The 72,089-nt window shown below is 32.3% G+C and overlaps 1 non-coding gene across 1 annotated transcript; it reads right to left on the bottom strand.

Moving 5' to 3' along the window:
- Positions 1–47,737: 47,737 nt before the first annotated feature.
- On the bottom strand, positions 47,738–47,844 carry LOC139851099 (small nucleolar RNA R71). The gene has a single exon (XR_011760460.1). It is a non-coding gene; the product is annotated as a small nucleolar RNA R71 (small nucleolar RNA).
- Positions 47,845–72,089: the final 24,245 nt, after the last annotated feature.

Here is a 72,089-nt window from a genome sequence, read left to right as displayed (position 1 = left end):
GGTTGAAGAGAGTGGCGAGTTGAAATGGATAGATTGGTTTTAAACTTGGTAACATGGTCTTGTATCTTCAAACACAAAAAAAATAAAATAAAAGTTGATGGTTTGGTTAAAGTCGAAGTTTGCAGAGAAAAGAAAATAGATCAAATGTGGTTTGGGTATTGAACAAAAAAAGAAGTAGAAACTCGATAGTAGAAATAGGTGATTCAGAGAGTAATTTGGTTTGGGTCATGTTTGATTTTTAAACATAAAAGTAATATCACAAGTGGTTGTTAGATGGGTGAATGGTTTAAAGGTTGATGGGTGAAGAAATTTTGCAATGATCGAGTATATGTAAAAGTTTATATATCAGTACCTTATATGCATATGAATATGTATAAAGGTGATGACCAACACAATAATCATATAATTGAGTTAGTACAAATGGTTCGATCAATTTTTGTTTGTAATACGAGTTGATAACGACTGATAACAAAATTTAGAAAGATGGCAAATTAACTAAAGTTGAGGTTGATTTTGTACAGAAGTTGATTGGTACTATCAAAGGAATCATTGGAGTAATTTAACAGATAATTTAAAAAAGATAGTGATGTCAAACTGATTTTTAGATTCCATAAACAATGATAGGTATTAATCTAAAAATATATGTGTATAGCAATATAAGCATATTTCGTATATTATTTATTTATCTAATTGTATATATGTATTTATTTATATATAAATATGTTTTAAATAATAATTATTATAATATCCTATTTTTATTTTATTAATTCTAATAACAATAACATATGATACTTCAATTTATATTTCAAATTATTATTTACATATACACATATCTATTTACAAATAGTTGTTCGTGAATCGTCGGGCACAGTCAAAGGGTAATTGATTACATGATTATAGATTTCAACACTTTCGAGACTCAACATTACATATTTTGCTTATCGTGTCAGAAGCATATAAAGATTAAAGTTTAAATTTGGTCGGAAATTTCCGGGTCACTACAGTACCTACCCGTTAAAGAAATTTCGTCCCGAAATTTGAGTGTGGTCGTCATGGCTAACAATAAATATGTTTTCTTGACGAATATGCGCTGATAAATAGAGTTTTCATCATTACCGAATAATACAGATAAAATAATTCGAATTATTCGAAGAGCACGAATGATACTATCATGAGAGAGGTCCCAACGGGCATCGTCCACTTTCGCCCAAAAACTTGCCCAAATTTTTAGCCGTTAGCAAAATAAAAAAAATTTCCAACGGCTATCCCAACGGTCACCTTTACACTATATAAACACCAACCGTATACTTCATTTTATACACTCAAACATATATTTCTTTTATATTTCCACTTTTCTCAAATTTAAAAATCAAACACTCCCAAACTGCAAAATGTTAACACTTCCCCCAATGATTGTTTCGTTCCATGTTCATTACGGAGGTGATTTCCGTAATCAAATGAAGGAATATAAGTGGGGCGGCAGTATTTCGTTTGAAGATATCGACATTCGTGATATTGGTTTACAAGACTTGCTATCCTTTCTGAAGGAAAAAGTTCCGTGTGAATTCACGTCTGTGTTCTTTTATAAAGACGATTATGATGCGGATTGTAGGGAAAGTTTTCTGTGTACCGATGATCAATGGTACTTTATAAAAGATACCATTGAAGATCGTGGTAAACGCATTTCTTTGTATGCGGTTCTTGAAGATAAAGGGACGTTGGGCTATCGTTACCTTGATGAATCAGCTGAAGCAGCAGTTGAGGCATCAAGAGAAATACCGATGTCTCCAGAGTACCTCACGGATGGTGAAATGACTGGTGAACGCTACCTCGCAGATGACAATTGACAACGACGAGTAGTTTGATTTTAATCTTTAAATTTTTAATTGTCGTGAAGTTTTAATTTTTAATTATTGTAATTTCAGTGTTGTTGTCGAGTTTTATATCTTCCTTTATGTTTCGGAGCTCTTCGTCTTTTTAATCTCCTCTCGATCTCGAGTAATGGTCTAGAATTTGTAAGTATGGAGTTTCGAATGAATTTAATGTTATAATCAAGAAAGAACGTAATAGCACGATTTGATTCGTCAAATTACCAGAATCATTGAGAATAGAGCTATCAAGAATATACTTTCTTGATATGTTCAGAAGTTATTTAGAATGAAAGAGTTATGTAACATGACACATGATGGTGGTATGATCTACTGTGAACCATCATGTCCCATTAGAACTCAGCATAACTTACTGTAATATAATCACGTTGATCAAGTGTCATTATATTATACTAACTCATGCATCAGTTCCCAACATTACTTCAATAGCATTCATATTTTAAGCTCGAAAGTTTACAGAATATAGAAACTAATAGTTTCTATATGAGGTAACACTGATAGCATGAAGAGATAAATGATTTCAGATAGTATTAGTTATAAAAATATATTCAGAAATATCGAGGATATTTATAATGAAAGACACGATAATATCTCAGAATATCTAAGATCAGAGGATGATAGTAACTTTTAGCTGCAAGGATTTAGAATAAGGAGCAAGATATTCACTAAAGACTTTAGCAGACATTGAATCATTTGGATTCTTTGAAGTCAAACTTATTCTTTGTGATTTGTCCACGGTTTTCTTCTTAGTTTCGCATAATCTGTTTTTCGGTACTAAATTTTCTATTGAATGTTTCCAATATAATGATACACAGGAAGCATAAGGAGGTATATAATTTCGGACGAGAATATTTATGAAAATATCCTCAGAAATATCGAAGATATTGATGATGATATTTTGGAATTTCTAAGTTCGATGGTTGATGGAGAAAGATTTTCCGCAAGATTTTAACATGACTTCGGAGCAAGATATTTTCTAAAGATTTCAACGAATCCAGAATTACCTGAATTCTTTGAATATAGGGTTTAGTCCTTGTATTTGTCCTTGGTCTCCTTTATGGGTAGCTCAATCTGTTTTTCAATACCCAATTTTCTATCGAGCGTTCCTAACACACCTTTCTTTATCATCAAACTTTTGTCCGTTTAGACCATCTACCATTTTTCTGTTTCTTCTGCATTTAATGCTATGATATCTGAATCATCGGTTATTAATCCGAGGTAGTTCCAGGAGAATTGTGTTTTTAGATGATTAAACGCTGATGGTAATATGGTGGAATATAAAAGGTTCCCCGGTAATAATAAAAGAGCATACATATAAATCAAGGTGATAATAAGGTTGTTTCGAACGAAAAGTCGAAGTTGATTTGCTGGAGCTGTGACGAAATTTGCTACTTTGAAAGGAATTACCAAGTTATTTTGGGTAATAATAACGCTAAAGGAATTAGCACAACTATGTGTTAAACGTTTACTCAGTTTCCGAGAGTTTTTCAGATGCATAACTAAATGCATCAATCTTTTCTCCTGTAGGTGAAGTGCGGTTGATTCATCCTATCAATTGAGGTGTTTTCAAGAATCATGAAAGGTTTGAACGCAGAATGTAATCGTGAAGATATAAATGATGTTTAAGATGAAATCAAGTGGCAAACTTGAAGAATTATTTAGTTTCATATGTTAAAATCAGTATTTTAATTCATTTTAATTTTCCAATTTTATTCGTCCACAGTCGATAGTCCACAGTTAACAGTCCAATAATTCATATATAATTTTATATATAATATTCAAATTAATACGTATCATGACCCGTATACGTCTCAGACTCGATCACAACTCAAAGTATATATATTATTATAGAATCAACCTCAACCCTGTATAGAGAACTCGATCATTACTGCATATAGAGTGTCTATGGTGATTCCAAATAATATATATAGGTGCGTCGATATGATATGTCAAAACCTTGTATACGTGTCCCGATATTTAAAGTGCGTAAAATAAATAACAGAAATTAAATAATGATAAATAAAGTGCGTAAAGTAAATAACATAAATTAAATGACAATAAATAAAATTACGAGAATATAAATTACGATAAAATAAATTGCGATAATTAAATTGCGATAAATTAAATGTAATACGGAATTAACAGTTAGCTAGGAACAGTTAGCTAGAATTTTGTTAGCGTGGATTCTTAAATAGAATTTCATATTGTTAATTAATCTGTTTCTAATCATTTTTTTTTATTGTGTCCATTATTTCTTCATTATTCCACTTGTTGGATTCTGATAGGTCAAAGTCCAAATAGGTAATTGGATGAATATGGTTATTCTGTGGTGAACGGATTTGTATATCGGTGGATGTAAGTAGGATAGTATATGACTGTTGAAACAGATTTGAAGAACGTACAATGTAACTTATTAATGTGAAATTTAAATAGTCCTCGGGTATTACCTACCCGTTAAAATATTTTCATCATTAATAGTTTGTACAAGAGAATTTTTAATCACAATCTTTATGAAAATATACTTACATATATATTTTCTTCAGATGTAACCATGGATTTAATGAGTCAATATGATATTAAACTCTTTTGATTTACCGTTTGAACAAGTAGATATAATCTCTAAAACATTAGAGTTTACATAATCATCATGTCGAACGAAGATAAATGATGTAGAACGTCATGTGGAACGATGATTATACTCGAGGTACAGAATGAGATGTCGAAGCTGGTGATGCGGATGTTGTTGTTGGTGGTACTAATGCTGTTGGTGCTAAGGTTGGTGATGTTACTGGTGTTGGTGATACGGCTGGTGCTTGCAAATTGTGTACCGTGCTCTCTAAAGTTAGCACTCGAGCTCGGAGTTCTTTAACTTCTTCTACTAACCCTGGTTGGTTATCAGTGTGAGGAAGAGATCAGATATCTTCTCTAGTTCCGTTAATGGTAGTCTCAAGATGAAAAATTCTGGCAAAAAGGGTATAAACGGTGTTGCGAACGGGTTCACCGGTGAGCGGGTCAAGTACTCCGAGGTTAGGTGGTAGATTCGGTTCATGATATGGAGTACCTTCTTCCCTTCTCCATAGGGTGAGTATGTCGCGATCCCACCCCCATTTTCTCCAGTAATCACGGTAGTTGATTGGTTGGTGTGCTCCTGTCACACTATCTTCGGAGTCAGATGAACTTGGTTGATTCGTAGAGGCCATTTTACGCGATCTCAGAAAAGATTTTTGGTATGAAGAGTTTAGTGACAGAAATTGATAGTTGGATGGCATTCTCAATGTATAATATGCGTAGATATATAGTACCAGGTTCCCTTAAATTACGGAGAAATTTACGGAAGATATCAGGCAAGATCTACAGTAACAGATACGCTAAGATATGAATTGTCAGATACGCTAAGATATGAATTTTGTCTATACACTATTTATGCAGTCAATGCAGTAAAACGTGTCTAGACTAAGAATAATGAGCATGTAATTTCTTAAGGATGATAAGCAGATGATTTTCGACAAAAATGATAAGCAAAACTTTTGACATGCAGACACGGTCGAAGTCCAGACTCATTAATGCATCCTAACGACTTATCAGTTATGCATACTAATGTAGACCTGGTTCACTAAGACCACCGCTCTGATACCAACTGAAAGGACCCGTCCTAATCCATCTGGACAAAGTCACCAACATCTGGTTCCATTGCGATGGTCGACTCCAATTAATGTCTTTAAAATGAGCAAATGCACAGCGGAATGTTTCTTTCATACCTGAGAAATAAACATGCTTTCAAGTGTCAACCAAAAGGTTGGTGAGTTCATTAGTTTAACATAATTAATCATTTCATAATTTTAATAGACCACAAGATTTCATATTTCCAATTCTCATAAATAAACGTCTCATGCATAGAGACAAAAATATCATTCATATGGATTGAACACCTTGTAACCAACATTCACAATATAAATATAAGAATATCCCCATCATTCCGGGATCCTCCTTCAGACATGATATAAATTTCGAAGTACTAAAGCATCCGGTACTTTGGATGGGGCTTGTTGGGCCCGATAGATCTATCTTTAGAGTTCGCGTCAATTAGGGTGTCTGTTCCCAAATTCTTAGATTACCAGACTTAATAAAAAGGGGCATATTCGATTTTGACAATTCAACCATAGAATGTAGTTTCGATCACTTGTGTCTATTCCGTAAAGCATTTATAAAAACAGCGCATGTATTCTCAGTCCCAAAAATATATATAAAAAGAGAGTAATGAAAACTCACCTAATGTATTTTGTAGTAAAAATACATATGACGACACTGAATAACTGAACAATGCAGGGTTGGCCTCGGATTCACGAACCTATATTATTATATATATATATATATTAAAACGCATAATTGTAATCGAATAAGTTTATATATAAAATTTATTAATGATGTTATTTTCATATTGATAATATATTTATATTTCATATATTCCTTTTATATAATAAAAATATTTGGTTATGTTATATGTGTTAAATATATATATTTATGTATGTAATTAGTTTGTTTATCAAAATAGTAGTCTTATTATTCTAAGTTAATATTAGTAAAAATAAAATAAAATAATGATACTAACATTAATATTATACATATGTTAATAATAACCCTATTAGTGATAGTAACAATGATATTAATAATAGTACTTGTAAGAATATTAATTTTACTGTTTAAGATAGTTATGATACTAATGATTTACTAATAACAACAATAATAACTCTAAACATAATAATGATAATAACGCACTATTAGTGATAATAATAATAATAATAATATACATGCTTGTATTTGTAATCATAATAAAATTGATAATACCTATACTAGTGGTAAAATGATAAAATTATATTTTAAATGATGATAATAATATTAGTAGCAACATTAATAATGATAAAAATCATATTTGTAATTATAGTTATAATGAAGTTTTCTATCATAATATTTATATTAAATATAATAATAATACACTTAATAATTATATTATAATATTAATTATAATAACAACAATAATAATAATAATGATATCTATAATACTTAACAATTATAATTATAATACATATAATAATGACATTAATTATTAACAATAATAATAATAATAATAATAGCAATAATAATAATAATAATAATAATAATAATAATAATAATAATAATAATAATAATAATAATAATAAAATCAAAATATCAATGTATACCCTTTTAAATCTTTGAGTAAAAAGAATTGCCCACGACGAGGCTCAAACCCGCGACCTCCCGAATACCCACTAACACTCAAGACCGTTGGGCTGCTGCCCATTTTCTGAATATATTTGCAACCCAGATTTATTTATACCCACTATGTTTCTGATTACTCTTCATCTCCTTCTTCTAACCTCAAACGGCCAAATTGGTAATCAATAATAACCACGAATAGCAATAGAAGTCGACAGAGAAAAATAACGCAGTAGGAGTAGCAATCAAATTACAACAATTAGTTTAGCCGTTGCATCATCAACGAAATCATCATAATCATCATCGTTACCCATAAAATCACGATCATAATCATAATATAACTCGTCCATCATCATCGTTATTATTATCAAGTCCTCATCATCATACTCGGTTAATAACATGCCATAATACTCGCACCATAACATGTTGTGGCCATCGTCTAATGAGTAAAAGCAATCGAAAACAGAAACAGTATATAACAAGATCTGCATAACTCGTTTGCAGACAGGATGTTTGGGCTCGTTCAAAACAGAAAAACAACATAAGCTGCTAAGGCCCGATGGTAGTTGAATCAAACCCGTTACCAAAATTTATTAATAAGGTTTAAGAGACTGTAGCAACATTAATAATCTACTCGGCCCAATATCAAGATTCATAAGCCCGACATATTGTTGGGTTTTGGTCGCCAGTTTCAAAGAAAAGATATACAGAAAACATAAGCGATTACTTTTCATATTATGGAATGATGGAATGATACAAGTGGACATATTATCATATAATATGTGGGATCCTCCTTCCATTTAAGAACTCCATCGAATGAGCTGTAATTCAACCATTGAAAATCAAATTTTTTTTTATTATTATCTTAATTCTATCGGTGGATTCCACCTCACCTTGTCCCTCTTTGGTTCTTTTTATAACCATACATAGCTCTAAAAGTTTCAATTGAATCTTCAACCATTTAGTGATCAAGGATGAGAGGAAACAAAATATATAGGCAAGAAAGACACGCAGCTATAGCTGTCACGAAACAGAAACAGAAAAGAATGGCGGTTGCAGCTGCAGTTCATCAGAGATGGTGGCAGTTTGGTGTTGGTTCTAACCAAAACAGAAAAAAAATAGAAGGAAGGTATATGTAGCAGCAGGGTTTCAGTGGTGGGGGTTATTTAAATGGGTTTGTGGTGAGGTTTTAAGGTGGTGCCGGTGGAAACTCATGGTGGTGATGATCAAAGGTGGTGGTGATAATTAAGTTTTACGATGTAGGACAAGGGTTGAAGAGAGTGGCGAGTTGAAATGGATAGATTGGTTTTAAAGTTGGTAACATGGTCTTGTATCTTCAAACACAAAAAAAATAAAATAAAAGTTGATGGTTTGGTTAAAGTCGAAGTTTGCAGAGAAAAGAAAATAGATCAAATGTGGTTTGGGTATTGAACAAAAAAAGAAGTAGAAACTCGATAGTAGAAATAGGTGATTCAGAGAGTAATTTGGTTTGGGTCATGTTTGATTTTTAAACATAAAAGTAATATCACAAGTGGTTGTTAGATGGGTGAATGGTTTAAAGGTTGATGGGTGAAGAAATTTTGCAATGATCGAGTATATGTAAAAGTTTATATATCAGTACCTTATATGCATATGAATATCTATAAAGGTGATGACCAACACAATAATCATATAATTGAGTTAGTACAAATGGTTCGATCAATTTTTGTTTGTAATACGAGTTGATAACGACTGATAACAAAATTTAGAAAGATGGCAAATTAACTAAAGTTGAGGTTGATTTTATACAGAAGTTGATTGGTACTATCAAAGGAATCATTGGAGTAATTTAACAGATAATTTAAAAAAGATAGTGATGTCAAACTGATTTTTAGATTCCATAAACAATGATAGGTATTAATCTAAAAATATATGTGTATAGCAATATAAGCATATTTCGTATATTATTTATTTATCTAATTGTATATATGTATTTATTTATATATAAATATGTTTTAAATAATAATTATTATAATATCCTATTTTTTATTTTATTAATTCTAATAACAATAACATATGATACTTCAATTTATATTTCAAATTATTATTTACATATACACATATCTATTTACAAATAGTTGTTCGTGAATCGTCGGGCACAGTCAAAGGGTAATTGATTACATGATTATAGATTTCAACACTTTCGAGACTCAACGTTACATATTTTGCTTATCGTGTCAGAAGCATATAAAGATTAAAGTTTAAATTTGGTCGGAAATTTCCGGGTCACTACATAAGTGAAGCTACACAAAAGAGTGAAATGAGAAAATAATTATTCGTCTTAACTTTTGACGTAGTCACGTTTAAATTTCCAGAATTCAAGGACTTTAAAGATAATCTTCGAAATCTATATAAGATTTGATTCTTCGGTAATTAAGAAAATTATGATTTCTTTGATTGAATGCGTTGATCTATCTCGATTTCTCTGTCTGGTATTTTTCTATAAATCCACTCTCTTCATTTTCTTTATATTTTGGAGTTCCATCATTTTGTTTTCTTTTCCCGACTTTAAGTCAAGCGAATAATGGTCCAGAATTTCGTATGTATGAAGTTTCGAATGGACATTACTAATGTTCTAAGAGAGATATTATAATAGCACAATCTTGATTGGTTAAATTACCAGAGTTCAAGAGAAAAGATAGAACTATCAAGAAGATATGTTCTCGATATGTTTGTAGATTAGGTAGAATGTAAGAGTCGTGTAACATGTCACATGCTGACGTTAGGGTCTGTGAATCATCACGTTCCATTTAGAAACTCAGCATGACTTACTGTAATATAATCACGTTGATCAAGTGTCATTATATTATACTAACTCATGCTTCTGTTCCCAACACTACCTTAAAAACATTCATAATTTAAACTCTAAGTTTTTAGATATTTAGAACTAAAATAACTTTCTTTTATGATATAACACAGATAGCGCGGAGAGATAATTAATATCAGACAAGAATATTTATGAAGATATCTTCAGAAATATTGGGGATATTTATAATGAAAGATACGAGGATATCTTAGAGTTTCTAATATCGATGGATGATGAAGAAGATTTGTCCGTAAAGATTTAGAGTCATAAACAAGGTATTTGTTAATGACTTCAGCAGATACTGAATCATTTGGATTCTTTGAAGGCAGGTTTATTCTTTGTGATTTATCCACAGCCATCTCATGATTTGCTCAATTCGTTTTCCAGTTCCAACTTTTCTGAGCTTTTGCCAACATACTATTCTTTATCATCAAACTTTTGACAATTACAGCTGTGTATTGTTTCTACTGCTTCATTCAACTTTTTCAGAATTTGGTGTATTGATTCGTAGACTGGGTGCTTTTTAGAATTTCAGAATAGAAGATCATAATTCTAAGAGATAAATATTATATGTATACATATAACTATTGATGTAGAAACGCGGCGAGATTTAAAATATTGATTGCTGATTACCAGAAATTGATATGGCAATTCTCGTTACAAGATGTGGATGAGTATATGACAGGGTTTCGATGAATGTAATGATTTTAGAAAGGTCAATGATCAATGAAGTTGCTGGTAAGTTTACTGCTAATGTGGTGGAATATAAATGGTTCCCCGGTAACAATGAAAGAGCACGCATATATATCAAGATTATAATAAGGTTGTTTCGAACGAAAAGTCAAAGTTGACTAGCTGGAGCTGTGACAAAATTTGCTATTTTGAAAAGGAATTGCAATGTTATTTTTGGTAATAACAATGCCAAAGGAGCTAGCACAGATACGTGTTAAACGTTTACTCAGGTTTCGAGTGTTTTTAGGTGCATAATTATATGCATAAATCTTTCCTTCCGTAGATGAAGTGCGGTTGGTTTATCCTCTCGATTGAGATGTTTTCAAGGATCATGAAAAGTTTGAACGCAGATTGTAATTGTCAAGATACAAATGAGGTTTGAGATGAAATCAAGTGGCAAACTTGAAGAATTATTTAGTTTCATATGTTATAATCAATATTTTAGTTCATTTTAATTGTTAAATGTTGATAGTCCACAGTTAATTGTCCACAGTTTGTAGTTCAATAAATCACATATAGTATAATATATAATATTCGAATTAATTAATACGTATCGTGACCATTGTATACATGTCTTAGACTCGATCACAACTCAAAGTATATATTATTGTAGAATCAACCTCAACCATGTATAGCTAACTCCAGCATTACCGCATACGTGTCCCGATATTTAAAGTGCGTAAAATAAATAACAGAAATTAAATGACGATAAATAAAATTGCGAGAATTAAAATTGCGATAATTAAATTGCTATAAATAAATGTAATAAGAAATTAACAATTAGCTAGGAAGAGTTAGCTAGGATTTTGTTAGCGTGGATTCCTAACAGAATTTCTCATAGTTAATTTGTTTGTTTCTAACAAATTTTATTATGTCAAATGTTTTCTTCATTATGCTACTTGTTGGATTCTGATAGGTCAAAATCCAAATATGAAATTGAATGAAAATGGTTATTCGGTGGTGAACGGATTTGTATATCTGTGGATGTAAGTAGGATAGTAAATGATTATTGAATCAGATTCGAAGAATGTACAGTGTAACTTATTAATGTGAAATCTAAATGTTTCTGTGGTATTACCTACACGTTAAAATGTTTTCACCATTAACAGTTTGTACAAAAGAATTTTTTTAATTACAATCTTTACGAAAACATATATACATATATATTTTCTTCAGTTGTAACTATGGATTTAATGAGTCAATATGATATTAAACTCATTTGATTTACCGTTAGAACAAGAATATATAATCTCTAAAACATTAGAGATTACATAATCGCCATGTCGAATGAAGATAAATAATGTAGAACGATACGTAGAACGATGATCATACTCGAGTTATAGAATGAGACGTTGGGGCATGGATTGTTGATGGTACTGGTGCTGTTATTGATGGTACTATTGATGCCGGTGATGTTGCTGAAGCTGGTAAATTTTGCACCATATTCTCCAAATTGATTACTCAAGCGCGAAGTTCGTTGACTTCTTCTATTATTCCGGGATGATTGTCGGTTTGGATGAGTGGATGAATAAGATCTAGAATCTGAGATAGTATATAATCGTGACGGGATACTCTGGAAATGAGAGAGAAAATGGTATTATGAACAGGTTCGCCGGTAAATGCTTCAGGTTCTTCGCCAAGAGGGAAATGTGCGGGATGGAAGGGATCACCTTCTTCTTGTCTCCAGTGATTTAATAGACTACGAACCAATCAAATGAATTGAGGATGACTGGTTGGTTGATTCATTCTGGTGACACTGCTTTCGGACTTTGAGTGAAACTCCATATCGGAATAGCTGTCGAAATTCGAGGAATTTGAACTGGTTGAGGGATTTATCTTGTACGATCAGATGAAGGATTTTCGATAAGAAATAGATTATAGGATGTAGATTAGTACCATGCGATACATAATTTACATATGCATATATAATACTAAAATCGCATAAGTTACGGACGAATCTACGGAAGCTGTCAAGCAAAGGTAACAATAACAGATACGCTAAGATATGAATTTATCTATACACTATCTATGCAATAGAGGCAGTAAGACGTGTCTTAGACTTTAAGGATGATAAGCAAATAATTTTCGACACTAAATGATAAGCAAAACTTTTGACATGCAGACACGGTCGAAGTCCAGACCCACTAATGCATCTAAACAACTATCAGTTAGACACACTAATGCAAGACCTGGTTCACTAAGACCACCGCTCTGATACCACATGTAAAGACCCGTCCTAATCTATAAGAACGAATACAATAACATATGATTATATCGCGAGGTACTTGACCTGTATATGATACATTTTACAAACATTGCATTCGTTTTTAAAAGACGAACTTTCTTTACATCGAAAGTTGACGGCATGCATACCATTTCATAATACATCCAACTATAATTGACTTAATGATAATTTTGATGAACTCAACGACTCGAATGCAACGTCTTTTGAAATATGTCATGAATGACTCCAAGTAATATCCCTAAAATGAGAAAATGCACAGCGGAAGATTTCTTTCATACCTAAGAATAAACATGCTTTAAAGTGTCAACCAAAAGGTTGGTGAGTTCATTAGTTTAACATAAATAATCATTTCCATCATTTTAATAGACCACAAGATTTTCATTTTCATTTCTCATAAATATACGTCCCATGCATAGAGACAAAATTCATTCATATGGATTGAACACCTGATAATCGATATTAATAAGATGCATATAGAATATCCCCATCATTCCAGGACACCAATCGGACATGATAAATTTCGAAGTACTAAAGCATTCCAAATTCCAGAATGGGGGTTGTTAGTTCCCGTAGATCTACCGTTAGGATTCGCGTCAATTAGGGGTGCACTAATTCTCAAAATTAGTGATGTTCCCTAATTCTTAGATTACCAGGCTAAAAGGGACATATTCGGCTTCGATCCATTCAATCATATAATGCAGTTTCAATTACTTGTGTCTATTTCGTAAAACAGTTCTAAAAGTAGCGCATGTATTCTCAGTCCCAAAAATATATATTGCAAAAGTATTTAAAAAGGGAGCAAATGAAACTCACTCTACAATATTTTGTAGTAAAAATATTCATACGACGGAAACTGAACAATGCAGGGTTGGCCTCGGATTCAAGAACCTATATCAATACTATATATATTAACACATATAATTGAAATCGAACAGCTATATATATTATTAGTGATATGAATGTTAATTATGTGTTTCATTAATAACTTAATTAAATATATTTATTTTATATACTTTAAGTAAATAACTAATATTTATTATAAATTTTTTAAATATAATTAGGTTATATGTATTAAGTATATTTTTATATAAGTAATATTTCTTGGTAAAATAATCTTAACAATAATAATTAGAAAGTTGTATCTTTTTATAATAATAATAATAATAATAATAATAATAATAATAATAATAATAATAATAATAATAATAATAATAATAATAATAATAATAATAATAATAATAATAATGATGATGATAATAATAATAAAATAAAAAGTTTCTTGTTTTTACAATGCAAATAATAATTTTGTTAATAATTCTTAATACTAATATTACTTATTAAAATAATAATTTTTTTTTCAATAACTAATGTTAATATTTTTTGAATATTTATAATTATTAATATATTAATATTTTAAATAGATTCGAAAAAAATAAAATGTATCATATAAAGTTATTAATAAATGTATTTATATATATCAAATATATATTTAATATTATTATGGTCATAATCATAAACTTTATAGTTTTTACATCATAATCGAATTCATTTTAATACTTATAATCATATCTATAATTTTAGTCATAATATATTTATAATGATCATCTTATTATATCTATAATATACTTCTAATATCTATCTTAATGAATTCATATTCATAATACAACATATTTATATTCATAAGCATATTCATATACATATATATTTGTTCATTAACTATAATCTTATTAATATCATAGTATATATTAATTCATAATCATATGTAATTAAAATCATAACAAATTTATATCATAATTAGATCAAGTTTACATATTGAATAATCATACATAAATCATAAATATATTCGTATTTATATTATAGTAGTAATAACAATATAGCGGTTTTAAACTTAAGAAGTTTAAGTTGTATTCTTTTTATACCTTCGGGTCAAACGGAAGAGACGATCGAGTGGTTTTTGTGCTAGAGAAATATTGGTAGTCCAATTAGATATTAAAACAGCCCATAGTCCAACATGTTTATGAGTCCAACAAGAAGAGCTTAAAAGGATTTAAATTGCAGTCCATAGAGTATAAGTCCAATAGCATCAAGTGATCCATTAAGGTTAAAGGAGCCCAAGTTGATATTTAATTTTAACTGGCCCATTTCATTGACATTAAAATCTGAAATATTGTTCGAGGGTTTCCTGGGTTTATGAAGAAAAAGGAACAGTATCAATCGATCATCATCTCAATCATCATTAATATAGCCATACATGTACGTTATCTTTATGATCATTATCATTATTAATCCATTAACATTTTTAATCCATTATCATCGTATTAGTCACAGTGTAGTGACTATTCATCATCATGTTTGTCAATACAACAGCATCAAAAGAGTAGTAGAGACAGGAAAGACCAGACGGCAAAAGGTGGGGGATTGGTGGTGTTCTCAGTTCATCATCTCCCATGGTAAAACAGGAACAGTAATAGTAGTCCCGAAAAATAAACAAATGGGTTCGATTAGCAGCTAGTTGTGATGGCTTTCACTGTTTTCTATTGGTATGTCTTCAAACAGAAACGAACAAAAAAAATAATAATAATCCAGCTGCAGTATCGACAACTAAGGTTATGAAAATGGTTTGAGTGATTCTTGTTAATCGAATAATAGTAGCTCAACAACAGCTGATAACTTACTGGTGATCTCATGTGCAGCAGGAAACAATTTAAAATAATTGGTGGTGTTTAGTTTCGTCAATAAAAAAAAACTAATATACCATTGATGATTGGTGGAGGTTGGTTAGTGGTGGTTTTCGATCATCAATTGTAGAAATCACCATTTGTAGTGCAGCAGTAGTTTAGACCGAAGACATTAGTATTATTTGATGGTGTGTGGTTAAGTGGTTGTAAGGTTGTATTTGATGGGTGTCGATGGGTCTGGGTGAGGGACCAAATAGAAAACACAGAACAACTTGCGGTAGTCGTGGTGGTTTGATGGAGGACGAAGGTGGCCAGAGTTGGTGATGGTGGTGGCTCATGGTGCTGGCCGAAGCAAATGACGTGAAGGGTGGTGTTCGGTGTTCCTATAGATGGAATGTTGTTTTTGCTGTAGGGTGGTGGTTGTAGGTGTTTGAAGGTGATGATGGGGTTTGTCAAGAGTGGTTTTGAGATGAATGATTCCTAAAACATGGGGCAGCAGTTAGCACAAAAATGGTTTGACCAAGTTATAAGAATTTGGTGCATGTATATATATAATTATAATACTAAGTAATAATCATAATCAATAATAATAATAATAATTGCAACCTTAGTTAAAAAGTAAAAGAATAAGAAAACAAAGGAAATAATTAAACGTGTAAAAATCAAAAAGCAAATCTGCCGACACTATTTACCTATAATTCACGGACAGGAATATCGTACTCAGTTGTTAAATAGTGACGGATAAAAATGTTCAAAAAAGTCTCAATTTTTTATATTAACTATATTTATTTATTTTGGTCATTATGGTATAAAATTCGATCCTTAATTTGTTAAATAAAAATTACATCAATTGTCCCTCTCAAATTCTGGATAAAATATAAAAATTGTTAAAACTTAACAAATACTTCCTAAATACATTTTTAATAAGCCTAAATCTTATAGAACTCATTTTCGAACCACCGTTTATTTTAAAATCACATAAGTTCCTTTTTAACTCATTTACAATTCATTTAATAACAATTGAGCGTTATCATCGTTTACGAAATAAATTCGAAATCACAAAATATATATTTAATATACTTTATTTATGTACATAGATATGTTTTAAATATTAATTATCATAATATCATATTTTTATTTTATTTTATATACTTAGCTTTAATAACAACAACATATAATACTTCAAATATTATTTTGAATTATTATTTATAAATACGTACACACACATCTATTTACAATTAATTGTTCGTGAATCGTCGAGAGCAGTCGAAGGTCAATTGACTACATGAAAAAAAATTCCAAAATTTTTGAGACTCAACATTACAGACTTTGCTTATCGTATCGAATTCATATTAAGATTAAGTTTAAATTTGGTCAGAAATTTCCGGGTCGTCACAGTACCTACCCGTTAAAGAAATTTTGTCCCGAAATTTGAGTGAGGTCATCATAGCTAACAATTAAAATGTTTTCATGACGAATATGAGCTGATAAATAGAGTTTTATCACCATTGCGTAATAAGGATAAAACAATTTGATTACTTGGAGTGTATAAATGAAACTACACAAAAGAGTGAAATGAGAAAATAATTATTCGTCTTAACTTTTGACGTAGTCACGTTTAAATTTCCGGAATTCAAGGACTTTAAAGATAATCTTAGAAATCTATATAAGATTTGATTCTTCGGTAATTAAGAAAATTATGATTTCTTTGATTGAATGCGTTGATCCGTCGCGATTTCTCTATCTAATATTTTTCTATAAATCCACTCTCTTCATTTTCTTTATATTTTAGAGTTCCATCCTTTTCTTTTCTTTTCCCGACTTTAAGTCAAGCGAATAATGGTCTAGAATTTCGTAGGTATGAAGTTTCGAATGGACATGACTAATGTTCTAAGAGAGATATTGTAATAGCACGATCTTGATTGGTTAAATTACCAGAGTTCAAGAGAAAAGATAGAACTATCAAGAAGATATGTTCTCGATATGTTTGTAGACTAGGTAGAATGTAAGAGTCGTGTAACATGGCACATGATGACCTTAGGGTCTGTGAATCATCACGTTTCATTTAGAAACTCAGCATGAATTACTGTAATATAATCACGTTGATCAAGTGTCATTATATTATACTAACTCATGCTTCAGTTCCCAACACTACTTCAAAAACATTCATAATTTAAACTCTAAGTTTTTAGATATTTAGAACTAAAACAGTTTTTAGATAAGAATATTTATGAAGATATCTTCATAAATATTGAGGATATTTATAATGAAAGATACGAGGATATCTTAGAGTTTCTAATATCGATGGATGATGAAGAAGATTTGTCCGTAAAGATTTAGAGTCATAAACAAGGTATTTGTTAATGACTTCAGCAGATACTGAATCATTTGGATTCTTTGAAGGCAGGTTTATTCTTTGTGATTTATCCACAACCTCCTTCATGATTTGCTCAATTCATTTTCCAGTTCCAACTTTTCTGAGCTTTTGCCAACATACTATTCTTTATCATCAAACTTTTGACAATTATAGTTGTCTATAGTTTCTACTGCTTCATTCAACTTTTTCAGAATTCGGTGTATTGATTCGTAGACTGGGTGCTTTTCAGAATTTCAGAATGGAAGATTATAATTCTAAGAGATAAATGTTATATGTATAATATAACTATTGATGTAGAAACGCGGCGAGATTTAAAATATTGATTGCTGATTACCAGAAATTGTTATGGCAATTCTCGTTACAAGATGTGGATGAGTATATGACAGGGTTTCGATGAATGTAATGATTTTAGAAAGGTCAAAGATCAATGAAGTTGCTGATAAGTTTACTGCTAATGTGGTGGAATATAAACGGTTCCCCAGTAACAATGAAAGAGCATGTATATATATCAAGATTATAATAAGGTTGTTTCAAACGAAAAGTCAAAGTTGACTTGCTGGAGCTGTGACAAAATTTGCTATTTTGAAAAGGAATTGCAATGTTATTTTTGGTAATAACAATGCCAAAGGAGCTAGCACAGATATGTGTTAAACGGTTACTCAGGTTCCGAGTGTTTTCAGGTGCATAATTATATGCATAAATCTTTCCTTCCGTAGATTTGTTACAAAATTTTCGTAGCTAAAACTAGCAAATTTTTCCAATCTTGTTTTACCCGTCATTTCTTCGTTTAAAATGCGTTTTGAGTGATTCAAGTTGCTATGGTTTCATAATGAATTGAAATTTATGAAACTAAACAGAAAAAATATAAGTTTATAGTCGGAAATATAGGTTACAAGTCATTTTTTAAAGAGGTAGTCATTTTAGTCGAAAGAACGACATCTTGATGACCATTTTGAAAAACATACTTCCACTTTGAGTTTAACCATGATTTTTCGATATAGTTTCATGTTCATAAGAAAAATCATTTTCCCAGAAGAACAACGTTTAAATCAAAGTTTATCATAGTTATTAATTATCAAACCCAAAAACAGCCCGCGGTGTTACTACAACGGTGTAAGTCCGGTTTTACGGTGTTTTTCGTTTTCCAGGTTTTAAATCATTAAGTTAGCATATCATATAGATATAGAACATGTGTTTAGTTGATTTTAAAAGTCAAGTTAGAAGGATTAACTTTATTTGCGAACAAGTTTAGAATTAACTAAACTATGTTCTAGTGATTACAAGTTTAAATCTTCGAATAAGATAGTTATATATATATGAATCGAATGATGTTATGAACATCATTACTACCTAAAGTTTAGTAGATAAACCTACTGGAAGTAACAAAAATTGATCTAGCTTCAAAGGATTCTTGGATGGCTTGAAAGTTCTTGAAGTAGAATCATGACACGAAAACAAGTTCAAGTAAGATTTCCACTCGAAATAAGATAGTTATAGTTATAGAAATTGAATCAAAGTTTGAATACGAGTATTACCTTGTATTAGAAAGATATATTACTGTAAATAAGAAAGATTACTTGATCTTAGATGATTACTTAGAATGGATTAGAAAGCTTGGAAGTAGATTTGCAAACATGAAAGTGTTCTTGAAGTTTTCTTGAGTTGTTGTTTTATAAGTTGATATAGGTTAGGATTTATGAGCTAGATTGATGTAGATTATGAAGGAAATGATGAAGAACACTTAGAACAATATGAAAGACTAAGAGAGAGATCAATTTGATGCATGAAAGTTGAAAAAGGAGAGTGATAATGGTGATGTTGAAAAACGTGATCATGCATGTCCATTTAAGGTCACATTAGTTTGTATTTTTGTGAGATATTTCATGCTAGTTGCCAAATAATGGTTCCCACATGGTTAGGTGACTCACAAGGGCTGCTAAGAGCTGAATTATTAGATGTATATACTAATAGTGTATACGTCTAGGAGCTGGGTATTGTACGAGTACGAATACGGGTGCATACGAGTAGAATTGTTGATGAAAATGAATGAGAATGCAATTGTAGGTATTTTTGTTAAGTAGAAGTACTTTGATATGTGTCATTAAATCTTTCAAAAGTGTACTAATACATCTTAATATACTATATGTATATACATTTTAACTGAGTTGTTAAGTCATCGTTAGTCATTACATGTAAGTGTTGTTTCGGAACCTTTAAGTTAACGATCTTGTTAAATGTAATTGATCCATTGTTATTACACTTGAATGATATGTTAAATTGTTATGTTAACATGGTATATTAATATATCTTAGTATCATATATATATATATATATATATATATATATATATATATATATATATATATATATATATATATATATATATATATATATATATATATATATATATATATATATATATATATATATATATATATATATATATATATATATATATATATATATATATATATATATATATATATATATATATGTGTGTGTGTGTGTGTGTGTGTGTGTGTGTAAAATAGTATTACAACGATAATCGTTACATATATGTATTGTTTCGAAATCCTAAAGTTAGTAGTCTCATCTTACTCATGTAGTTCATTGATAATACGCTTAATGATATACGTAATTATCATTTCATGATGTTAAACATAGTGTATTTATATCTTAATATGATACATATGTATTTAGTAAGACGTTGTTATAACGATAATCGTTATATATATCGTTTCGAGTTTTCTTAATTCAATAGTCTCATTTTATGTATATAACTCATTGTTAATATACCTAGTAAGATACTTTCTTATGATAATATCATGTTAACTATATATATATATATATATATATATATATATATATATATATATATATATATATATATATATATATATATATATATATATCATATAATTTTTACAAGTTTTAACGTTTGTGAATCGCCGGTCAACTTGGGTGGTCAATTGTCTACATGAAACTCATTTCAAATAATCAAGTCTTAAAAAGTTTGATTGCTTAACATGTTGGAAACATTTAATCATGCAAATATAGTTTTCATTTAATATATAATCATGGAAAAGTTCGGGTCACTACAGTACCTACCCGTTAAATAAATTTCATCCCGAAATTTTAAGCGATTGAAGGTGTTGACGCATCTTCTGGAAATAAGTGTGAGTATTCCTTCTTTATCTGGTCTTCATGTTCCCAGGTGAACTCGGGTCCTCTATGAGCATTCCATTTAACCGTAACAATTAGTATCTTGTTTTGCTTAAGCCTTTTAACCTCACGATCCATTATTTCAACGGGTTCTTCGATGAATTGAAGTTTTTCATTGATTTGGATTTCGTCTAGCGAAATAGTGAGATCTTCTTTAGCAAAACATTTCTTTAAATTCCAGACGTGGAAAGTGTTATGTACAGCTACTGGTAACTCAAGTAACTCAAGTCGGTAAGCTACTGGTCCGACACGATCTATAATCTTGAATGGCCCGATGTATCTTGGATTTAGTTTCCCCCGTTTACGAAATCGAACAACACCTTTCCAAGGTGAAACCTTAAGCATGACCATCTCTCCAATTTCAAATTCTATATCTTTTCTTTTAATGTCCGCGTAGCTCTTTTGTCGACTTTGGGCGGTTTTTAACCGTTGTTAAATTTGAATAATCTTCTCTGTGGTTTGTTGAATAATTTATGGACTCGTAATTTGTCTATCCCCAACTTCACTCCAATAAATCGGAGACCTGCACTTTCTACCATAAAGTGCCTCGAATGGAGCCATCTCAATACTCGAATGATAACTGTTGTTGTAGGAAAATTATACTAACGGTAGATGTCGATCCCAACTGTTTATGAGATCGATAACACATGCTCGTAGCATGTCTTCAAGGGTCTGTATCATCCTTTCACTTTGCCCATCAGTTTGTGGGTGATAAGCAGTACTCATGTCTAAACGAGTTCCTAATGCTTGCTGTAATGTCTGCCAAAACCTTGAAACAAATCTGCCATCCCTATCAGAGATAATAGAGATTGGTTTTCCATGTCTGGAGAAAACTTCTTTCAAGTATAATAGCACCAACTTCTCCATTTTGTCATCTTCTCTCATTGGCAGAAAATGTGCTGATTTGGTGAGACGATCGACTATTACCCAAATAGTATCATAACCACTTGTAGTGCTTGGAAATTTAGTAATGAAATCTATGGTAATGTTTTCCCATTTCCATTCCGGGATTTCAGGTTGTTGATGTAGACCTGATGGTTTCTATTGTTCAGCTTTGACCTTAGAACACGTCAAATATTCTTCTACATATCTCGCAATATCGATTTTCATACCCGGCAACCAAAAATGTTTCTTGAGGTCCTTGTACATCTTTCCCGCTCCGGGATGTATTGAGTATCTAGCTTTATGTGCTTCCCCAAGTACCATTTCTCTCACATCTCCAAACTTTGGTACCCAAATTCTTTCGGCTCTATACCGGGTTCCGTCTTCTCGAATATTAAGGTGTTTCTCCAATCCTTTGGGTATTTCATTCTTCAAATTCCCTTCCTTTACAATACCCTGTTGCGCCTCCTTTATTTGAGTAGTAAGGTTAATGCGAATAATTATATTCATAGCTTTTACCCGTATAGGTTCTCTGTCCTTTCTACTCAAAGCGTTGGCTACCACATTCACCTTCCCCGGATGGTAACGAATCTTGAAATTGTAATCATTCAATAACTCAATCCACCTACACTGCCTCATGTTCAGTTGTTTCTGATTAAATATGTGTTGGAGACTTTTGTGATCGGTATATATAATACTTTTGACCCCATATAAGTAGTGCCTCCAAGTCTTTAATGCAAAAACAACCGCGCCTAATTTCAAATCATGCGTCATATAATTTTGCTCGTGAATCTTCAATTGTCTAGACGCATAAGCAATTACCTTCGTTCGTTGCATTAATACACAACCGAGACCCTGCTTTGAGGAGTCACAATATATCACAAAATCATCATTCCCTTCAGACAATGACAATATAGGTGCCGTAGTTAACTTTTTCTTCAACAATTGAAACGCTTTTTCTTGTTCATCCTTCCATTCAAATTTCTTCCCTTTATGCGTTAATGCAGTCAAGGGTTTTGCTATTTTGGAAAAATCTTGGATGAATCTTCTGTAGTAACCAGCTAATCCTAAAAATTGGCCTAAGTTTTCGGGGTTTCCCATTTTTCAATGGTTTCAATCTTTGCCGGATCCACCTGAATACCTTCTTTGTTCACTATGTGACCGAGGAATTGAACTTCTTCCAACCAAAATGCACACTTTAAAAACTTAGCGTACAGTTTTTCTTTCCTCAACAACTCTAGCACTTTTCTCAAATGTTCTTCGTGCTCTTGATCATTCTTTGAGTAGATAAGTATGTCATCGATGAAAACAATGAAAAACTTATCAAGATATGGTCCACACACTTGGTTCATAAGGTCCATGAACACAGCTGGTGCGTCAGTTAAACCAAATGGCATAACCATAAACTCGTAATGACCGTAGCGCGTCCTAAAAGCTGTTTTTGGAATATCATCCTCCTTCACCCACATTTGATGATATCCAGAACATAAATCTATCTTCGAATAAATCGACGAGCCTTGTAGTTGATCAAATAAGTAGTCGATTCTCGGTAGTGGATAACGGTTCTTGATGGTAAGTTTGTTCAACTCTCAGTAGTCGATAAACAACCTGAATGTACCGTCCTTCTTTTTGACAAACAAAACAGGAGCTCCCCATGGTGATGTGCTTGGTCGAATGAAACCACGCTCTAAAAGTTCTTGTAATTGGATTTGGAGTTCCTTCATTTCGCTGGGTGCGAGTCTGTATAGAGCACAAGCTATTGGTGCAGCTCCTGGTACAAGATCTATTTGAAATTCAATGGATCGGTGTGGAGGTAGTCGCGGTAATTCTTTCGGAAATACATCGGGAAATTCTTTTCCGACGGAAACATCATTGATGTTCTTTTCTTCGGTTTGTACTTTCTCGACATGTGCTAAAACAGCATAGCAACCTTTTCTTATTAGCTTTTGTACCTTCAAATTACTAATAAGATTTAGCTTTGCGTTGCTCTTTTCTCCCTACACCATTAAGGGTTTTCCTTTTTTCTCGTACAATGCGAATTGCATTTTTGTAACATACGATCTCTGCTCTCTCCTTTTTCAACCAGTCCATGCCAATTATCACATAAAAACTTCCTAACTTAAATGTTTCACTAACCAGCTTAATTTCTCGATTCCGACATATATTATCTGCTGTAATTAATTTACCGTTTGCTAATTCGAGTAAAAATTTATTATCCAAAGGCGTCAGTGGACAACTTAATTTAGCACAAAAATCTCTACTCATATAGCTTCTATCCGCACCCGAATCAAATAAAACATAAGCAGATATATTGTCATTTTGTCAATAAGAAACGTACCCGTAACAAGCTCCGGGTCCTCCTGCGCTTCTGCCGCATTAATATTGAAAACTCTTCCGCGGCCTTGCCCATTAGTATTCCCTTGGTTTGGGAAATTTCTAAAAATGTGGCCCGGTTTTCCACATTTATAACAAACTACGTCGGCATTATTTGTTCCAACATTATTTGTTTCTTTATTTTTGTTGTTCTTTGGTCCGTAAACCTCACATTTTGCCGCGCCATGACCACTTCTCTTACACTTGGTGCAAAATATTGTGCAGAACACATTCGGATGGTAATCTACACATCTGAAGCATGGTTTTTTCTGTTGTTAGTTGTTATTGAAATGGTTGTTGTTGAGATTGTTATTATTGTTAGGACGGTGGTTGTAATGGTTATTGTTGTTGGGTTGGTTGTTGTTGCGAAATTTGGTGCGATTGAAGTTGTAATTGCTGTGTTGATTGTTAAAATTGTGACCCTTGTCACTGGTTTCTTCCCACTTTTTCTTGATTTGTTTCGTGTTGGCTTCTTCGGCCGCCTGCTCTTTAATTCTTTCCTCAATCTAATTTATGAGTTTATAAGCCATTCGACTCGCCTTTTGTATGGAGGCGGGCTTGTGTGAACTTATATCTTCTTGGATCCATTCTGGTAACCCTTTTACAAATGCGTCGATTTTTTCCTCTTCATCTTCGAACACTCTTGGGCACAATAAACACAACTCCGTGAATCATCGTTCGTATGTGGTAATATCGAATCCTTGTGTTCGTACTCCCTTAAGCTCTACTTTGAGCTTATTGACCTCGTTTCTGGGACGATACTGCTCAGTCATCAGATGTTTGAATGCTGACCACGGTAGTGCGTACACAGCATCTTGTCCCACTTGCTCAAGATAGGTATTTCACCATGTTAACGCAGTACCTATGAAGGTATGCGTAGCATGCTTTACTTTATCTTCTTTAGTACACTTACTAATGGAAAACACCGATTCAACCTTTTCAGTCCACCATTTAAATCCGATTGGACCCTCGGTTCCATCGAATTCCAGAGGTTTACAGGCAATGAATTCTTTGTAGGAACATCCTGCACGATTTCTTGTGGCGTTATTTGCATTGCTAGATTCAGAGTTATTGTTGTTGTTTTGCATTGCAGCCTGTACTGCCGCTATGTTTGCTGCAAGGAAAACACGGAAGTCTTCCTCGCTCATGTTCAAATTTTGACGAATCGTCGGTGCCATTTATTTCAAAAATAGCCCAAAAGAATTAAGTTAATCATATAGAATATTATGAGTAGTCAATAGTATTTCGTAGCATAATATGAACTCATTTATAAAAGCTTTTTCTTCATATTAGCTTTTTATAGTTTTAATTCGGGTAGTACCTACCCGTTAAGTTCATACTTTGTACCTAATATACAATTTAACTACTACAATTCTATATGAAAAGCTGATTATAATAATATTTCGCGTTCAAACTTTTATACAATATTTTACAAACTTACAATACCGCTATTATAGCACATAATAACTTTGATACAAAACAGTTGTGACAACAATCCTAGTTAATACGCAAGTCGTTCAGCAAAGGCAATAAAAATACGTAATTCATAAGTCCAGAAACAAGTCATGCATTCTGGTTTTACTAAGACTACTTCACATCCTTGGTCTTGTGGAACATAACCGTTGTGGCCGTTGACAAGACAACATGTTGTAACATCGTCAAAGGGATGAGGGTTTCATAATGCCCAACAGCCCCGTAATAATATAAAAACGTTGTTTCTTACCCCAACTTCTAAATCCGTCACTTGTGGGAAGGTTTTATTTAAAAGTTGTAATCCGATGTTCTTTTTCTCACTTTGATGAGAAGCGAACATCACTAACTCGTAAGCATAACATGTTTCTTTATGTTACATGTTAGAAGCTCTTTCTAACTCACGAAGTCCTACGTTGGGATATGTTGAGTCAAAATAGGTTCTTAACCCGTAGCGTAAAATTGAATTTGGGTTCCCCGCATTTAACGCTTTAAAGAAAACACGGCGTAACTTACGGTGTCCCCAATGTGATATACCCCATCTTTCAAATGAAAGCCTTTTATAAACTAAGGCATGCCTGGAACGTTCTTCAAATGTTCTACAAACTAATTTTGCCGTAAATAATTGTGCCGATGAATTCTGACCGACTTTAGACAAGATTTCATCAATCATGTCCCCGGGTAGGTCTTCTAAATTTTTTGGTTTTTATACTGTAAAACAGACGAGAATTAGATTCGTAAAAGATAATTATCAATTAATACAAGCAATTTTTACATACCACAAGAAAGTACAAGCACACTTATTTTACATATATTACACCGCATGATTACAACTCTTTATTCCGACTCACTTGTTTCTTCTTCTTCGGACTTGGTTTGTTTCGCTAATTTCCTAGGTATATATGGTACTCCCCTAATACGAGCCGTTCTTTTCTCAAATGGTCTAGAAGGACCCGGTGGCTTAGATGTTCCCAGGTTATAGCTAAAACTTAAGAAATACGGGTGTTGACGGTATTTTCCATCGGGACATTTCATGTTAACATAGAGGTCATCGGGGTTGGACTCGGGTTTTTCTATTTTTATGCCTTTTCCCTTATTATTTTCTTTTGCCTTTTTAATTTGGGTCGGGGTAATTTCTATAACATCATCGGAATCCTCATCGGGATCCGATTCATCGGAAAATTGATAATCTTCCCAATATTTTGCTTCCTCGGTGGAAACACCATTGACCATTATTAATTTTGGTCCATTGGTTGAGGATTTTCTTTTATTTATCTGTTTTTCAATGGTTTCTAATATTTCCTCCCCCGGAAACTCTTCTTCTTCGGGTTCCTCTTCTTCCGGTTCCTCTTCTTCCGGTTCTTCTTCGGGAATTTGTGAATCTTCTCAATATATATTCGACTCTTCATTATTATTAGGTGAGTCGATGGAATTTGTATTAGAGGTAGACATCTATTACACAATATCAAACACGTTAAGAGATTAATATATCACATAATATTTACATGTTAATAATATAGAGTTTCCAACAAAAAAAATGTTAAGCAATCATTTTTTTTAAGAAAACACGATCGAAGTCTAGACTCGCTAATGCATCCTAAAAAATTCGGTTAGACACACTAATGCAAATTTCTGGTTCTCTAAGACCAACACTCGGATACCAAATGAAATGTTCCGTTCATATTGATTATAAACGTTCCATATTAATTGATTTCGTTGCGAGGTTTTGACCTCTATATGAGACGTTTTTCAAAGGCTGCATTTGATCTTAAAACAAACCATAACTTTTAAAATACTACGACGATTATCAAATAATGATAATATAAAATATAGCGTTATCACACGACCATTACATAATGGTTTACAATAATATTACACATCAATAAATGCCTTCGAATGCAGTTTTTAAACAATATTATACAAGCATGGACTCCAAAATCTTGTCCTTAATTTAGTATGCAACAGCGGAAACTCTTAACAATCACCTGAGAATAAACATGCTTAAAACGTCAACAAAAAATTTTGGTGAGTTATAGGTTTAACCTATATATTTATCAAATTGTAATAATAGACCACAAGATTTCATTTCTCATAACTACACATCTCGTATCAGGCATTTCGCAAACTGCATAGAGATAAAAATCATTCATATGGTGAACACCTGGTAACCGACCTTAACAAGATGCATATAGAATATCCCCATCATTCCGGGACTCCCTTCGGACATGATAATTTCGAAGTACTAAAGCATCCGGTACTTTGGATGAGGCTTGTTGGGCCCATTAGATCTATCTTTAGGATTCGCGTCAATTAGGGTATCTGTTCCCTAATTCTTAGATTACCAGACTAAAAAGGGGCATATTCGGTTTAATAATTCAACCATAGAATGTAGTTTCACGTACTTGTGTCTATTTAACATTTATAAAACTGCATGTATTCTCATCCCAAAAATATTAGATTTAAAAAGTGGGACTATAACTCACTTTCACAGATTTTTCCTTCGTTGGAAATAAGACTTGGCCACTGGTTGATTCACGAACCTATAACAAATATGTACATATATGAAATGTCCCGTTCTTATTGATTAAAAACGTTCCATATTAATTGATTTCGTTGCGAGGTTTTGACCTCTATATGAGACGTTTTTCAAAGACTGCATTCATTTTAAAACAAACCATAACCTTTATTTCATCAATAAAGGTTTAAAAAGCTTTACGTAGATTATCAAATAATGATAATCTAAAATATCCTATTTACACACGACCATTACATAATGGTTTACAATACAAATATGTTACAACAAAATAAGTTTCTTGAATGTAGTTTTTACACAATATCATACAAGCATGGACTCCAAATCTCGTCCTTATTTAAGTATGCGACAGTGGAAGCCCTTAATAATCACCTGAGAATAAACATGCTTAAAACGTCAACAAAAATGTTGGTGAGTTATAGGTTTAACCTATATATATCAAATCATAATAATAGACCACAAGATTTCATATTTCAATACACATCCCATACATAGAGATAAAAATCATTCATATGGTGAACACCTGGTAACCGACATTAACAAGATGCATATATAAGAATATCCCCATCATTCCGGGACACCCTTCGGATATGATATAAATTTCGAAGTACTAAAGCATCCGGTACTTTGGATGGGGTTTGTTAGGCCCAATAGATCTATCTTTAGGATTCGCGTCAATTAGGGTGTCTGTTCCCTAATTCTTAGATTACCAGACTTAATAAAAAGCGACATATTCGATTTCGATAATTCAACCATAGAATGTAGTTTCACGTACTTGTGTCTATTTTGTAAATCATTTATAAAACCTGCATGTATTCTCATCCCAAAAATATTAGATTTTAAAAGTGGGACTATAACTCACTTTCACAGATTTTTACTTCGTCGGGAAGTAAGACTTGGCCACTGGTTGATTCACGAACCTATAACAATATATACATATATATCAAAGTATGTTCAAAGTATATTTACAACACTTTTAATATATTTTGATGTTTTAAGTTTATTAAGTCAGCTGTCCTCGTTAGTAACCTACAACTAGTTGTCCACAGTTATATGTACAGAAATAAATCGATAAATATTATCTTGAATCAATCCACAACCCAGTGTATACGTATCTCAGTATTGATCACAACTCAAACTATATATATTTTGGAATCAACCTCAACCCTGTATAGCTAACTCCAACATTCACATATAGAGTGTCTATGGTTGTTCCGAAATATATATAGATGTGTCGACATGATAGGTCGAAACATTGTATACGTGTCTATGGTATCTCAAGATTACATAATATACAATACAAGTTGATTAAGTTATGGTTGGAATAGATTCGTTACCAATTTTCACGTAGCTAAAATGAGAAAAAATTATCCAATCTTGTTTTACCCATAACTTCTTCATTTTAAATCCGTTTTGAGTGAATCAAATTGCTATGGTTTCATATTGAACTCTATTTTATGAATATAAATAGAAAAAGTATAGGTTTATTGTCGGAAAAATAAGTTACAAGTCGTTTTTGTAAAGGTAGTCATTTCAGTCGAAAGAACGACGTCTAGATGACCATTTTAGAAAACATACTTCCACTTTGAGTTTAACCATAATTTTTGGATATAGTTTCATGTTCATAATAAAAATCATTTTCTCAGAATAATAACTTTTAGATCAAAGTTTATCATAGTTTTTAATTAACTAACCCAAAATAGCCCACGGTGTTACTACGACGGCGTAAATCCAGTTTTACGGTGTTTTTCATGTTTCCAGGTTTTAAATTATTAAGTTAGAATATCATATAGATATAGAACATGTGTTTAGTTGATTTTAAAAGTCAAGTTAGAAGGATTAACTTTTGTTTGCGAACAAGTTTAGAATTAACTATACTATGTTCTAGTGATTACAAGTTTAAACCTTCGAATAAGATAGCTTTATATGTATGAATCGAATGATGTTATGAACATCATTACTACCTTAAGTTCCTTGGATAAACCTACTGGAAAAGAGAAAAATGGATCTAGCTTCAACGGATCCTTGGATGGCTCGAAGTTCTTGAAGCAGAATCATGACACGAAAACAAGTTCAAGTAAGATCATCACTTGAAATAAGATTGTTATAGTTATAGAAATTGAACCAAAGTTTGAATATGATTATTACCTTGTATTAGAATAATAAGCTACTGTAAGAAACAAAAATTTCTTGAGGTTGGATGATCACCTTACAAGATTGGAAGTGAGCTAGCAAACTTGAAAGTATTCTTGATTTTATGTAACTAGAACTTGTAGAATATATGAAGAACACTTAGAACTTGAAGATAGAACTTGAGAGAGATCAATTAGATGAATAAAATTGAAGAATAAAAGTGTTTGTAGGTGTTTTTGGTCGTTGGTGTATGGATTAGATATAAAGGATATGTAATTTTGTTTTCATGTAAATAAGTCATGAATGATTACTCATATTTTTGTAATTTTATGAGATATTTCATGCTAGTTGCCAAATTATGGTTCCCACATGTGTTAGATGACTCACATGGGCTGCTAAGAGCTGATCATTGGAGTGTATATACCAATAGTACATACATCTAAAAGCTGTGTATTGTACGAGTACGAATACGGGTGCATACGAGTAGAATTGTTGATGAAACTGAACGAGGATGTAATTGTAAGCATTTTTGTTAAGTAGAAGTATTTTGATAAGTGTATTGAAGTCTTTCAAAAGTGTATAAATACATATTAAAACACTACATGTATATACATTTTAACTGAGTCGTTAAGTCATCGTTAGTCGTTACATGTAAGTGTTGTTTTGAAACCTTTAGGTTAACGATCTTGTTAAATGTTGTTAACCCAATGTTTATAATATCAAATGAGATTTCAAATTATTATATTATCATGATATTATCATGTATGAATATCTCTTAATATGATATATATACATTAAATGTCTTTACAACGATAATCGTTACATATATGTCTCGTTTAAAAATCATTAAGTTAGTAGTCTTGTTTTTACATATGTAGTTCATTGTTAATATACTTAATGATATGTTTACTTATCATAGTATCATGTTAATTATATATATATATCCATATATATGTCATCATATAGTTTTTACAAGTTTTAACGTTCATGAATCACCGGTCAACTTAGGTGGTCAATTGTCTACATGAAACATATTTCAATTAATCAAGTCTTAACAAGTTTGATTGCTTAACATGTTGGAAACATTTAATCATGTAAATATCAATCTTAATTAATATATATAAACATGGAAAAGTTCGGGTCACTACAGTACCTACCCGTTAAATAAATTTCGTCCCGAAATTTTAAGCTGTTGAAGGTGTTGACGAATCTTCTGGAAATAGATGCGGGTATTTCTTCTTCATCTGATCTTCATGCTCCCAGGTGAACTCGGGTCCTCTACAAACCTTAACAATTGTTATCTTGTTTTGCTTAAGTCTTTTAACCTCACGATCCATTATTTCGACGGGTTCTTCGATGAATTGAAGTTTTTCGTTGATTTGGATTTCATCTAACGGAATAGTGAGATCTTCTTTAGCAAAAAATTTCTTCAAATTCGAGACGTGGAAAGTGTTATGTACAGCCGCGAGTTGTTGAGGTAACTCAAGTCGGTAAGCTACTGGTCCGACACGATCAATAATCTTGAATGGTCCAATATACCTTGGATTTAATTTCCCTCGTTTACCAAATCGAACAACGCCTTTCCAAGGTGCAACTTTAAGCATGACCATCTCTCCAATTTCAAATTCTATATCTTTTCTTTTAATGTCAGCGTAGCTCTTTTGTCGACTTTGGGCGGTTTTCAACCGTTGTTGAATTTGGATGATCTTCTCGGTAGTTTCTTGTAAAATCTCCGGACCCGTAATCTGTCTATCCCCCACTTCACTCCAACAAATCGGAGACCTGCACTTTCTACCATAAAGTGCTTCAAACGGCACCATCTCAATGCTTGAAAGGTAGCTGTTGTTGTAGGAAAATTCTGCTAACAGTAGATGTCGATCCCAACTGTTTCCAAAATCAATAACACATGCTCGTAGCATGTCTTCAAGCATTTGTATCGTCCTTTCGCTCTGCCCATCAGTTTGTGGATGATAGGCAGTACTCATGTCTAGACGAGTTCCTAATGCTTGCTGTAATGTCTGCCAGAATCTTGAAATAAATCTGCCATCCCTATCAGAGATAATAGAGATTGGTATTCCATGTCTGGAGACGACTTCCTTCAAATACAGTCGTGCTAACTTCTCCATCTTGTCATCTTCTCTTATTGGCAGGAAGTGTGCTGATTTGGTGAGACGATCAACTATTACCCAAATAGTATCAAAACCACTTGCAGTCCTTGGCAATTTAGTGATGAAATCCATGGTAATGTTTTCCCATTTCCATTCCGGGATTTCGGGTTGTTGAAGTAGACCTGATGGTTTCTGATGCTCAGCTTTGACCTTAGAACACGTCAAACATTCTCCTACATATTTAGCAACATCGGCTTTCATACCCGGCCACCAAAAATGTTTCTTGAGATCCTTGTACATCTTCCCTGTTCCGTCTTCCCGAATATTAAGATGCTTCTCCGATCCTTTGGGTATTTCATCCTTTAAATTTCCCTCTTTTAAAACTCCTTGTTGCGCCTCCTTTATTTGAGTAGTAAGGTTATTATGAATCATTATATTCATAGATTTTACTCGAATGGGTTCTCTGTCCTTCCTGCTCAAGGCATCGGCTACCAAATTTGCCTTCTCCGGGTGGTAACGAATCTCAAAGTCGTAATCATTCAATAATTCAATCCACCTACGCTGCCTCATATTCAGTTGTTTCTGATTAAATATGTGTTGAAGACTTTTGTGGTCGGTATATATAATACTTTTGACCCCATATAAGTAGTGCCTCCAAGTCTTTAATGCAAAAATAACCGCGCCTAATTTCAAATCATGCGTCGTATAATTTTGTTCGTGAATCTTCAATTGTCTAGACGCATAAGCAATCACCTTCGTTCGTTGCATTAATATACAACCGAGACCTTGCTTTGATGCGTCACAATAAATCACAAAATCATCATTCCCTTCAGGCAATGACAATATAGGTGCCGTAGTTAGCTTTTTCTTCAATAACTGAAACGCTTTCTCTTGTTCATCATTCCATTCAAATTTCTTCCCTTTATGCGTTAATGTAGTCAAGGGTTTTGCTATTCTGGAAAAGTCTTGGATGAACCTTCTGTAGTAACCAGCTAGTCCTAAAAACTGGCGTATGTGTTTCGGAGTTTTCGGGGTTTCCCACTTTTCAACAGTTTCTATCTTTGCCGGATCCACCTTAATACCTTCTTTGTTCACTATGTGACCGAGGAATTGAACTTCTTCCGACCAAAATGCACACTTTGAAAACTTAGCGTACAATTCTTCCTTCCTCAATACTTCTAACACCTTTCTCAAATGTTCACCGTGTTCTTGGTCGTTCTTTGAGTAAATAAGTATGTCATTAATGAAAACAATGACAAACTTGTCAAGGTATGGTCCACACACTCGGTTCATAAGGTCCATGAACACAGCTGGTGCATTAGTTAAACCAAACGGCATGACCATAAACTCGTAATGACCGTAACGTGTTCTGAAAGCAGTCTTTGGAATATCATCTTCTTTCACCCGCATTTGATGATACCCAGAACGTAAGTCAATCTTTGAATAAACAGACGAGCCTTGTAGTTGATCAAATAAGTCGTCGATTCTCGGTAGTGGGTAGCGGTTCTTGATGGTAAGTTTGTTCAACTCTCGGTAGTCGATACACAACCTGAATGTACCATCTTTCTTCTTGACAAACAAAATAGGAGCTCCCCACGGTGATGTGCTTGGTCGAATGAAACCACGCTCTAAAAGTTCTTGTAATTGGCTTTGCAGTTCTTACATCTCACTGGGTGCGAGTCTGTAAGGAGCACGAGCTATTGGTGCAGCTCCTGGTACAAGATCTATTTGAAATTCAACGGATCGATGTGGGGGTAATCCCGGTAATTCTTTCGGAAATACATCGGGAAATTCTTTTGCAATGGGAACATCATTGATGCTCTTTTCTTCAGTTTGTACTTTCTTGACGTGTGCTAGAACAGCATAGCAACCTTTTCTTATTAGTTTTTGTGCCTTCAAATTACTAATAAGATGTAGCTTCATGTTGCCCTTTTCTCCGTACACCATTAAGGGTTTTCCTTTTTCTCGTATAATGCGAATTGCATTTTTGTAACAAACGATCTCTGCTTTCACTTCTTTCAACCAGTCCATACCGATTATCACATCAAAACTCCCTAACTCTACTGGTATCAAATCAATCTTAAATGTTTCGCTAACCAGTTTAATTTCTCGATTTCGACATATATTATCTGCTGAAATTAATTTACCATTTGCTAATTCGAGTAAAAATTTACTATCCAAAGGCGTCAATGGAAAACTTAATTTAGCACAAAAATCTCTACTCATATAGCTTCTATCTGCACCCGAATCAAATAAAACATAAGCAGATTTATTGTCAATAAGAAACGTACCCGTAACAAGCTCCGGGTCTTCCTATGCCTCTACCGCATTAATATTGAAAACTCTTCCGCGGCCTTGTCCATTCGTGTTCTCCTGGTTCGGGCAATTTCTAATAATGTGGCCCGGTTTTCCACATTTATAACAAACTACATTGGCATAACTTACTCCGACACTACTTGCTCCGCCATTACTCGTTTCGAAACCATTTGTTACTTTCGTTCTATTAACCCCTAGTCCGTAGACCTCATACTTCACCGCGCTATGACCATTTCTTTTACACTTGTTGCAAAATTTGGTGAAGAACCCCGAGTGATACTTTTCACACCTTTGGCATAGCTGCTTCTGATTGTTGTTGTTGTTGCGGTTATTATTATTGTTGGGATGATTGTTGTAGTTGCTGTTGTTGTTGTTGTTGGGCCGTTTGTTGTAGTTGCGATTGATGTTGGGATTGTTGGGATAATTGTTGCGATTATTGTTGTAATTGCTGTTGTTGTTGTATTGGTGATTCTTATCACCGTTTTCCTCCCACTTTCTTTTGACTTGCTTCACATTGGCCTCTTCAGTAGTCTGTTCTTTAATTCTTTCTTCAATCTGGTTCACTAGTTTGTGAGCCATTCTACATGCCTGTTGTATGGAGGTGGGCTCGTGTGAACTTATATCTTCTTGGATTCTTTCTGGTAATCCTTTCACAAACGCGTCGATCTTCTCTTCCTCATCTTCGAATGCTCCCGGACACAATAGGCACAATTCTGTGAATCATCTTTCGTACGTGGTAATATCAAATCCTTGGGTTTGTAACCCTCTAAGTTCTGTCTTGAGCTTATTGACCTCGGTTCTGGGACGGTACTTCTCGTTCATCAAGTGCTTAAATGCTGACCACGGTAGTGCGTACGCATCGTCTTGTCCCACTTGCTCTAGATAGGTATTCCACCATGTTAACGCAGAACCTGTGAAGGTATGCGTAGCGTACTTCACTTTGTCCTCTTCAGTACACTTACTTATGGCAAACACCGATTCGACCTTCTCGGTCCACCGTTTCAATCCGATCGGTCCTTCGGTTCCATCAAATTCCAAAGGTTTGCAGGCAGTGAATTCTTTGTAGGTGCATCGTACACAATTTCCTGTACTGCTAGATCCAAGGTTATTGTTGGTATGTAGTGCAGCCTGTACTGCGGCTATGTTTGAAGCAAGAAAAGTACGGAATTCCTCTTCATTCATATTCACGGTGTGTCGAGTAGTCGGTGCCATTTCCTTCAAAATAGTCAAATGGAACAAGTTAATCATACAGAATATTAAGAGTAGTTAATAGTATTTCGTAGCATAATATGATCTCATTTATAAAAGCTTTTTCTTCATATTAGCGTTTTATAAGTTTAAATTCGGGTAGTACCTACCCATTAAGTTCATACTTAGTAGCTAATATACAATTCAACTACTACAATTCTATATGAAAAACTGATTATAATAATATTTCGCGTTCAAACTTTTACACAATATTTTACAAACTTACAATACCGCTTATTTTACATATAGCATGAAATATAGCACACAATAAATTTGATACAAGATGGTTGTGAAGATAATTCTAGCTAGTACATAAGTCGTTCAGCAAAGGCAATAAAGACACGTAATTCATACGTCCAGAAACAAGTCATGCATTATGGTTTTACTAGGATTACCTCCCATCCTTGGTCTTTTGGAACATAACCGTTATGGCCGTTGATAAGACAGCGTGTTGTAATGTCGTCAAAGGGACGAGGGTTACGTAATGTCCAACAGTCCCGTAACAATCTAAAAACCTCATTTCTTACCCCAATTACCGACTCTGTCACTTGTGGGAACGTTTTGTTTAATAGTTGTAGCCCGATGTTCTTGTTCTCACTTTGGTGAGAAGCGAACATTACTAATCCGTAAGCATAACATGCTTCTTTATGTTGCATGTTAGCCGCTTTTTCTAAATCACGAAGTCCAATATTCGGATATATTGAGTCAAAATAATTTCTTAACCCATTGCGTAAAATAGCATTTGGGTTCCCCGCAATATATGCGTCAAAGTAAACACATCGTAACTTATGGATTTCCCAATGTGATATCCCCCATCTTTCGAACGAAAGCCTTTTATAAACCAAGGCATTCTTGGAACGTTCTTCGAATGTCTTACAAACTGATCTCGCCTTAAATAGTTGTGCCGAAGAATTCTGACCGACTCTAGACAAGATTTCATCAATCATGTCTCCGGGTAGGTCTCTTAAAATATTGGGTTGTCTATCCATTTTGTGTTTTTATACTGTAAAATAGACAAGAGTTAGATTCATAAAAAAAAATACTTATTAATACAAGCAATTTTTACATATATCATAAAGCATAAGCACACTATATTACATATATTACACCACACGAATACAACTATGATGTTCCCAATGTGATATCCCCCATCGTTTTCCACATTGGTTTTGAAAAACCTGGTGGTTTAGAGGTTCCCGGGTCATTGTTACAACTTAAGGACTTCGGGGGTTGACGATACATATAAAGTTCATCGGGGTTGGAATTAGATTTCTCTATTTTTATGCCCTTTCCCTTATTATTTTCTTTTGCCTTTTTAAATTCAGTTGGGGTAATTTCTATAACATCATCGGAATTCTCGTCGGAATCTGATTCATCGGAGAATTGGTAATCCTCCCAATATTTTGCTTCCTTGGCGGAAACACCATTGACCATAATTAACCTTGGTCGGTTGGTTGAGGATTTTCTTTTACTTAACTATTTTATTATTTCCCCCACCGGTTCTATTTCTTCATCCGGTTCCGATTCTTCTTCCGGTTCCGATTCTTCTTCCGGTTCCGACTCTTCTTCCGGTTCCTCTTCGGGAACATGTGAATCAGTCCACGAATCATTCCAATTTACATTTGACTCTTCATTATTATTAGATGAGTCAATGGGACTTTTTCTAGAGGTAGACATCTATCACATAATATCAAACGCGTTAAGAGATTAATATATCACATAATATTCACAGATTAAAAATATATAGTTTCCAACAAAATTTGTTAAGCAATCATTTTTCAAGTAAACACGGTCGAAGTCCAGACTCACTAATGCATCCTAACAAACTCGATAAGACACACTAATGCAAAATTCTGGTTCTCTAAGACCAACGCTCGGATACCAACTGAAATGTCCCGTTCTTATTGATTAAAAATGTTCCATATTAATTGATTTCGTTGCGAGGTTTTGACCTCTATATGAGACGTTTTTCAAAGACTGCATTCATTTTAAAACAAACCATAACCTTTATTTCATCAATAAAGGTTTAAAAAGCTTTATGTAGATTATCAAATAATGATAATCTAAAATATCCTATTTACACACGACCATTACATAATGGTTTACAATACAAATATGTTACAACAAAATAAGTTTCTTGAATGAAGTTTTTACACAATATGATACAAGCATGGACTCCAAATCTCGTCCTTATTTAAGTATGCGACAGCGGAAGCTCTTAATAATCACCTGAGAATAAACATGCTTAAAACGTCAACAAAAATGTTGGTGAGTTATAGGTTTAACCTATATATATCAAATCATAATAATAGACCACAAGATTTCATATTTCAATACACATCCCATACATAGAGATAAAAATCATTCATATGGTGAACACCTGGTAACCGACATTAACAAGATGCATATATAAGAATATCCCTATCATTCCGGGATACCCTTCGGATATGATATAAATTTCGAAGTACTAAAGCATCCGGTACTTTGGATGGGGTTTGTTAGGCCCAATAGATCTATCTTTAGGATTCGCGTCAATTAGGGTGTCTGTTCCCTAATTCTTAGATTACCAGACTTAATAAAAAGGGGCATATTCGATTTTGATAATTCAACCATAGAATGTAGTTTCACGTACTTGTGTCTATTTTGTAAATCATTTATAAAACCTGCATGTATTCTCATCCCAAAAATATTAGATTTTAAAAGTGGGACTATAACTCACTTTCACAGATTTTTACTTCGTCGGGAAGTAAGACTTGGCCACTGGTTCATTCACGAATCTATAACAATATATACATATATATCAAAGTATGTTCAAAATATATTTACAACACTTTTAATATATTTTGATGTTTTAAGTTTATTAAGTCAGCTGTCCTCGTTAGTAACCTACAACTAGTTGTCTACAGTTAGATGTACATAAATAAATCGATAAATATTATCTTGAATGAATCCACGACCCAGTATATACGTATCTCAGTATTGATCACAACTCAAACTATATATATTTTGAAATCAACCTCAACCCTGTATAGCTAACTCCAACATTCACATATAGAGTGTCTATGGTTGTTCTGAAATATATATAGATGTGTCGACATGATAGGTCGAAACATTGTATACGTGTCTATGGTATCTCAAGATTACATAATATACAATACAAGTTGATTAAGTTATGGTTGGAATAGATTCGTTACCAATTTTCACGTAGCTAAAATGAGAAAAATTATCCAATCTTGTTTTACCCATAACTTCTTCATTTTAAATCCGTTTTGAGTGAATCAAATTGCTATGGTTTCATATTGAACTCTATTTTATGAATCTAAACAGAAAAATTATAGGTTTATAGTCATAAAAATAAGTTACAAGTCGTTTTTGTAAAGGTATTCATTTCAGTCGAAAGAACGACGTCTAGATGACCATTTTAGAAAACATACTTCCACTTTGAGTTTAACCATAATTTTTGGATATAGTTTCATGTTCATAATAAAAATCATTTTCTCATAATAACAACTTTTAAATCAAAGTTTATCATAGTTTTTAATTAACTAACCCAAAACAGCCCGCGGTGTTAATACGACGGCGTAAATCCGGTTTTACGGTGTTTTTCGTGTTTCCAGGTTTTAAATCATTAAGTTAGCATATCATATAGATATAGAACATGTGTTTAGTTGATTTTAAAAGTCAAGTTAGAAGGATTAACTTTTGTTTGCGAACAAGTTTAGAATTAACTATACTATGTTCTAGTGATTACAAGTTTAAACCTTCGAATAAGATAGATTTATATGTATGAATCGAATGATGTTATGAACATAATTACTACCTTAAGTTCCTTGGATAAACCTACTAGAAAAGAGAAAAATGGATCTAGCTTCAACGGATCCTTGGATGGCTCGAAGTTCTTGAAGCAGAATCATGACACGAAAACAAGTTCAAGTAAGATCATCACTTGAAATAAGATTGTTATAGTTATAGAAATTGAACCAAAGTTTGAATATGATTATTACCTTGTATTAGAATAATAACCTACTATAAGAAAAAAAGATTTCTTGAGGTTGGATGATCACCTTACAAGATTGGAAGTGAGCTAGCAAACTTGAAAGTATTCTTGATTTTATGTAACTAGAACTTGTAGAATATATGAAGAACACTTAGAACTTGAAGATAGAACTTGAGAGAGATCAATTAGATGAAGAAAATTGAAAAATGAAAGTGTTTGTAGGTGTTTTTGGTCGTTGGTGTATGGATTAGATATAAAGGATATGTAATTTTGTTTTCATGTAAATAAGTCATGAATGATTACTCATATTTTTGTAATTTTATGAGATATTTCATGCTAGTTGCCAAATTATGGTTCTCACATGTGTTAGGTGACTCACATGGGCTGCTAAGAGCTGATCATTGGAGTGTATATACCAATAGTACATACATCTAAAAGCAGTGTATTGTACGAGTACGAATACGGGTGCATACGAGTAGAATTGTTGATGAAATTGAACGAGGATGTAATTGTAAGCATTTTTATTAAGTAGAAGTATTTTGATAAGTGTATTGAAGTCTTTCAAAAGTGTATAAATACATATTAAAACACTACATGTATATACATTTTAACTGAGTCGTTAAGTCATCGTTAGTCGTTACATGTAAGTGTTGTTTTGAAACCTTTAGGTTAACGATCTTGTTAAATGTTGTTAACCCAATGTTTATAATATCAAATGAGATTTTAAATTATTATATTATCATGATATTATCATATATGAATATCTCTTAATATGATATATATACATTAAATGTCTTTACAACGATAATCGTTACATATATGTCTCGTTTAAAAATCATTAAGTTAGTAGTCTTGTTTTTACATATGTAGTTCATTGTTAATATACTTAATGATATGTTTACTTATCATAGTATCATGTTAACTATATATATATATCCATATATATGTCATCATATAGTTTTTACAAGTTTTAACGTTCATGAATCACCGGTCAACTTAGGTGGTCAATTGTCTATATGAAACATATTTCAATTAATCAAGTCTTAACAAGTTTGATTACTTAACATGTTGGAAACATTTAATCATGTAAATATCAATCTCAATTAATATATATAAACATGGAAAAGTTCGGGTCACTACAATATATATCAAAGTATGATTGAAATATATTCACAACATTTTTTTTATTATGTTTTTATGATTTAAGTTTGTTAAGTTAGCAGTCCTCGTTAGTAACCTACCACTAGTTGTCTACAGTTAGATGTACAAAAATAAATCAATATATATTATCTCTAATCAATCCACGACCCAGTGTATACAAGTCTCAGGCTAGATCACAACTCAGAGTATATATATTATTTTGGAATCAACCTCAACCCTGTATAGCTAACTCAAGCATTATTGCATATAGAGTGTCTATGGTTGTTCCGAAATATATATATAGATGGGTGGATATGATATGTCAAAATATTGTATACGTGTCTATGGTATCCCAAGATTACATAATATGTATAATACAATATAAATTAGTTAGGATATATTTAGTCTAGATTTATTACAAAATTTTCGTAGCTAAAACTAGCAAATTTTTCCAATTTTGTTTTACCCGTCATTTATTCGTTTCAAATCCGTTTTGAGTGATTCAAGTTGCTATGGTTTCATAATGAAATGAAATTTATGAAACTAAACAGAAAAAGTATAAGTTTATAGTCAAAAATACAGGTTACAAGTAATTTTTTAAAGAGGTAGTCATTTCCGTCGAAAGAACGACATCTTGATGACCATTTTGAAAAACATACTTCCATTTTGAGTTTAACCATGATTTTTGGATATAGTTTTATGTTCATAAGAAAAATCATTTTCCCAGAAGAACAACTTTTAAATCAAAGTTTATCATAGTTTTTAATTATCAAACCCAAAACAGCCCGCGGTGTTACTACAACGGCGTATGTCCGGTTTTACGGTGTTTTTCGTGTTTCCAGGTTTTAAATCATTAAGTTAGCATATCATATAGATATAGAACATGTGTTTAGTTGATTTTAAAAGTCAAGTTAGAAGGATTAACTTTATTTGCGAACAAATTTAGAATTAACTAAACTATGTTCTAGTGATTACAAGTTCAAATCTTCGAATAAGATAGATATATATATATATATATATATATATATATATATATATATATATATATATATATATATATATATATATATATATATATATATGAACCGAATGATGTTATGAACATATTTACTACCTCAAGTTTAGTAGGTAAACCTACTGGAAGTAACAAAAATTGACCTTGCTTCAAAGGATTCTTGGATGGCTTGAAAGTTCTTGAAGTAGAATAATGACACGAAAACAAGTTCAAGTAAGATTTCCACTCGAAATAAGATAGTTATAGTTATAGAAATTGAATCAAAGTTTGAATATGAGTATTACCTTGTATTAGAAAGATATATTACTGTAAATAAGAAAGATTTCTTGAGCTTAGATGATTACTTGGAATGTATTAGAAAACTTGGAAGTAGACTTGCAAACATGAAAGTGTTCTTGAAGTTTTCTTGAGTAGTTGTTTTATAAGTTGATATAGGTTAGGATTTATGAGCTACATTGATGTAGATTATGAAGGAAATGATGAAGAACACTTAGAACAATATGAGGGAACAAGAGAGAGATCAATTTGATCCATGAAAGTTGAAAAATGAGAGTGATAATTGTGATGTTGAAAAACGTGATTATGCATGTCCATTTAAGGTCACATTAGTTTGTAATTTTGTGAGATATTTCATGCTATTTGCCAAATGATGGTTCCCGCATGATTAGGTGACTCACAAGGGCTGCTAAGAGCTGAATTATTATATGTATATACCAATAGTATATACGTCTAGGAGCTGGGTATTGTACGAGTACGAATACTGGTGCATACGAGTAGAATTGTTGATGAAAATGAATGAGAATGCAATTGTAGGTATTTTTGTTAAGTAGAAGTACTTTGATATGTGTCATGAAATCTTTCAAAAGTGTACTAATACATCTTAATATACTATATGTTTATACATTTTAACTGAGTCGTTAAGTCATCGTTAGTCGTTACATGTAAGTGTTGTTTCGGAACCTTTAAGTTAACGATCTTATTAAATGTAATTGATCCATTGTTATTACACTTAAATGAGATGCTAAATTGTTATGTTAACATGTTAACATGGGTGGTCTCATCTTGTTAAATGTATTATTTCGAAATCCTTAAGTTAGTAGTCTCATCTTACTCGTGTAGTTAATTGTTAATACGCTTAATGATATATGTAATTATCATTTCATGATGTTAAACATAGTGTATTAATATCTTAATATGATACATATGTATTTAGTAAGACGTTGTTATAACGATAATCGTTATATATATATATTTCGTTTCGAGTTTTCTTAATTCAATAGTCTCATTTTATGTATATAACTCATTGTTAATATACCTAGTGAAATACTTTCTTATCATAATATCATGTTAAATATATATATATATATATATATATATATATATATATATATATATATATATATATATATATATATCCATATATATACATATACACACACACACACACACACACACACACATATATATATATATATATATATATATATATATATATATATATATATATATATATATATATATATATATATATATATATATATATATATAATTTTTACAAATTTTAACGTTCGTGAATCGCCGGTCAACTTGGGTGGTCAATTGTCTACATGAAACTCATTTCAAATAATCAAGTCTTAACAGATTGCTTAACATGTTGGAAACATTTAATCATGCAAATATAATTTTCATTTAATATATAATCATGGAAAAGTTCGGGTCACTACACCATAAAACCTCAATCAAATGAAAGTCCTTAACTCACGTAGAATCATTTCAAAGATCAAACTATGTTTTGAGTGAGATCATTGAGACTCGATTTTGGATTAAAATCACTTAAAATCCTTTAATTATCAAAATCACTTAAGATAATCAAACACCACTATGTTGACTAAAAACCAATTGAAAACCAACCTAAACCAAGAACACAATTACTTGAAATTCCCAATTTGATTGTCTAGATCACACAAGGTGTTGAAGCACAAATTGTTTCACTAATCAAATCACTTATAAAAGCTACACAATCTATATAATCAAAGTAAAGTCTAAAACAAATGCATAAAAATGGATCATCAATTAAGCACAATAATCATCAACTCATTCAAACACCTAATTCACAGATTAGGGTAAAATCCAAGCATCAAGTTTACAAATTAAGTGAACACAAGCAATCTAAGCTATAATCATTGCATAAATAAGAAATTAATCAAAGAAATAACAATCATTCATCATTACAACTAAAATGGAGAAAAGCAAGTACCAAATGGAGAAAAAACACTAAAATGAAGAATGGATGATAGAAATGGAGCTTCAATCTTCATAGAATTGGAGTTGGGAGCTTGAAATTAGCCTTCATCTTGATGGAATCATGACTGAAACCCATTTAGGGTTCCAAAAAGGCCCTAAGTTGCAGCTCTCTTCAACAAAAACCCCTAAATTGGTATTTATAGTTGGCTGAAATTTTTGGATTGAATTAGCGTAGGTGCGTCGCACCTACGTAATGGTGCGCTGCACCATTGTACATGGGAAGAAGGTGCGCTGCACCTTTAAGGTGGTGCTCCATACCTTAACACGTGGAAATTGGGATTTGCCTTCTAAGCCATAGTTTATACTTTTTAGCTTTAAGGTGCGCCGCACCTGGTATTTGGTGCGCCGCACCATTTGCCTTTCCTGCACTTCCTTAACTTGCAAAATCCGTGCAAGTCTTAGACTCACTTTTACCGACGGCATTGAGTGCATTTCAACTTTGCTCATTCTAAGGTTCAAGACTAGGTCAATTTTGCACCACATTGGACTTTCAGCCTCATTTTTCCTTGAACCATCTTTTAAGCATCAAACCAACAATCCTTAATCACTAAACTCTTCAAAACACAACGAATTAAGGATGATATAGTGAGGATAAATATGTGTAATTCGAGCAACATCAAATCCCCCACACTGAACCTTGCTTGTCCTCAAGCAAGCTTAAACTTAACCAATATACACAAATGTTGACTGATATAGCTCCAACTATACACGTTTTATCTCGCAGTATCTCCCTCATTTCATTCATTTTAGAGGATCATTAGGCCCAAAAGTTGTTTTTTTGCTCTAAAGTGTCGGTTCAAGGCTAAAAGCCTGATTTGGTGTAAAATTTACCAAATTCTTATAAAAAATTGCAAAGAAAATGACAAGTGTAGGAAACAGCTCCAAAAGCGCCGCTCCTAGTCCAAAATCGCCGCTCCTCAGAGAAAAGCGGCGCTCTTATGCAAGTTTTGGCTCCAATTTCCACCAGTGGCCAGAAGTGCCGTTCCTTATTGTCAAAAGCACCGCTCTTACTAAGAAAAGCGCCGCACCTGAATACAAAAGAGCCGCTCCTGATTTTTAGCAAAAGCTCCGCTCCTGAGACAAAAGCGGCGCACCTGACGCTGATTCAGCCCAGAATTTTCAGCACTATAAAAGGAAAGAGAAGAGGTCATTATGGGAGAGCTGCAGTTTTTAGTCCGAATTTCACACACAAAACCCTAATTTCATCATCCATTAGAGTTTGAAGGTGAATTGATGGAAGCAAGCTCAAGTTTCATCATTATTAGCTCTAGATCTTCTTCTCTTTATCATTTTAGGTTGTAATCTCCAATTTTCTTTATCTAGTTTTGAACTAATTACTTGTAATCACTCAAGATGATGTTTATTTATGTTTCTATGCTTATTGTTACTGTAATTTTAGCCATGATTGGCTAAATCTATTGTGTTTGCTTATCTATGAATCTCTAATGCAATGATTTGCCCCTAAATCAATTGAATGATGTTGTTTGAATGAATTACATGATCAAGTGTTATTGTGTTAGCTATAGAACCATTGATATGCATTTGTTTTAGGCTTTACTTTGATTACATAGGTTGAGTAGCTCTCTTAGTGATTTGAGAAGTGAATCAATTTGTGCTTCAACACCTTGAGTGATTTAGACAACTAGATTAGGGATTTCAAGTGATTGTGTTCTTGATCTAAGTTGGTTTTCAATTGGCCTTTAGTCAACATAGTGTTGTTCGATTATCTTAAGTGATTTCGATAGTTGAAGGGTTTTAAGTGATTTCAACCCATGCATAATCTTAATAACCATTCATGCTTAACTTAATCTTAGAATGCAATGCTTATGTGAATTCGCAAAGTGTTATTTGATTAAGCTTTGGTAGTAATGCTAAACATTTTATAGCTCAACAACTAGTGCGATAGCAATTTGGGTAAAACGGGGCTATCTAAGCATAGAGAGGATTAGGTAAGTGAACACTACTTAATTAATTGACTTAAGTTCTCAATATTTAGTTACTTGCTACTTGCAACTAGTTTTAATTGTTTAGTTTAAGTTTATTTACTTGTGCACGTTTTAGTTGGTAATTAAAATTAATCAAAACCCCCCAATCAAACAAATCCTAGGACAATGAATAGTTTCAATTACTCTACTTACACCGCTCTCTTGGGACGAACTTAAAAAGAATACTTACATTAAAGCACTATAATAACCGGGTTCTAATTGCTCGTTAGTTGTGTGTGCTTGTTTGTAGTGTTTAATTCTTGTATAAATTTAGAGGGTAATGATGTATTGTTATGCACGTATCATCAATTTCTTAGTGCCGCTGCCGGGTAGCGGTTAGCTAGTGGGATATTTGGTTTAAACTTTTAATCGTCCTATCCTTTTGTAAGGGTTCGCCCTTACAAAGGTACTTTTCTTGCTTTTATATTTTTATTTTGTATTTGGAAAACCGCTTGTGTTTGTGTTGTGATTGAAGGATAGGTATTTTGGTGCATGAAATCAAGGTCCCACAAGGATCAAGAGTTTACAAATCCTTTGTCCGATCCGGAGAAATACGTGCACGGGGTTTATAAGCGTAGAGAAGAACGAGTATTAAGGAAAAATTCTAAGGTTTTGCCATTTTATTTAGAAGATATGGATCCGAACGGCCAACCAATTCACAATGAAGAAGGTGATCCAATCATCCAAGGTGCACCGGTTGATCAAGAGCAACTAAATGATCCGAATGATACACCGATGTGGAATACTAGATTGGTGGCACCAACGGTGATAGCTCCGGCTATTACAAAACCTCCAATTGGAGCTGATAATTGGAAGATTGAGGGTAACTTTTTCACGATGATCAAAGATCTGTTTTGCCAAGGGTTAATAGAAGAAAATCCGCTTTACACTTCAAGGAGATGCAAAACATTGGATACGAAATTAATTATTTGCCACCCGATTCTATTAGGACTTTTCAAAATTTAACCAATGAGTTCATCAATCACTTTTTCCCACCATCAAAGGTAGAACGTCTTTGAATGGAAATCAATGGATTCACACAACGGGGTGATGAAACTTTGTATGATGCGTGGGTACGATTCAAGAAGATGCTAAGAGCTTGCCCACCACACGGTTTGACTAAGAAGGAGTACATCAACATGTTCTACTGAGGTACCAATGCTTTGACTAAGGAATATCTTGATTCATCTTCGGGGGGGGGGGGGGAGTATTTATGTATATATCGCCAAATGTGGCCGAAACTTTGCTAGAGGACATCTCGGTTAACATATACGAATGGCCACCTTCACCGCGAGATTTGACAAGGAAAAGTGTAGCATAAGTAGAGAGCGATAATGGGCAAGTCACGCTTGCAAGCTTAAATAATCAATTTCAAATGTATGGGAATGAGTTGAAAAAGCTACAACAATCGATCGTCACGATGAAAATAGGTTGTCAAAGATGCGAAGGGCCACATCTCACCAAGAATTGTCCCCAAACTAGTCAATACAACCATATTGATCTAGATGACATTCCTATGAATTCGGATGCTCATGTTAACTACGTGAGTAATTAAAACTATCAACGGGGTGGAACATCAAACCAAGGCTACTACAATCCTAACCAAAAGCAAGTCTCATTCAACAATCAAACAAATACACTGCCCGGATTTACAACCCAAAACCCAAGCCGAAACTAAAATTAAAACCACAAGTATAACCAAAACCAGAACACCAACTTCCAATACCAAAACCAACAACCTTACAACAACCAACCATATAACAACCAATCCAATTCAAATTATCAAAACAACCAAGGTTATAGTCAACCACAAAATAACCAAGGTTACAATCAACAACCTCAACAAAATACTCTACAATCCCAACCTTAAAAGAGTTTAGAGGAATTGATGCAAAGTTATATGAAGAAGGTAGAATCGATCGAAGCACTCTTATTGAAAGAGAATGATTTATTGTAACAGAAAATATGAAACCAACAAGCTTCATTTCAAAGCCTTGAAAGTACCATTGGAAGACTTTCAAACCAAGTTGCTGAAAGACCGCAAGGAACTTTACTTTCAAACACTCAAGTTAACCCTAACAAAAACTACAATAATAACTGACACAACCAACAACATCAACAACACCAACAAAACCAAAATCACAATAACAAGAGAGTTATTCCAATAGCGAGAAACACTACCAATCCAAACAACAACCAAGCGAGTTCATCAAATCCCAACAATACTTATGCTCAAGTGAACTCAATAGCTTCAACCAAGGTGGATCAACTCGAATATCATCATGCTTTCACATTTGACGTTAAAGATAACTAGTTTGATTTGGATGAAGCGTTAGAAAGTGATACAATGGATCTAGGGGTATTCAAAATTTTGGATGATTCGGAATATGCAAAGTTCATTCCCTATCAAGTTAAAAGTGTAATGTCCATGGAGGCTACAAAGTCAACATACAAGGAATTAGAGGGTGATTTTGAGCGAATCAAGTTGGGAAAGGTTGAGAAAGAGCTTTACTTCGAAAATGTTTTAAATGCTAAGGAGCAAAAGAACGAGGTCGAAGTTCTTGCTACAACAACCAAGGAGAAATATGAGACACATATCTCACATCCACATCCATTACTTCCTCCACATCCAAAGGATGTGGATTGTAAGTCAACTCTACCCGATAACGAAAACATTTATGTCAGACTCCCCTTTTCAGAAGTACTTGAGAATATACCCAATTATGGGAAATTTTTGAAGACACTTATGGCCAAAAGGGAGATGTTGAGCAAGCATCCACCGCTTTCTTGAAAAAGGAGTGTGATGGGATTTTAAAGAAGTGTAACCTACCACAAAAAATGGGTGATCCTGGACCTTTCCTTATCCCTTGTAATGTAAATGGGTCAGAGATGTTGACATCCTTAGCCGACTCGGGAGCAAGTATCAACTTCATGCCCTATTCCATTTATAAAAGGTTAGGCTTAGGTGACCTTTCACCCACTACAATGGGAGTAAAGTTAATTGACAAATCCGTTAGCTCTAGTGTAGGGATTGCCGATGACCAAATTGTTAAGGTAGGGAACATGGAATTTCAAAGTGATTTTGTCTTAGTCGATATTAAGGAAGACCCGGTTTTACCCCTTATTATAGGAAGACCATTCTTAGCAACCGCGGGTTCTTTCTTTGACTTTAGAACCGGGAAACTGACGCTTAGAGATAATGGTAAATGCATGAGTATACGAACCAAGTGTATTAAATCGTCATCCACACCGTTGACCACACCACAAATTGTTGCTAGTATGCAATGCATTACAAGCACAACACAAGTTGACTCATCAACTAAATTTAGGGGGGATTAACCAAAGGAAACTCAAGTAAACCTAAAGATCGAAATGATGTCATTGAAAAGTCCATGAGAAAATTGTATGGGCGGGTGCATCGGGCTTCATCCAAGAAGGATGAACATTTGAGAAAATGCCTAATTTCGAGCTTGTCAAAACATGAAAAAGTCAAACTTAAGGAGTTAATTAATGTAGTTAAAGTAACAAACAATTTATTGATGTTAATGCTAGATGATGGTGGTCATGAAAATGTTTCCCTTAGTTCAAAGGGAGGGGAGGTTTACCAGCCCGGTATTAGTTGAAATTTCAAGGGGATGGGAGTCGGGTGATAGACTCGTTAAAAACTTTCCGCAATTGTGTACATAACCTCTTTTAATTGCATTTCATTCAGGTTTGTATGATATTCCTTTTGTTAAGTTGCATTTGCATATAGTTGCATTTCATGCATATGTATAAACTAGAAAATACCAAAAATAGTTTGTGAATGGGTCAAAATGGACTTAAAACTGTAAAAAGTGCATTTAGGTATGAAAGCGGCGCTTTTGTCCTAGAAGCGGTGCTTTTGATCTTCAAAAGTGGCACTCCTGCATCTAAAAGCGATGCTTTAACCTGTGATTTTGGACCAAAAATGGGCAGTAGCCAAGAGCGACGCTTTTGCTCTAGAAGAACGACGCTTTTGTTGGCCAGGAACGGCGCTTTTAAAATAAAGCGCCGCTCCTGGACCTGACTACTTAAAAATTCTGCCCGACCAGACCACTCATTTTTTACTCACAACTCATCCATTCTCTCTAATAACGGCGCTCTAGTAAGCCTAACCGACCCAAATCACCACCAAACTTCAAATTACTTGAATTTTCTTGCAAATCTTCAACTATTAACATGGGAAAAGTAATAATCCATCACTTAAACTCAATCTTTAACATGATTCTTGTGATCTTTTGCTATTTTTCCCTTTACGCTTAAATTGTTGATTATGCTTGATTAATGATGTTAATGTCGAATTGTTGATGAATCTAGTATACATTGGTGTTTATTAACATGATTTGCATGATTAGTTACATCGATTTTGACTTTGAAATTCTAGGGTTCATCCAATTTGGGAGTTTTTGATTCTGAGCTAAATTAGAGTTGTAATTGATGTTGTTGATGCTTAATTGATAGTTTACCATGATTCTCTTGCTTTAAATCCATCTTTCATGCTTGTATGAATTGAAATTGCAAATTAGGGTTCATAAGTTAGGGTTTGACTTGGTCTGACCAATTTAAGCAAGTGATTAGTGATGATTATGCTTGTTTGCAGCATATGAATGTTATAACATGAAGAATTGCATTAATTTGATGAATACTCCTTGTTTTAGCCAAATTATGAACAAATTAGACTTTGACTAGAGTTGACTTTTTGCAATTAGTTCATGTCGACCATGTTTGACCTAGTAAAGCTTGATGATTAATGATAATGCATGTTTAGCTTATGATATTACATATAATTTGAAAATCAGTTGCATGAGCTAAATTTTGTAACTTTTTGAAGAGTTTGAGATTGTACCAAATGGTTTACCCTTGTTTGATTTCATGCTTTACCATGTTCAAATTGCAATTGTTTTAATCATGTATAATATCTACGCACATAATTTGCATGGTGAAACTAATTGGGAATTGTTGAAATCAACTTGGTGATGATGATTGAGACTTGAAGGAAAATTGTTTATATGCTAACCTTTACCTTTCCATAATATTTTTCTTGTTTGTCTTGTTTTGTAGACTAATGAACCACAAAGAGCACACGGTACATCCGGTAGAGGAAAAATACAAAAGATGATTGGAATAAAAGGTAGAGGGAAACTACCAGCACCCTCTCAACAACATGATGAGGAGGAAGAAGAAACAACGATTCCTGAGGATATCCAAAGGCTCTTAACAGATCCTTGGTTATAGCAAATCTTGATGAATGAAAGCTATAGAGCAGGCCTCAAGCTTAGGCTTCGTGATGAATTTTACCCAAGAAAGTACATTGATTGGTCCCTTTTAGACGAGGCGGGTATGCGTAATGAGCGTAAAAACTTTTTTAAGGTTGATTACAAGGGTTTAGAACTTAGCCCTTGGATCCCACTTTTCAATCTTAATGAACCAGTGTACATAATGAACCAGTGTACATCGTCCCAACCCTAGAATTCACATCCACCCTGAGAGTCAACTTTCAGGTAAGCTCAGTTGATTGTCTGAGCTACATGCAATTCTAACTTGCGGGAAAGCCCCGAAGCATGCGCATGCTTCAATTTATTAAAGGTTGGGGATATACAAAGAGTTTAAGAACCGCACTAAGATCCTTACGAATTATCTTAATGGATGTGAAATCCCCACCACTAACCACAAAAGCTTTGACTATCCCGGTGTTTGGCACCGAATGAGCACCGGAGCGTTTAACCCGAGAAAGACCGTAGCCAACACCTTAAGGACCATCCCACTTCGGGTCATGGAACGTTTTGTTGCTAATACGGTTAACTACCGTTTCCATAGCAAAGAAAAAATGTCCTATTTGGACATTTGGCTAATTGACTGAATTGACAACAAAGCCTATGTTCACATTTCGCATATTTTAGCCGATTATTTGTGTGACAAACATGGGAACAAGGGAAAAAAAGGGAATATGGGAGGTGTTTATGTGACCCGAATAGCTTATCAATTGGGGATTGACTTGGAGGGATGTGCAGCGAAGCTGATGGCTAAATTTTATTATGTGGATTATAAGGGGGTAAGATTCTTAAGCGAGACCAAAACAAGTTCATGAGACCATGGTTTGATATTAGGAACCCGAGAGTTGAGGAAGAAAATGAAGAAGAAGAGGAAGAGAGGGTGATAAATGAATATGAAATAGGAAACATCGGGTCTAGTAGTGGGGCACTGGGGTCGAGAAGTGGTGTCCCGAGGCTCTCCTTAAGGCTTCATTATGGTCTTTCAAAATGCTCAAATTCACGAGCTCTCCTTAAGGCTTCATTATGGTCATAGTCAATAAGAGTTTGCCAACTAATTTTCACAACTTAATATCAATCAAGGCAACCAAGAGTACGAGGCGCGTTATAACTTTTCGGGCCTCCGTGCGGTATCTCAATGGCAAGTCCATTGCCAGCAAGGAAACCACGTGGACCCGAATGCCCCGATGCCATTTTCTCCCACCTATAACCCGTATGATTATAAGCACCCGAGAAGCCAAACTCTTATTGACTATGACCATAATGAAGCCTTAAGGAGAGCTCGTGAATTTGAGCATTTTGAAAGACTAAGGCAACAACAACAACAAGAACAAGATTCATGGAATAGGCCAGCAAACTATGATGACTATTCAAACCTGGACTAATGCGGGAGTTCCTACTACAGAGGTTACAATTGGTAATAAACTTAACTTTTGTGCTCTCGCTCCTTTTATTGATGGTTTAGTTAAAACTTGTGATCGTTGATTTGTGAAACTTGTCTTGAAACAATTGGTTTGTAATAATGTTAGCGGATGGTTTGGGAAGTTTAAAATAATTTGATGAATGGTTGTGTTAATTTGGTCGTATGATGGATGAAACAATTTAGTTTATGGTTATTCGTATTTTATGGATTGTAGTTATTTGTATCTAGAGGGTATGTATTTCCCGGATAAAAGAATGATGAATTTAAACTTGGCATGTAATAATTCGACACTATTTAGGACCGTAATGTTTACATTCGTTCTTGTTTTACATATGGTGTTGATGAATATGTTGATTAATTCATTGGTTGTGCAATTGTTGATGATCATTACTATCTTATGCTTGTTTGCTTAGCATAGATATTATCATTTGTTTGTGATCATGATGATTGAGTTATTTGTTTGAGTTCATCATTATAACTATGGATGTTGGAATTATTTTTATGATGACATTGGAACTCTTTGATTCTTATTGTGGTTGCACATACTTCCCTCGAGTATTGCCCCACACATTTTGTACCTTGTGAGCATATTTAAAATTGTAGGGAATGACATATGCTTTTGGCTCGTTCTTTTGGCTCAACAATTGGTACAACAACATGCAAGCGACTTTGGTGACTACATATTATCTAAATGGTATCCGAATGGTGACAACAAAGATCAATTGATCTAATCCGGTTTTTATTTTCTCTTCTCTCATCTATTCTATTTCCAAAATGCCCCTCATTTTTACTTATTCTATCGTTTAATACAATGAGGACATTGCATCAAACTAAATGTAGGGGAAGAGTAAATTTCGGGTCATTTTGAACTTTTGGATTTAACTTATCACATATGCTCTATAAAGATTAAAGCTTGCAATGTTGATCAATTTTTGGAACAAGTTTTTAGCCATTACATTAATACAAATTGTAATCACTAAAATGGTTAAAAACTTGAAATTTTTTGGATAAGTAAAGTCTTTTCCTTGTGTATTCATAAATTTAGGGTAGTAAATTCTTCCCTTTATGTTTTTTATTGCAATTCCAAGTAGGAGTAAAGTCTCCCACTTTCAAAATGATTTGTGCTTAAATGACGAAATCAAAAGAAAAATCAATTCTTTTGCATGGCAGTTAAAGTCTTCCATGCATGTTGTTGCAAAAAACCAAGTGTTTAATGCAAAAAGCTTTAACACTTTCGGATGACTCAAATCCATCCATGATAGGGAGTCAAGTCTCCCAAATGTTGTTCTACTTGATGTGGGATACTTCCTAATCCACACCATTTTATATTGACATTGGTTGTCTCATCATTTCACGATGTTTCAACTGATGTATCATACCGAGGGAAGAGGAGCCACCAAGCTTCACCGTGTGCTATCTTCTTGATGAAGAGCAATGGCTTCATGCTAGTGTTGCTAGACAACACACGCCATAGCCAAAAGCTATGGCACCCTTATGATCTATCAATTAAAGAAAAGGTAGTTACTACTTCCTATCTTTTCTCAAAATAAGCATAAAAGCTTGTTATGTGGGAAGTAGACAAGTGAATAAAAGCAAAGAGCTTTGACACTCCGGGGAGAGTCAAGTCCTCCCATTTGTCATTTTGGAAGTCAAGTCTTCCAAACTTGGAAGTAAAGTCTTCCATGTTAAGTTGTATTGCGTTCCAAACTTGGAAGTAAAGTCTTCCAAGTAATTAGTTTGTTCCAAAGCTTGGGAGTAAAGTCTCCCAAGTTAAGTTTGACTTTTTACCCGAAGTAAAGTCTTCCTAGCCGGGTGTTAAAGGTTTCATCTTTAACACTCCTGAGTGGCTCACACCCGCTCATCAAGGAATTCAAAGTCCACCCAAATTATGGAATTGATGGACCTTTTATTTAGCCACGTGGGGCCCTAATTTCAAGAACCTCCGTCAATGCTTTTGCTCGACTATGAGAGAAACTATAGAGTTGTGATAGAAAGCTTAATGAGTGCCGGTTATCCTGAGCCCAGGTTGGCCAATAAAGACAGGGGTACCCAGTCCCCTAGCTTTGGCACACCCACCTTAACCTAAACATGGAATTGACGATTATATTTGGAATTGACGAATCATTGGTGTTTTAGGGGCATGGAGGTAGAAGCGGGATAGCCATCGTCGGGTTAATTAAAGGAGCATACTTTTTGGGGACATAGACTTTATTCATGAAGGACTCCTTAGTGAATGGTAATTTTTATGATCTTCATGGCCCTTATTCATTTTGGGTACATATTGTGATTTTTATGGTGATTAGAGCTTGTTGCATATATTTAGAGGCACCTTGTGTTTATTTTGATGAGTTTAAGTATATTGTGAATGATGTTGAGATTAGATATGATTGATATTTTGATGAGTTGATGGCTATCCCGCAAATCCTACATAATTGGTCAAAGTCAAGGAGGTCAAAGTTTGATATTGTGAAAATCTTATACTTGATGATTGATGTTTGATGACCTCTTAGGAAATAGAGTTGACTTTGACTGGGGAATGATTGATTCAGGAAGACTTAGGTTTGAATTGTGGTTGATTTTGGTGGTAATTGAAGACTATTTGAAGCGTTGAATTGAGTTTCTGTTAGTAGTAGAAGAAGGAGGGAAGAAGAATGCCTGGTCCTCGGCAAATGCAAGTGTTTGAAGTTCATTCTAGCCATTAAAGTGATCATTCTCGGAGGTATCATTTATTGCCTAAACATTGCACTTTAGCTTTGATCATTGAATGCTATTTTTCTCCAAGCCTTGTTTTATTGATTTGCTTGCTTGAGGACAAGCAAGGTTCAAATGTAGGGGGTTTGATATTGCTCCAAGTATACACGTTTTATCTCGCAATATCTCCCTCATTTCATTCGTTTTAGAGGATCATTGGGTCCAAAAGTTATTTTTCTGCACTAAAGTGTCGGTTCAAGGTTAAAAGCCTGATTTGGTGTAAAATTGACCAAATCCTTATCAAAAATTGCAAAGAAAACGACAAGTACATGAAACAGCTCCAAAAGCGCCGCTCCTAATCCAAAAGCCCCGCTCTAGATGATCCAAAGCGCCACTTGAAATGTCCCGTTCATATTGATTATAAACGTTCCATATTAATTGATTTCGTTGCGAGGTTTTGACCTCTATATGAGACGTTTTTCAAAGACTGCATTCATTTTTAAAACAACCATAACCTTTATTTTATCAATAAAGGTTTCAAAAGCATTACGTAGATTATCAAATAATGATAATCTAAAATATACTATTTACACACGACCATTACATAATGGTTTACAATAGAAATATATTACATCGACATATGTTTCTTAAATGCAGTTTTTACACAATATCATACAAACATGGACTCCAAATCTTGTCCTTATTTTAGTATGCAACAACGGAAGCTCTTAGTATTCACCTGAGAATAAACATGCTTTAAACGTCAACAAAAATGTTGGTGAGTTATAGGTTTAACCTATATATATATATATATATATATATATATATATATATATATATATATATATATATATATATATATATATATATATATATATATATATATATATATATATATATATATCAAATCGTAACAATAGACCACAAGATTTCATATTTCAATACGCAACCCATACATAGAGATAAAAATCATTCATATGGTGAACACCTGGTAACTGACATTAACAACATGCATATATAAGAATATCCCCATCACTCCGGGACACCCTTCGGATATGATATAAATTTCGAAGTACTAAAGCATCTGGTACTTTGGATGGGGTTTGTTAGGCCCAATGGATCTATCTTTAGGATTCGCGTCAATTAAGGTGTCTGTTCCCTAATTCTTAGATTACCAGACTTAATAAAAAGGGGCATATTCGATTTCGATAATTCAACTATAGAATGTAGTTTCACGTACTTGCGTCTATTTTGTAAATCATTTATAAAACCTGCATGTATTCTCATCCCAAAAATATTAGATTTTAAAAGTGGGACTATAACTCACTTTCATAGATTTTTACTTCGTCGGGAAGTAAGACTTGGCCACTGGTCGATTCACGAACCTATAAAAAATATGTACATATATATCAAAGTGTATTCAAAATATTACAACACTTTTAATACATTTTGATGTTTTAAGTTTATTAAGTCAGCTGTCCTCGTTAGTAACCTACAACTAGTTGTACAACGTTAGATGTACAGAAAAAAATTGATATATATTATCTTCAATCAATCCACGATCCAGTGTATACACGTCTTAGGCTAGATCACAACTCAAAGTATATATATTTTTGGAATCAACCTCAACCCTGTATAGCTAACTCCCACATTACTGCATATAGAGTGTCTATGGTTGTTCCAAATAATATATACACATGGGTCGATATGATATGTCAAAATATTTGCATACGTGTCTATGGTATCCCAAGATTACATAATATATTAGAATACATGTATAATACAATATAACCCAAAACAGCCCGCGGTGTTACTACGACGGCGTATGTCCGGTTTTACAGTGTTCTTCGTGTTTCCAGGTTTTAAATCATTAAGTTAGCATATCATATAGATATAGAACATGTGTTTAGTTGATTTTAAAATTCAAGTTAGAAGGATTAACTTTTGTTTTCGAACAAGTTTAGAATTAACTAAACTATATTCTAGTGATTACAAGTTTAAACCTTCGAATAAGATATCTTTATATGTATGAATCAAATGATTTTATGATCATCATTACTACCTCAAGTTTTCTGGATAAAGCTACTGGAAATGAGAAAAAATAGATCTAGCTTCAAAGGATCCTTGGATGGCTTGAAAGTTCTTGAAGCAGAATCATGACACGAAAACAAGTTCAAGTAAGATTTCCACTCGTAATAAGATTGTTATAGTTATAGAAATTGAATCAAAGTTTGAATATGAGTATGACCATGTATTAGAAAGATACCTTACTGTAAATAAGAAAAATTTCTTGAGGTTGGATGATCACTTTACCAGATTGGAAGTAAGCTAGCAAACTTGGAAGTATTCTTGATTTTATTAAACTAGAACTTATAAAATTTATGAAGAACACGTAGAACTTGAAGATAGAACTTGAGAGAGATCAATTAGATGAAAAAAATTGAAGAATGAAAGTATTTGTAGGTGTTTTTGGTCGTTGGTATATGGATTAGATATAAAGGATGTGTAATTTTGTTTACTTGTAAATAAGTCATGAATGATTACTAATATTTTTGTAATTTTATGAGATATTTCATGCTAGTTGCCAAATGATGGTTCCCAAATGTGTTAGGTGACTCACATGGGCTGCTAATATCTGATCATTGGAGTATATATACCAATAGTATATACATCTAAAAGCTGTGTATTGTACGAGTACGAATACGGGTGCATACGAGTAGAATTGTTGATGAAACTGAACGAGGATGTAATTGTAAGCATTTTTGTTAAGTAGAAGTATTTTGATAAGTGTCTTGAAGTCTTTCAAAAGTGTATGAATACATATTAAAATACTACATGTATATACATTTTAACTGAGTCGTTAAGTCATCGTTAGTCGTTACATGTTAGTGTTGTTTTGAAACCTTTAGGTTAACGATCTTGTTAAATGTTGTTAACCCATTATTTATTAAATCAAATGAGATATTAAATTATTACATTATCATGACATCATGATGTATTAATATATCTAAATATGATATATATACATTAAATGTCGTTACAACGATAATCGTTACATATATGTCTCGTTTCAAAATCATTAAGTTAGTAGTCTTATTTTTACATATGTAGTTCATTGTTAATATACTTAATGATATGTTTACTTATCATAATATCATGTTAACTATATATATATATATATATATATATATATATATATATATATATATATATATATATATATATATCCATATATATGTCATCATATAGTTTTTACAAGTTTTAACGTTCGTGAATCGCCGATCAACTTGGGTGGTCAATTGTCTATATGAAACCTATTTCAATTAATCAAGTCTTAACAAGTTTGATTGCTTAACATGTTGGAAACACTTAATCATGTAAATAACAATTTCATTTAATATATATATAAACATGGAAAAGTTCGGGTCACTACACCGCTCCTCAGAGAATAGCGGCGCTCTTATGCACGTTTTGGCTCAAATTTCCACCAGTGGCTAGAAGCGCCATTCCTTATTGTCAAAAGCGCCACTCTTACCAAGAAAAGTGCCGCACCTGAATGCAAAAGCGCCGCTCCTGATTTTTAGCCAAAAGCGCCGCTTCTAAGACAAAAGCGGCGCTCCTGACGCTGATTCAGCCCAGAATTTTCAGCACTATAATAGGAAAGAGAAGAGGTCATTATGGGTGTACTCCAGTTTTTTGTCCAAATTTCACACACAAAACCCTAATTTCATCATCCATTAGAGTTTGAAGGTGAATTGAAGGAAGCAAGCTCAAGTTTCATCGTTATTAGCTCTAGATCTTCTTCTCTTTATCATTTTGGGTTGTAATCTCCACTTTTCTTTATCTAGTTTTGAACTAATTACTTGTAATCACTCAAGATGATGTTTATTTGTGTTTCTATGCTTATTATTAGTGTAATTTTAGCCATGATTGGCTAAATCTCTTGTGTTTGTTTATCTATGAATCTGTAATGCAATGATTTTTCCCTAAATTAATTTAATTATGTTGTTTGAATGGATTACATGATCAAGTGTTATTGTGTTAGCTATAGATCTATTGCTATACATTTGTTTTAGGCTTTACTTTGATTACATAGGTTGAGTAGCTCTCTTAGTGATTTGAGAAGTGAATCAATTTTTGTTTCAACACCTTGAGTGATCTAGACAACTAGATTAGGGTTTTCAAGTGATTGTGTTCTTGATCTAAGTTGATTTTCAATTGGCCTTTAGTCAACATAGTGGTGTTCGATTATCTTAAGTGATTTCGATAGTTGAAGGGTTTTAAGTGATTTTAACCCAAGCATAATCTCAATAACCATTCATGCTTAACTTGATCTTAGAATTTAATGCTTATGTGAATTCGCAAAGTGTTACTTGATTAAGGTTTGGTAGTAATGCTAAACATTTAGTAGCTCAACAACTAGTGCGATAGAAATTTGGGTAAAACGGGGCAATCTAAGCATATAGAGGATTAGGTAAGTGAACACTACTTAGTTAATTGATTTAAGTTCTCAATATTTAGTTACTTGCTACTTGCAACTAGTTTTAATTGTAAGTTTAAGTTTATTTACTTGTCCACGTTTTAGTTGTTAATTAAAATCAATCAAAATCCCCCATTCAAACAATTCATAAGATAATTAATAGTTTCAATTATTCTACTTACACCACTCTCTTGGGACGAACTTGAAAAGAATACTTACATTGAAGTGCTATAATAATCGGGTTCTAATTGCTCGTTAGTTGTGTGTATTTGTTTGCAGTGTTTAATTCTTGTATAAATTTAGAGAGTAATGATGTATTGTTATGCACGCAACATCATTGACCAACTTTGACTAATGAGATATTGCAACTTCAAGTATGGTCATTTCAACTTTTCTAACTTTGAACAAACTCAAAAATACTTCACAAATCACAAAGAATTACCTCAACAATCTTGTCAATCTTTCAAGGACTTCAACTTGAACAATTTCGCAAGCAAAATCTTCAATCAAACATATCCAAAACCAAATTTCTTCTAGAGCTTAGGATGGGTCATGAAAGGTTGTTCCAAAATCTTCACTAACAAACAAGGACTTGGCTTCAAAAATTGCCCAAAGTTTCAAAATAGGGCGGAATTCAAGAAATAGTATGCCAAGTCACTTGTTATCTTCATAATTAACATCACGCAAAACTTCAAACTTCAAAAACATCCTTAAAAACTCAAACATTCAAGCCTAAACTACTCTTCTTCACATTTCCACAATCAAATTCTCATCAAAACACAAGCATGTACCCTAGAAAGGCTCAAATATCTACAAGATTTTGCATTTTAGATTAAATGGATCAAGACTTAAGCTTTTTAGTAGAAACCTTTCTAGGAGCATTCCTCAAGCTATAAATCATCAAGCTTCACCTTCATACCCCACTCTCCTTATCATCATCAAGGATTGCCCACAAGTTTCTTTTCGGTGTAATGGAGCGCCAAGTTACATGAGTCATCCACGAAAAAGGTTTAGCCTTAGGGAAAACGAGGCTTTTTAGAAAACCATTTCCGATTTTAAAAAGGGAAAACAAGTAAAGTTGTTAAACAAGACAAGTTTTTCAAAAATTTTGTGGTTTTAAAGTTTTGTGCATCCAAAGCCATCCCGGTTTTGGAACAACCTTTCATGACCCGTCCTAATCCACCTGAACGAATACATTACAATTGGTTACATCGCGAGGTACTTGACCTCTATATGATACATTTTACAAACATTGCATTCGTTTTTAAAAGACAAACTTTCATTTAATCGAAAGTTGACGGCATGCATACCATTTCATGATATATCCAACTATAATTGACTTAATAATAATCTTGATGAACTCAATGACTCGAATGCAACGCTTTTGAAATATGTCATGAATGACTCCAAGTAATATCTCTAAAATGAGCAAATGCACAGCGAAAGATTTCTTTCATACCTGAGAATAAACATGCTTTAAAGTGTCAACCAAAAGGTTGGTGAGTTCATTAGTTTAACATAAATAATCATTTCCATCATTTTAATAGACCACAAGATTTTCATTTTCAGTTCTCATAAATATACGTCCCATGCATAGAGACAAAAATAATCATTCATATGGATTGAACACCTGGTAACCGACATTAACAAGATGCATATAGAATATCCCCATCATTCCGGGACACCCATCGGACATGATAAAATCGAAGTACTAAAGCATTCCAAATTCCAGAATGGGGCTTGTTGGGCCCGATAGATCTATCTTTATAATTCGCGTCAATTTGGGGGTTTGTTCTAAAATTCTTAGGCTACCAAGCTAAAAGGGGCATATTCGGCTTCGATCATTCACCCATGTAATGTAGTTTCAATTAATTGTGTCTATTTCGTAAAATATTTATAAAAATTGCGCATGTATTCTCAGCCCAAAAATATAAAGGGTAAAAAGGCAAATGAAACTCACCATACTGTATTTTGTAGTAAAAATACATATGACAAAACTGAACAATGCAGGGTTGGCCTAGGATTCACGAACCTATATCATTTGTATATTTATTAATACACATAATCGTAATCGAAAAACTTTATTTATTATATCTTAATTTATATATTATATATTTAATTTGTGTATATATCCAAAATGATTAATATCTGTATAATTATATTAATATATATATCTGATTTGTAATATATTAAAAATACTTAATTTGTTATTTATGAATATTTATATAAAATTGTTAATATGATTAGTACATACTTATAACCTTAATAATATCTTTAAAACTTTTATTTTCATAATAATTTTAATGTTAATAATGTTGATAATACTAATAATAATAATACTGATAGCTTTATTGATAATAATGTGATGTTCGTTAACCATGATTAAAATTTTTATTAATAGTAATACCAATAGTGGTAATTATATTAATAATAATAATGTTAATGTTAATATTTATAATGATACTTATGTTTGAAATATAAATAATAATCCGAATAATTATGAATTGGTATTAATACTAGTGAAAATAATAATAATTTTGATATTCATAATCATAGTTGTACTGGTAATATCTATATTGATAATACTAGTGATTCTAAGGTTTTAATAAAAATACTCTTATTGATTTTTGATATAAATAATAATAATAACAATAACAATCACAATGTTAATGAATATATAATAATAATAATCTTAATCATAACCATAATAATAATAATAATAATAATACTTATTCTATTGAAATAACCAAGTTCATAATGCTCATAATAATAATAATAATAACAATAGCAATAATAATTTATAACAATAATAATACTAATAATAATAATAATAATAATAATAATAATAATAATAATAATAATAATAATAATAATAATAATAATAATAATAATAATAATAATAATAATAATAATAATAACAACAACTACCTCTCAATAAAAAGGCTTTAAAAAAAACTGTCATCCCCAGGACTCGAACCGGCGACCTCCCGTATACCCGTCATCACATGAAACCAGTTAGGCAGCTGCCCTTTTCCGAAATATTACAGAAAATAATAACATATATCCCGTACGTTCCTGTGTTCTATCCATCTTCTTCCTCCTCACACAACTGGTCGACCAGAAATCAAATCAAACATATTACCGGTTTGAAGTGGACATGGATTCGAAGCAGAAAAAAACGTAAAGGTGGGTTTGGAATTAACAAACCGAAAAAATTAAAATGGACTGAAATCAGAATCAGTTTGTACGCAAAAAATAAAATAAAATTTATGAACTCCACAATCGATTTTGATCTTTGGACAGTTTTTAGGGAAAGATTACAACATAAAATATGTTGCAAATCATTACTATAAACTTTCTAACTCATCAAATTAACAAGAATCATTAAAACGAATTAGAATTTCTCAAAGAACGAAACTGTTGACTTTTAAATTTTGAACTTTGACTAAAGAATTTATGAACGATAGGAAGAATTGAAACCTCAAATCTTGCAGATTGTTTGAGTAATATATTCTTATCAAAATAGTATTATTACTTTTGGAAATGGAAATCGAATTCAAGCCTTTAAAAATTAAAACACGAACAGAGGATAGTCTGTGTTCTTCGCATAATTTTTATAAAATTCAGCAAAATTAAACTGTAAAAAGAAGTTTGTAATTGATAGTGGTAGTGAGAAGATATTGGAATGATTCTATTACGGGATTGAATTGCTCAGTTATATAAAAAAATTGTTCCCGATTTGTATCTCAGATAACAAACAAAAAAAATAATAAATAAAATAACATAAAGTAAATCGTAAAAGGATTTGGTTCGTACGAGTTGATATTGAGATGTAACAAACTTGGGACAAAAACAAAAACCCATTCCTAATCAGATTACGATAGAAAACAGGTTCAAGTGCAAAGTCTTGCTGTTACATCATCTAAATATAAATACATTTAAAAAGAAAAAGAAAGAAAACTAAATCCTATGTTGAATAAAAAAATTACGCTTATGACTGTATATATATATATATATATATATATATATATATATATATATATATATATATATATATATATATATATATATATATATATATATATATATATATATATATATATGTGTGTGTTTATATATTAGTTTTATATTCTTTAGATGTATATGTAATTAGCTGTATTTATACATCTATTTATATATCTTTATATATATATATATATATATATATATATATATATATATATATATATACATATATATATATAATTTATATATTTTGATAATTATCAAGTATAAATATATTAATACTATTAATAACACTAATAATAATATTACTAATAATAATAACTAAGGATATTTAACTCTTAACTAATTTATACTTTTAATTTTTCTTATTATAATCTTTATATATAAAAGATTTATTTTGATAATCATAATTTTACAAATAATGATAGTAATATTAATATTAATACTGAAAGTGATAATATTTTTATAAAAACAACTACGTCTTAACTTGTAATTACATTTAATATATTAATATCACATATTATTAATTTTGTAATATCTAATAATTATTTAATGTATAACAACATATATTTAATATTTAATATTTATACATTTTACATATTTTATAATACGTAATATTTCTTATGTATAGTATTCATATATATATATATATATATATATATATATATATATATATATATATACATATATATATATATTTACACACAATTGTTCCTGAATCATCGGGAATGGTCAAAGGTTAAATGTATAAACAGTTCCATAATTTTGAGACTCATCTTTACAGACTTTGCTTATTGTGTCGAAATCATAACAAGATTAGGTTTAAATTTAGTCGGAAATCTCCGAGTCGTCACAGTACCTAGCCGTTAAAGAAATTTAGTCCCGAAATTTGATCGTGGTCGTCATAGCTAACATTAAAAATGTTTTCATGACAAATTTGAGCTGATAAATAGAGTTTTATTACTGTTGAGTAATATGGATAAGATAATTCGATTACTCGAAGAGTACGAGTGAAGCTGTCACAAAAGATTGAACTGAGAAAAATTAGAATTTTCCTGACTTTTGACGTAGTCAAAGTTGGATTCCGGAATTCAAGGGATTTAAAGAATATCTTCGAAATCTAAAAGATTTGATTCTTCGGTGAATAAGGAAATTAAGATCTCTATAATTAAATACGGTGATCTGTCTCGATTACTCTGTCTGATATTCCCATTATAAATTAAGCTATTCCGTTCCATTATTCTCACCATTCCTATACTTTTTTTCTTAGTTCATACATCCAAAAGATTTTGAAAATGCTTAATCCAGTTCTAATCCTTGATATTTTCCTAATTATCATTTCTATCATCCTTCTTTTCAATCTTCCACCAGAAGAATCTATTTACTTCTACTATTACCTTGAGGTGATACTATTCTTAATTATACCGTGTCTTTATATTGATATTCGTATTAATATCCACAGTTTGTAATTTCTGTATTATTGTTGAGCTTTATATTTCTTTTTATATTTCGGAGCTCCATGCTATTGCTTTCTCTTCCCGGCTTCAAGTCAAGCGGATAATGGCCCAGAATTCATAGGTATGGAGTTTCGAATGGACACGACTAATTTTCTAAGAGAGAGATTGTAACAGCACGTTCCTGATTGGTTAAATTATCAGAATTCAAGAAAAAAGATAGAACTATCTGGAAGATATGTTCTCGATATGTTTAGAGATTAGATAGAATGTAAGAGTCGTGTAACATGGCACATGATGACGTTATAGTCTGTGAATCATCACGTTTTACTAGAAACTCAGCATGACTTACTGTAATATAATCACGTTGATCAAGTGTCATTATATTATACTAACTCATGCATCAGTTCCCCAACATTTCAAAAACATTCAGAATTTAAACTCAAAAGTTTACAGAATAAAGAAACTATACAGTTTCCTTTATGATGTAACATAGATAGCATGAAGAGATAAATAATTTCGGACAAGAATATTTATGAAAATATCCTCAGAAATATCGAAGATATTTATGATGATATATTTTGGAATTTCTAAGATCGAAGGTTGGTGAAGAAATATATTTTTTCACAAGATTTAACATGAGTACGGAGCAAGATATTTTCTAAAGATTTCATCAGAAACAGAATCATCAGGATTCTTTATGTACAAGTTTAGCTCTTGTGATTTGTCCACAGTCACCTTCATAATTTTGCATAATTCGCTTTTTGGTACAAAATTTTCTATCGAGCATTTCCAACACTCTATTCTTTATCATCCTACTTTCGACGGTTAAGGTCGCTTACAGTTGTCTACATTTTCTGCTGCTTCATTCAGCTTTTTCAACATTTCGAGTAGTAATTCGTAGACTATGTGCTTTTCAGAATTTCAGAATGGAAAATCTTAATTCCAAGAGATAAATGCTATATGTATACGTTTAACTGTTGATGTAGAGACATTGCGAGATTCCAAATACTGATTGCTATTTCCCGATAATTGGTATGGTAATTCTCGTTATCAGATGCAGATGAGTAGATGATAGGGTTTCAATGAATATAATAACTTTTCAGAAAGTCAAAGATCAAAGAAGTTGTTGGTAAGTTTACTGTTAATGTGGTGGGATATAAACGGTTCCCCGGTAACGATGACGAAAGTCGAACTTATATATCAAATTAATAGTAGAGTTCATTTGAATGAGAAGTCGGAGTTGATTTGCTGAAGCTGTGACAAAATTGGTTAATTTGGAAAGGGATTGCAAAGTTACTTTCGGTAATAATAACGCCAAAAGAGCTAGCACAGATACGTGTTAAATGTTTGCTCAGGTTTCGAGTGTTTTCAATTGCATAATTATATGTATCAATCTTTTCTTCCGTAAAAGAAGTGCGGTTGGTCCATCCTCTCAATTGAGGTGTTTTCAAGAATCATGAAAGGTTTGAACGCGGATTGTAATTGTCAAAATACAAATGAGGTTTCAGATGAAATCAAGTGGAAAACTTGAAGAATTGTTTAGTTTTATATGTTATAATCAATATTTTAATTCATTTTAATTGTCCAATGTTATTAGTCCACAGTCGATAGTCCAAAGTTAACAGTCCAATAATTCATATATAGTTTAATATATAATATTCGAATTAATTAATACGTATCGTGACCCGTGTACATGTCTCAGACTCGATCACCACTCAAAGTATATGTATTATTTGAGAATCAACCTCAACCCTGTATAGAGAACTCGATCATTACTACATATAGAGTGTCTATGGTGATTCCAAATAATATATATAGATGTGTCGATATGACATGTCAAAACCTTGTATACGTGTCCCGATATTTAAAGTGCGTAAAATAATTACAGAAATTAAATGACGATAAATAAAATTGCGAGAATTAAAATTGCGATAATTAAATTGCGATAAATAAATTGTGATAAATAAATGTAATACGGAATTAACAGTTAGCTATGAACAGTTAGCTAGGATTTTGTTAGCGTGAATTCTTAACAAAATTCCTCATAGTTAATTTGTCTGTTTCTAACAAATTTTATTTTGTCTAATGTTTTCTTCATTATGCCACTTGTTGGATTCTGATAGGTCAAAATCCAAATATGAAATTGAATGAAAATGATTATTCTGCGATGAACGGATACGTATATCGGTGGTTGTAAGTAGGATAGTAAATGACTGTTAATCAGATTCGAAGAATGTACAATGTAACTTATTAATGTGAAATCTAAATATTCCTCGGGTATTACCTACCCGTTAAAAATATTTTCACCATTAACAGTTTGTACGAAAGAATTTTTAATTACAATATTTATGAAAATATATATACATATATATTTTCTTCAGATATAATCATGGATTTAATGAGTTAATGTGATATTAATCTCATTTGATTCACCGTTAGAACTAGAATATATAATCTCTAAAACATTGAAGATTACATAATCGTCATGTCGAACGAAGAAAAATGATGTAGAACGATTCGTAGAATGATGATTATGCTCGAGGTACATAATGAGATGTTGAGGCGTGTTTTGTTGAAACTTAAGTTGTTGGTGGTACTGGTATTGATGTTGGTGGTACTGTTGGTGCCGGTGATGTTGCTGAAGCTGGTACATTTTGTACCATATTTTCCAAGGCTACAACTCAGGCACGAAGCTCGTTGACTTCTTCCATTATTCCGGGATGATTGTCGGTTCGGACGAGAGGATGAATAATATCTAGAATTTTAGATAGAATATAATCGTGATGATTGTCGGTTCGGACGAGCGGATGAATAATATCTAGAATTTTAGATAGAATATAATCGTGGCGAGATACTCTGGGAATGAATATGAGAATGGTGTTTCAAATAGGTTCGCCGGTAAGTGCTTCAGGTTCTTTGCCAAGAGTGCAGGTTGGTGGGTGGAAGAGATCGCCTTTTTCTCGTCTCCATCGGTTAAGTCGACTACGAACCCATCAGATAAATTAGGGATGGCTGATTGGTTGCTCCATTTCAGTTACACTGTTTTCGGAGTTTGAGTGAAAATGCATATCGGAATAGCTATCGGAATAACTATCAGAATAGCTATCGAAATCTGAGGGACTCAAACTGGTTGAGGGATTCATCTCGTACGATCAGATGAAGAATTTTCGATAAGAAATAGATTATAGGATGTAGATTAGTATCCTGCAATACATAATTTTACATATGCATATATAATACAAAAATCCCATAAGTTACGGAGGAATCTACGGAATATGTCAGGCAAAGTTACAGTAACAGATACGCTAAGATATGAATTTGTCTATACACTATTTATGCAATCAATGAAGTAAGATGTGTCTAGACTAGGAATGATAAGCAGGTATTTTCCTAAGGATGATAAGTAGGTAATTTTCGACTCGAAATGATAAGCAAAACTTTTGACATGCAGACACGGTCGAAGTCCAGACTCATTAATGCATCTAAGCAACTATCAGTTAGACGCACTAATGCAAGACCTGGTTCGCTAAGACCACCGCTCTGATACCACCTTTCATGACCCGTCCTAATCCACCTGGACGAATACATTACAATTGGTTACATCGTGAGGTACTTGACCTCTATATGATACATTTTACAAATATTGCATTCGTTTTTAAAAGACAAACTTTCATTTCATCGAAAGTTGACGGCATGCATACCATTTCATGATATATCCAACTATAATTGACTTAATAATAATCTTGATGAACTCAACGACTCGAATGCAATGCCTTTTGAAATATGTCATGAATGACTCCAAGTAATATCTCTAAAATGAGCAAATGCACAGCGGAAGATTTCTTTCATACCTGAGAATAAACATGCTTTAAAGTGTCAACCAAAAGGTTGGTGAGTTCATTAGTTTAACATAATTAATCATTTCCATCATTTTAATAGACCACAAGATTTTCATTTTCAATTCTCATAAATATACGTCCCATGCATAGAGACAAAAATAATCATCCATATAAATTGATAATAATTTTAATGTTAATAATGTTGATAATACTAATACTAATAATAATAATACTGATAGCTTTATTGATAATAACATGATGTTCGTTAACCATGATTAAAATTTTTATTAATAGTAATACCAATAGTTGTAATTATATTAATAATAATAATAATAATGTTAATATTTATAATGATACTTATGTTTGTAATATAAATAATAATCCTAATAATTATGAATTGGTATTAATACTAGTGAAAATAATAATAATTTTGATATTCATAATCATAGTTGTACTGGTAATATCTATATTGATAATACTAGTGATTCTAAGGTTTTAATAAAAATACTCTTATTGATTTTTGATATAAATAATAATAATAACAATAACAATGTTAATGAATATATAATAATAATAATAATCTTAATCATAACCATAATAATAATAATAATACTTATTCTATTAAAATAACCAAGTTCATAATGCTCATAATAATAATAATAACATTAATAACAATAGCAATAATAATTAATAACAATAATAATAATAATAATAATAATAATAATAATAATAATAATAATAATAATAATAATAATAATAATAATAATAATAATAATAATAATAATAATAATAATAATAATAATAATAATAATAATTATAATAATAATAATAATATTAATAATAATAATAACTACCTCTCAATAAAAAGGCTTTAAAAAAAACTGTCATCCCCAAGACTCGAACCGGCGACCTCCCGTATACCCGTCATCACATGAAACCAGTTGTGCTGCTGCCCTTTTTCCAAAATATTACAGAAAATAATAACATATATCCCGTACGTTCATGTGTTCTATCCATCTTCTTCCTCCTCACACAACTGGTCGACCAAAAATCAAATCAAACATATTACCAGTTTGAAGTGGACATGGATTTGAAGCAGAAACAAACGTAAAGGTGGGTTTGGAATTAACAAAACGAAAAAAATTAAAATGGACTGAAATCAGAATCAGTTTGTACGCAAAAAAAAAATATGAACTCCACAATCGATTTTGATCTTTGGACGGTTTTTAGGGAAAGAGTACAACATAAAATATGTTGTAAATCATTACTATAAACTTTCTAATTCATCGAATTAACAAGAAACATTAAAACGAATTAGAATTTCTCAAAGAACGAAACTGTTGACTTTTAAATTTTGAACTTTGACTCAAGAATTTATGAACGATAGGAAGAATTGAAACCTCAAATCTTGCAGATTGTTTGAGTAATATATTCTTATCAAAATAGCATTATTACTTTGGGAAATGGAAATCGAATTTGAGCCTTTAAAAATTAAAACACAAACAGGGGATAGTCTGTGTTCTTCGCATAATTTTTATAAAATTCAGCAAAATTAAACTGTAAAAAGAAGTTTGAAATTGATAGTGGTAGTGAGAAGATATTGGAATGATTCTATTACGCTATTGAATTGCTCAGTTATATAAAAAAAATTGTTCTCGAATTGTATCACAGATAACAAACAAAAAATAAAAAAATAATAAATAAAATAACATAAAGTAAATCATGAAAGGATTTGGTTCGTACAAGTTGATATTGAGATGTAACAAACTTGGGACAAAAACAAAAACCCATTCCTAATCAGATTACGATAGAAAACAGATTCAAGTGCAAAGTCTTGCTGTTACATCATCTAAATATAAATACATTTAAAAAGAAAAAGAAAGAAAACTAAATCCTATGTTGAATAAAAAAATTACGCGTATGACTGTATATATATATATATCAGTTTTATATTCTTTATATGTATATGTAATTAGCTGTATTTATACATCTATTTATATATCTTTATATATATATATATATATATATATATATATATATATATATATATATAATTTATATATTTTGATAATTATCAATTATAAATATATTAATACTATTAATTACACTAATAATAATATTACTAATAATAATAACTAAGGATATTTAAATCTTAACTAAATTATACTTTTAATTT

The sequence above is a fragment of the Rutidosis leptorrhynchoides genome, chromosome 5 (genome assembly GCF_046630445.1).
Source record: "Rutidosis leptorrhynchoides isolate AG116_Rl617_1_P2 chromosome 5, CSIRO_AGI_Rlap_v1, whole genome shotgun sequence".
In the NCBI taxonomy this organism is placed as follows: Eukaryota; Viridiplantae; Streptophyta; class Magnoliopsida; order Asterales; family Asteraceae; genus Rutidosis; species Rutidosis leptorrhynchoides.
The sequence above is the reverse complement of the archived record's forward strand: the minus strand, read 5'-3'. Positions and strand labels throughout refer to the sequence as shown.